The following is a 70,277-nucleotide window of genomic DNA, read 5'->3' as shown; positions in this document are numbered from 1 at the left end:
TTTTGTGAACTCTAATTTTACTCGCCTGTTAAAGTGAATGATCATTTTCCCTACTTATTGCCATGCTGAATCTTTTCCCCAAAACAAGTGTATCTCTGTACTTGGACTCTATTATTTACTCAATGTTTTACTAATTCTTTTTATGGTAATAACCAGTCGGCCTACAAACTGATTTTCTTTCCTTCTTTTAAACCTGTTAGTCCCGTTAAAAAAGTGATTCCTCAATTAAAGGGGAATCACTTGGTTGATTGATTCTGATTGCTGATTACTTCCATATGTGCATTAAACTTTATTTATTGCCTTATTTCTTACATGTTTTCAAAACTATAAATACTCATCGTCTCTTCTTTCAAACACACAAACACAAGGCATAAAACACTTGAGTTCAGACACACACTCCACTAAAATCTCTCTCTTTTCTCTGTTGCTACTTGTATTGCTGCCTTACCTAGCCGGCTAAAATCCAAGGCTAGGCTATGGGAAGCTTGCTTATTTTTCCCTGCACTTGCATCTTTACTGGTATGTTCTAATTAAGCTTCAACATGTTTCTTTACTATCTCTTTCATCCATGTTTGTCTCCTATTTGTATTTAACCAAGTTCCATTATTAAACATGATGTAATATTCCCCTTCCTGTTCTGAATTAATGTTTCTGTCCATTACTTATTATGATTTGTGAATCCTAAATCCCCATCCCAAAGTGTTTAGTATCTGTGGTTGGTTTGGGGCATAACAACTTTGGACATTGATGTGCATGATGTAAACCTGATTCCCCTAGGATCATAACCTCCATGTCTCCTCTAGATCTTGTGTGTTCTGATTGGTTTATAGGTATGCCAGCACCTTCTATTGCTAAGCATACCTAAAGCTGATCCATGCCTAAGTACATGGGCTCCTTGCAATGGATTTCCAACCCCTGACCCCCTTTGTATGAAGTTATTAACTCTGTGTGTTAGTAATTACTGTCTCCCTATCACCCTTTACCCCTCTCCTTTATCCCCTCAGTTTTAAAACTCTGTTTCTGCACTTTCACTATCTTCTTAGACTTAAGTTCTACCCCTCATGTGTGAGCCTTGCCTTGGGACCCATGAGCTCCTTCTGAACTTGGACACATAAAGGCTGGCACTTTCACACTGCACTCATCCCTATATGGTTCTATGAACCTGGGTGTAAGCACTGCCCGGTGTCCTTTGAGACACTTAGGGAACTCTGACACACCCAGGTCTGAGAAAGGCTTCGAAACATGGAATTTTGAGGCGGTTTATTCCCTAACTCAGAGAGGAAGTCAAGAATGAGGCTTCCTTTGGTTGTAACTTCTTTTGTTTTTTGATGTAATTCACTATTTCTGGTTTGTAATAATTTGTAATAAACACTCGGGGTTTGGCTAGTGGAAAAGGGATGGGTAATTATGCATGCTCAAGGGTAGAAAACATGCATATAGGATTTGTGTTCTGAATGATTCAATTCTGCATTTAGAAAGCATGCCTATAGGACTAGTTTTAAATCATGTATGTTCAATTCTGCGTTTAGACACCATGTCTGTAGGATTTATTTTTAATTCTGCATGTTCAACTTCACATCTAGATAACCTGCCTGTAGGACTTATTTAAAATTCTACATGCTGTTGCCACTTAGATATCATGCTTTAGGATCTAAACGGCTATAAGTAAGTATAATGTTTATAATGTTGAAATCAGTATAATGTATAGAAATCATGCCTATAGGAATTCCCAAGTAAAATCCTGTCCGTTTCCATTCCACATTCAATACTAGATATCATGCCTATAAGGGCTAAAATCGGCATTTAGATATCATGTCTATAATGGTTAAAATTAGCAATAGTAGATACCATCGCCTGCAAAATCTGAAACTAGTCTAATTTAAAATCAGTCTATTCTGAACCAGTTTTATGTAACCTTCTTTCTTCATCTAACGAGGTTTAGAAATCATGTCTATAGGATCTCAATCGTCCGTTTTAAAATTGTTACTATTTTGCCACATTCGGAATAGATACCATGTCTATAGGATTTCACCCAAACGCTTAGGTAAGTCTTAGGTGATAATAACAATAAAAATTGATTCCGCCTTTGTTAATTGCTACAACCAGCAGGCAGGCCTGATTCAGACTTCTTATTTGAGTGATGTAATAAATTAATCTTCTTCAATAATTAAACTCCCCTCATCTTTATTATTTTAATCAGACCTTAAAGGTATGTGCAAGGCATTCTATTTATGTGTTTTGTTTGATGAGGTATACTTGAGCCTTTATTTGTTTACATGCTTCCCCCTAACATGCAGTATTATATGTTTTGTATGTCGCCTTAGTCTTTTTTACCCTTTGAAACCAAAATCAGCCTAATATCCCTCCCCTTTAGGAATAGTAGTCCTAAACTCCTCCGGGACTGATAGGAATGGGACGGGTAATAGCATGCAATGGTAATCTAGACCAATCCACGCTTTAATACCTTAATGGGGTGAGAAGGGTAGATATGGATATGATGACCGGTGCGCTAATACCACGTGTATCCCCTCTTTTGAGGAGTGTCATACAAGGGTATCACATTGATGTGATCCATATTAAATATAAACCTAGGACCCCTTTTCCCTTTATTTGCAAACTTCTTCTCAAAACTCTTCTTTTAATTGTTCTTTCTCTTATGTGTTTAAATTTTAAATCCCCTAATATTTGAGCCCATACTTGTTTATTTGCTAAATTGCATAAATTCACAATCAACTGTCTGGCTGGGAACCACACTAGTGGATCCTGAGGGGTGCCTAACACCTTCTCCTTAGGATAATTTCAAGCCCTTATCCTATCTCTGGTTATTCAAATAACTTAGAATTGAATCCTATAGGTGTCCTAATGCACCTTAAATCATTAGGTGGCGACTCTCCAAATGCAAAACCCAGTTCCCAAAAGGAACGAGTTGTCCCATACCAAATGTCATAAACCCGATTTTGCGAGAAAAAGAGGGCGCGACAGCATGGCGACTCCGCTGGGTATTTTTAGGCTTTTACCACTTCAGATTGTTCTTGTGAATTTGTATCTCCTTATGTGCGATTACTTGTTTAATTCCTTTTGGCATTCAATTCCTTTTTCAACTACAAAACTGACTTATCTTCTTCGTTTCTTTCCTTCATTAATGCTTTAAATTATGAAACTGCTGTATTTACTGCTTTCTTAACGTGCAAATACGTGCCAACATGCTTTTAATTATTGCATAATCATGCTCAACATCATACTCCACTCGTGCCAAAAAAATACCATTAAACGCTTATAATGAGTGGTTACGCTCTTCCTATATTATTACCCCTAAATCTGAAAAAGCATATTTGCGGTAAAACTAGTCGATCAGCGGTGCAGTCGACGGGTCCGTGCCTTTTCTCCTTGAGTTGTCCACTCAAGGGTACCAATCTAAAACCCCATAGAAACCTTACTCTATTTAAATTGTGCATGTATCATGGTCAAACCTAGCCGGGTTAGTTATGTTGTCCACATAATGATCCTTTAAGATAGCCTTCTCCAAAGTCCACTGGTTTTCTCTAAACCCAAACGGACACTACCACGTTCTGTGCATTTATTTGGAGAACTAAATACTTCATGCTAATTGTTGGTATTAAATAGTCGAGTCCGGTGGGGGTAAGGGCCTAACCTTATTTGTTTTACAGAAAATGAGGCACGAAGTCCATAGATTCGGCATGGTCACCAACATCCACCCAGGACTGCTAAGCTGGTGGAAGGATCTCCACTCTAGTGATCAAACCCTCGTCAGAAAGTATATGGGAAACCTACCTTCTCTCCTGGAGATCTAACCCAACAACAAGATCATAGAAGCTGCTACTTTGTTCTGGGATTGTGAGAGGGCTGTATTCCGCTTCGGGGACATCGAAATGACACCCTTGCTAGAGGAGATATGAGGATTGGCCGGCATAGTATGGGAATCTCCGGGATTGATAATGCCTGAGAATCGCAAGGGTAGAGGCTTCCTCAAAATGATGGGTCTGAAGAAAAATCCAGAATTAACATGTCTGAAGGAATGCTACATCCCTTTTGACTATTTGTATGAAAGGTACGGTCACAACAAATTCTACCGTACCTACCCTGACGAGTTTGCCATCACATCATTAGGGCACATTCATTGAAAGGTCTTTGTATTCATGTTTTGTTTCCTGTGGTTGATAGTGTTTCCAACGAAGAAAGCAAGCATCCATACCAGGCTGGCTATGGTAACTAAGACCTTAATGGAGGGAATTGGTGGACAACCATTCAGCATTGTACCCATGATCGTTGCCGACATATATCGAGCCTTGGAGAAATGTCAACAAGGAGCTAAACACTTCGAAGGCTGCAATTTGCTACTTCAACTCTGGCTCATGGAACATCTCCAAAAGGGCGAGTATCGACAAGAGATTCAACGGAGGGACTGGGATGATCACATCGCTTTTCATCATCCAAAGCAAATGAATTACATCCCTGATATGTTCGCCCAGCCGGAGAATGCTGGAGAATGGGTCAAGCTTTTTGAAAATTTGACTGAAGACCAAATTTAATAGATGTTCAAATGGTTTCCGATCGAGGAATTCATCGCCCGATCCAGAGATGCACCTTTCCTGGTATTGATCAGACTGAGAAGAACCTACCCTTACGTCCCTCTCCGGGTTATGAGGCAAGCTGGTAAGAAGCAAGTTGTACCCAGGGTCGACAAGATGAGTCATTTTCGGGTTGACTTCCAGGATGATGATAGTCCTTACAAGTGCCAGGCTCAGCATATGTGGCACTGCAAGATTGTAATGGGAAGGGACACCATCGAGCCAGACAGATACCACGTTGGTTGTACTCCATACTATTCAAGATGGTTGGAGGATAATCATGAAGGTCTGGGCCAGCATGGGTTTGTTCGAGGTCACCGAATCATAGATGAAAAGGCCGAGACACAGGTCAAATACAACAAGTTGTGCAAAAGGATCCGCGAATGCAAGAGTGAACACCGTGAGATACAAGAGGCCAACCAGAAGCTGATTGGGGAGTGGAAAGGCATATCTGTCAGTGCCAATAAGCGACTAGGATATTTGGAGCAAGGCATAGTGGAGCTGGAAAGGAAATTTCTCAAAAGGATTGAGGATTGTCAAAAGGCTGAAGGGAACGAAGGCGGACATCCAGCCAAAGCATACCTGCTACTGGGACTTCGCGAGTTGGGGAAGCTGTTCGATGGAGCAAGAGATGCCGAATCTGGGGAAGGTCCTTCTGGGACCAAGTAGATAGGAGTTTGTCTTTTCGCTTTATAAAAATGTAATAAGGCCAATGGCCATTAGTGACATTTATTTTCTATTTGTTTAGTGTCGATTTGGGATTCGTCTTATTTTTCTATCAATGAAATGAGGCATTTAGCATTCTAAGTTCTCCAAGTTAATTTGTCGCTAGGCCTACCTCGGGCACAAAGAGGTTCCTAAATTAGGACACGTTTTACATTCTGCACTATGTGTTTAAATATCACAACGCTTTTTATAATCCTCACTAACTTGGTTACCTTTTTGTTTTTACTTTTTGTTTATTATTCCCCCTCCCTAAAGGTTAGTTCTTGCACTCTGGCAAAACCATCCTATTCCACGAGATCCAGGGGCCCTCCACCCACTCCTCCTCTTAGTCTTGTCAAAAACAAGAACAAAGGGAAGATGGAAGATTTGAACAACGTCAGAAAGGAGAACTCAACTGAACGGGTAGAGGCCGCTCATGGTCATGGTACTCAGATTCCTAAGGAAAATGCATCCCAACTCGAACAAAAGCTGCTGAAATTCCAAGAAGAATTTGATCAGGTTCGGAATCGGGCAAATCTGTCATTTTTCCCTCACCACTTCAGATGTCAATTTCCCAAGTGCTCAGAACCCTACACCTCCACAGAATATCCCAAAGCAATAGAACCATCCCACTCCTCACCATCACTGCAACACCTGCCATACCACAAACAACACCCCGTTACTCATCCCAAAATTCAAGGCGTTGAAGGAAGTAAGGGAATTGAAGGGCTAAACTATGAAGATCTTTGCATATAGCCCGATGTCGAACTGCCCGAGGGGTACAAACTTTCGAAGTTCGAAATGTTTGGTGGTACAGGCGATCCAAGGGTCCATTTGAGAACGTACTGTGACAAGTTGGTTAGAGTAGGGAAAGACGAGAGAATCCGCATGAAGCTTTTCATGAGGAGCTTGAAAGGAGATTCTTTGTCCTAGTACATTAGCCAAGATCCAAAGAAATGGTCGAGCTGAGTAGGCATGGCGTCTGACTTTATGGACAGGTTCAGGTTCAACACAGAGAATGCGCCAGATGTGTTTTATATTCAGAATCTAAAGAAGAAGCCTACGGAAACATTCCACGAGTATGCTACTCGCTGGAGGTCCGAAGCTGCTAAGGTCAGACCTGACTTAGAGGAGGAAAAAATAAAAAAATTCTTTGTCCGGGCTCATGACCCGCAGTATTATGAACGACTAATAATGGTCGAGAGCCATAATTTTTTTGACATTATCAAGCTGGGTAAAAGGATTGAAGAAGGTATCAAAAGCGGTATGGTTACAAACTTCGAGGCCTTGTAAGCTACAAATAAGGCCTTATAGTCAGGTGGTGTGTCCAAGAAAAGGGACGTATGAGCCGTAATGGTTGCACAGAGAACCAAATCCCCTATTAAATACCAAACCTACCCAATGTCTCCACTCACATATCAGCCTACTTCGAACTACCAAACACCCTCACCCTCCTACCAAACTCCACCACCCACTTATCAATCACCTCCACCTCCTACATATCAGCATACTTCACCCAGATATTCCCAACCCGCACATGTTTACCAAGACTACAATGCTCAACCGTCCCACTATCAATCACCTCTTACACGCCAAAACTTCCCTAGACCTCGACCAAATTTTGATCGCAGACCCCCAAAACAAGATACAACCATTGCTGAGCCTATTGACCAGTTGTACGAGAGACTCAAAGCTGCTGGTTATGTCACCCCCATCCTTAATGCAACTCTTGTGCATACCACTCCGGCATAAAAGGACACACAATCGACAAATGACGTTCTTTGAAGGACAAGATCCAGACTTTAATTGACAACAAGATTATTGTGGCAAAGGAACCTGCTCTAAATGTCCGTAATAACCCTCTACCAGACCATAAGAGTGGAGGCATTCACATGATTGAAATAGAGGATGATTGGGATCCTGAGGGATTAATCGGGTTGATCGTAGAAGGTGATGACCCAAAGAAGCCAATAGTTACTCTTAATCCGATCGTAGTCCAGATTTAGCCATCTAGGGATGCCAAGGTAAATATGTCTGTGCCGCTTGAGTTTGAAGCAACGTCATTTGCAAAGACACCAGCGCTAATTGAGGTTGAATTCGTGTCTCCAACAGATGCAACCACACCGTTTGAAGTTGCGGTTTTGCCACCCAAGGCACATGCTCCGTTCGGAGTAAGGACAGCCACACCAATCCCAGTGGCAATGTCGACCACGACACCATTCCATACAAAGTCTATACCATGGGACTATGCAGCAAAGGCAAGAAGGAAAGGCAAGGTTAGGTTCGAAGAAACTATTGCGGCACAGGGTATGACAAGGACTGGTAAGGTTTATACCCCGGAGCACTTAGCTGAGTCAAGTAAGCAAGCTTCCAACTGGCCACTCATCATTGAAACAGGCCAAAATGACCTTGGGAGGAAGATACCGGCCAAGGAGTACTCGGTCATCGACTAGTTGAACAAAACACTGGCACAAATCTCCATCCTTGCTTTGCTACAAAATTATGAGGCGCACAAGAATGCTCTGCTAAGGGTGCTGAGTGAAGCATACGTGCCAAGCAACATCAATGGCGGGGAAATGGCTAATATGGTAGGACAAGTATTGGAAATCCATAAGATCACTTTTCATGAGGATGAATTGCCACCTGAGGGGCTGGGCCACAACAAAGTACTGCACATCACCGTGCAATGTGAGGACCATTTTATCACCAGAATCCTAATCAATGGAGGTTCCAGTCTCAACATTTGTCCACTGGTAACACTTAAGAAGTTAGGTAAAGGATTGCACGAGATAAAGGACGGAGCAATCAACGTGAAAGCCTTCGACAGTTCTCAAAGGTCCACCATCGGGGATATTAGTCTATGCTTGCAAATGAGGTCAACATGGTTCGATGTTGATTTTCAGGTGATAGATGTGCCAGCATCTTACAACCTGCTGTTGGGACAGCCATGGATTCATGCTGCAGGGGCCGTAATATCAACACTGCACCAAGCAGTAAAATTCGAATGGAACCACCAAGAGATGATCATTCACGGCGATGGTGGCAACCCTATATACAGTCACCAGACCATTCTGGCAATCTAAAGGAGAAGGAAGTTGGGTGGAGAGACTTACCATCATATTGAACGGGTAAATACTGTTGACAAAGACAAATGGTGGGACAACAAGATCGAGAGTATATTGAATTGGAGTGGGTAAGAACCTAGTAAGGGACTCGGAAAGAATCTCCAAGGAATCGCTAAGCCCATAAAACTCAAAAAATATGGCACTACTTTCGGTCTGGGATATGAGTATACTTGGGAGGAATTCAACAACTGGTCGCCACCATGGCGCGGTCCTTAATATCTGCTGGAGCAGCCAATACCACATTTGGAGCAGAGTTTCCAACATGCTGACATTGTTTATGGGTCAGAAGAAGAAAAAGCACTTGCAGCAGTGAAGAACTTGTTCTTAGAAGATAATGACATGGACTATTGTGTTGTTCTCAAGAAGGAGGGGGAGGGGGAGGGGGAGGAAGACCCTTCCATACAGGCTGTAAGCAGAGGAGCACGCCTCAATAACTGGACCATCAGGACAACCAGAGCCCGATGAGCCTCGGGGTAGCAAGGCTAAAACAAGCATCATGCTCTGTTTTTATTTACTAAATGATTTTCTTTTTGCATTTTAATTCCCGCAATAAGATCTCCAATGTTCCAAAACATTTATGCAATTTATCAAAGCATTTTGACTTTTCCTATGAATCAACACTCATTATTACTTTTCTCTCATTACTTTACTTATACAACATTACTATTACTTATCTTGATGAACCAATGACTGTGACATGCAATGAGACAACGCAACAAACGGACATAGATTCAAAGGAAGGTGACATACCAGAAGAGATTGTTAAGGAAGATGAGAATTTTGAGAACAGACCTAAGTCTAACCTGGACGAAACTGAGATTGTTAACCTAGGAGATGCGGAGATTGTCAAAGAAACATGAATCATCGTTCCCTTGTCACCATCAGAAAAGAAGGAATGCATAGATTTTCTAAGGGAATATGAGGACATATTCGTCTGGTCATATGATGACATGACTGGTTTAAGTACGTCTATTGTGGCTCACAAACTGCCAACTGATCTAACGTGTTCACCAGTAAAGCAAAAGCTCAGAAAGTTCAAGCCTGATATGAGCCTAAAAATCAAAGAATAATTCACTAAGCAGGTCAAAGCTAAAGTTCTCAGGGTAGTAGGGTACCTAACACGGTTAGCCAACATTGTGCCAGTACCAAAGAAGGATGAGAAGGTCAGAGTCTATGTCGACTACTGGGATCTCAACCGGGCCAGTCCGAAAGATGACTTCCTTTTTCCAAATATACATATTCTGATTGACAATTGCGCTAAGCATGAATTACAGTCGTTCGTAGATTGCTTCGCTGGTTATCATCAGATCTGGATGGATGAAGAGGATGCTGAGAAAACGGCTTTCATTACGCCGTGGGGAATGTACTGTTACAAGATGATGTCGTTCGGCCTGAAGAACGTAGGAGCCACCTACATGAGGGCCATGACTACCATTTTCCAGGATATGATACACAAGAAGATAAAGGTGTACGTAGATGATGTTATCATCAAGTCCAAGAAGGCCACTGATCACATGGAATATTTGAGGAAGTTCTTTAATAGACTGTGAAGGTACAACCTGAAACTGAATCCCGCAAAGTATGCATTTGGGGTTCCTGCTGGAAAATTACTTGGGTTTATTGTGAGTCGCCGAGGAATAGAACTAGATCCATCAAAAGTCAAAGCTATTCAAGAATTGTCACCGCCAAATAACAAGAAGGATGTGATGAGTTTCTTGGGAAGGCTTAACTACATCAGCCGGTTCATAGCACAGTCTAGAGTTATCTGTGAGCCAATCTTTAAGATGTTAAAGAAGGACGCCGCTACCAAATGGACTGATGACTGCCAAGAAGCTTTCAAAAAAATCAAGGAATACCTGTCAACACCGCCAGTCTTGGTCCCGCCCGAGCCAGGTAGACCTCTATTACTCTACCTTGCAGTGTTGGATGGATCTTTCGGTTGCGTTCTGGGGCAGCATGATGAAACGGGGAGGAAGGAGCAGGCCATCTATTACCTTAATAAGAAGTTCACCCCGTACGAGGCCCGGTATTCTCTGTTAGAGCGCACCTACTGTGCTTTGACTTGGGTAGCTCAGAAACTGAGGCACTACTTCTGTGCCTATACTACATATCTCATATCAAAGATGGATCCTTGGAAACACATCTTCCAAAAGCCCATGCCCACTGGCAAGCTAGCCAAGTGGCAAATCCTGTTGAGTAAATTTGACATTGTCTACATGACTCAGAAGGCAATCAAGGGACATGCACTAGCAGATCACCTTGCTGAAAATCCCGTAGATGGAGAATATGAACCCCTGAAAATGTACTTTCCTAACGAAGAGGTATCATTCATAGGAGAAGACATTGCAGAATCCTATGATGGTTGGAGAATGTTTTTCGATGGAGCAGCAAATTTCAAAGGAGTTGGCATAAGAGAAGTCCTAGTATCAGAAACCGGTCAGCATTATCCGGTGTTTGCCAAGCTCGGGTTCCCGTGCACCAACAACATGGCCGAATATGAAGCTTACATCCTAGGGCTAATTGACATGAACATTCAAGAGCTGCTACTAATTGGAGATTCAGACCTGCTTATACATCAGGTACGAGAAGAATGGGCAACCAAGAACTCCAAGATACTCCCGTATTTGCATCATGTACAAGAATTGAGAAAGAGGTTCACGAAGACGGAATTCCAACATGTTCCTAGAATCCAGAATGAGTTCTCCAATGCATTGGCTACCCTATCATCTATGATACAACATCCGAATAAGAATTTCATTGATCCCATCCTAGTGAAGATTCATAATCAGCCAGCCTACTATGCCCATGCTGAAGAGGAAGCAGACAGAAAGCCTTGGTTTCATGATATCAAGGAATATTTGGCAAAAGGAGAATACCCAGAACTCACAAATTTTACTCAGAAGCGCACACTTCAGAGGTTGTCCAATAATTTCTTTCATAGCGGAGGAATCCTGTATAGGAGGACTCATGATTTGAGATTACTAAGATGTGTCGCTGCAAAGGAAGCATCCAGGCTACTAGAGGAAATTCATGCTGGGACATGTAGTCCACATATGAACGGTTTTGTCTTAGTAAAGAAGATACTCCGGGTTGGTTACTTTTGGATGACTATAGAAACAGACTGCATCCAGTATGTCCAGAAATGCCACCGCTATCAAATACATGCAGACATGATAAAGGTGCCTCCAAGCGAGTTCAACACAATAAGCTCGCCATGGTCGTTCGCTGCCTAGGGAATGGACTTCATTGGACCAATCGAGACTGCTGCTTCCAACGGACACAGGTTCATCCTAGTGGCAATCGACTACTTCACCAAGTGGGTCGAAGCAGTGTCTTACATAGCAGTGACTAAGAAAGTCATGGCGGACTTTATCCGCGACTGCATTATTTGCCGATTCGGTATTCCAGAATCAATCATTACAGATAATGGCTCCAATTTCAATAGCGACTTGATGAAATCTATGTGTGAAACTTTCAAGATCAGGCACAAGAATTCTACAGCCTACAGGCCTTAAATGAACAGAGCTGTGGAAGCCGCCAATAAGAATATCAAAAAAATATTAAGGAAAGTGATAGAGAGGCATAAGTAGTGGCACAAGAAGTTATCATTTACTCTATTAGGGTATCGCACCACAGTCCGCACATCAACTGGGGCAACCCCCTATATGCTGGTTTATGGTACAGAAGTTGTCATTCCCGCTGAAGTAGAAATTCCTTCCTTAAGGATCATACATGAAGCTGATCTCGACTATGCAGAATGGGTGAAGAGTCGTTACGAGCAGCTAGCTCTTATAGATGGGAAGATAATGAACGTGGTATGTCATGGTCAACTTTATCAGAACAGAATGTCCAGAGCCTTCAACAAGACAGTCAAGCCAAGACAATTCACACCGGGGCAGCTGGTGTTAAAGAAAAATTTTCTGCATCAAGATGAAGCCAAAGGGAAATTCTCTCCCAACTGGCAGGGTCCATACATGGTTCATCGTGTTCTGACAAGAGGAGTCCTCATACTTGCAGAAATGAACGGAGAAGTCTGGCCAAAGCCGATTAATTCAGATACAGTCAAACATTACTATGTGTAATCTTTATGCTTTCCTATATGATGTAAATTGAACTACGCCTCACCTGATTCTCGTTTAAAAGGGGATACGTAGGCGGCCCTATGGGTTCGGTCACAATTCAATAAAATTTTCATTTCCCCCCGCAATTAGAAACTAGGGCAGAATTTTAAGGAGGACCCTTAAAATTCTGAAGTGATTTCAGCTAATCATCGCAAGCAATAGTCAGAAACATCAACCCATTAAACTGGGGCAGAATTTTGAGGAGGACCCTCAAAATTCCATAGCAAGATAGGTTGCAATGTCTTGAACCACATCATAGTTGTCGGTTCATCTAAAAGTTGTTTCTTAGTTATATACTTATGTCATATTTTCATGAAATCATGCATGTTTATTACTGAAATTGCCTTGTTTAGAAACGCTACCCCAATGTTACATACAGTATCACCAGATCAAAGCCGAGCAGATCAAGTATAGCTAGCGGGAATACGAACTAACCTTCCCTCCTTACAAAACACACGATTTTTCTTTGGACGCAGGCACTTGGATTACGAAAGCATCAGACATACTATATACCTACGAGACAAACGTCGTTCAGGAATACAACTCTCATAACTGTCGCACTTACTCACATTTGCCATCCATACACACCGGTGATGTTCCGTATGTCACAATGTTCCAACAGTCACAATATCGTAATCTACTATCAGCTAAGAAAGCTCTGTTACCGCTTGCCATTTTATTTCTTGCATAAGGCTACCATTCTGCCTTTCGAGACTAAACATTATCTCCATCTGCATTTCTGCATTACATAAGGCTACCTCTCTACCCTTCGAGACTAAACTTTGTCTCCATCTGCATTTCTGCATTGCATAAGGCTACCATTCTGCCTTCCAAGACTAAACGCTGTCTCCATCTGTATTTTCTACATTGAATAAGGCTACCATTCTGCCTTCCGAGACTAAACACTATCTCCGTCTGCATTTCTGCATTGCATAAGGCTACTATTCTGCCTTCCGAGGTTAAATGCTACCTCCATCTGCATCTGTATAGCTGAAAAATCGGCACCTACTGCATTGCATGGCTGAAAGATCGTCACCTTATCTACATTTGCATGGCAGAAAGATCGCCACCTTATCTGCATTTGCATGGCTAAAAAATCGCCACCTACTACATTGCATGGCTGAAAGATCGCCACCTACGACATTGCATGGCTGAAAGATCGCCACCTACGGCATTGCATGGCTGAAAGATTGCCACCTCTACTACATTTTCATGGCTGAAAGATCGCCACCTCATCTACATTTGCATGGCTGAAAGATCGCCACCTACTACATTGCATGGGCTGAAAGATCGCCAAATACTACATCTCATGGGCTAAAATATCGCCAAATTATCCAAAAGCGTCATCGTTCGGAGGCACCATTTTCATAACCCGAGAATACAATGTCATGGCTTGAGGACCCCTTTTAATCTTCTGCATATCATTATGCAAAGGCATCATGGTTCGGAGGCATAATCCTCATAGCCCGAGAGCATCATTTCATGGCCTGCGAATCATTTATTATACGCTTCATGGCCTAGGACATCATGATCTAAGGACGTCATTCTAACCATCCAAAGACAACCTTCATGTTCCGACGGGAATTTACATCATGTTTAAATTTACAGACAATATATTCTTGTATTACTTATTTGCAGGTAAACCTGCGAGCAACGGTCATCTCGGCAGGAGCGATCCCGCTCCAGTTCTCGTAGCCCTATCAGACCCTCACCATTCACCCCGTCCTGGGATATTGCGTCCGTTCTCAAAATTCTCCGCAGCCTAAACCTCTTCGAACCATTCCACTCGGTCAAAATTGGCCATCATATCTTTACCCAACAACTCTTTGATCCTTCCCGGGTAAAGAGGGGCAGCTGTTGATACCCAATTTTTCCCTGTATATTTTAATATGCAAAATACTTTCAAAATAGCATATATATGCATATATAAGTATGTCCAATTTTTTTATTATTTTTTCTTAATTTTTTACAAAATTTTAAACCAATTTATTCTCCTATTTTATTCATAAAAACCCAATAATATTTTCAAAATTATCATATTGGTAATTAATTTATTGGATTCTCATATTTATGCCAAAATATAGCTAAAATAATTTTTTGTACATTTTTACAAATTTATTTAGTACTTTTAAAGTTAAATTGCATATAATTGCAATATTAGCCCCCTTTTAGATTTAACTGCATTTTATATTCAAAATATTAGGTCTGGTATTTTTGAATAATTAACTATGTACTATAAATCATTTTAGCACCTTTAATTTATTTACAAAAATTATTTTATTATTTTCTATAAATCAAATTGGAAAAATTGGCTATTTGAATGTTAGCCTCATTCTATTTCGATTATAGCCTAAATTGGACCCCAATTTGAATCCCAATTACCCCGGCCATATTCCTATTAAACCCCGACCTAATTCCGATTTAAACAGATCCAAACCCAGTCTCATTAAACCGCCCCTTTACCCGTTCAATCCAAGCCGTTGATCACTCAGATCAACGGCCAAAAGTCGTCCTTACCTAAATTAATCCTAAACGACCCCCCTAAACCCTATCATTTCCCACCATACGCCGCCTCTGAATCCCCTCCTCTCTTAAATCCTCTCTACAACAACATCAAACCCTAGCCACCGCCACCTTAATCTACCATAATACATGGCTCTTCAAGATCATCTAAGACTTGTATCAGCCTCCCATGGCTTCTACGTGTTCGTTTCTGTGGTCTCATGACCAGATTCTAAAGGGGCTTGGTCCAGTCTTTGCTCGATGACTATTCTCCGGTCGTCTCTGACCTTTCTCCGGCCAGCCATGGCCATTCGAGTCAGACCTTTGACTCTCCTGTTTTGATCGATGGCTTTCAAGGCCTTTCTCGTCACTTAAGGTTCTTTTGAAACCCTAATCTCTAAGAGCTTTTCGAATTCTTTCAGGTTCACTTTAGATCCTTGCTTGCTATGAGTTTTTAAATGCCTTCTCGAAGCTTCTTTAATTTTGCTTTCAAAAAAATAAAAACTCTCATCTTTTTCCGATTGGGGTTTTCCTTCAGGTTCTTCTTTTCAAAATCTTTTCTGAGTTTAGCATGATAAAAACCTAATTTCTTTGGGTTCATTCGAGTTTCTGAGACTATTTGCTAAATATTGTATGATTTATTTTTTCATCATCTTTAAACTCTATCGATGTTGAAAACCCTAATTTCTTTTGGGGTCTATTCGAGTTTCAGAAACTGCTTGTGCGATTTATTTGTTTATCATATTTTAAGCTTGAATGTTATTAAGGAAAAACCTATGTCTTTGGGTTTGAAATTGCTTGTTGGAATACCTAACTTGATTTGAAGTTCCTTGTTTTAGCATCTCTTTTCTTTATGTGATTCCTTTGATTCTAGGTTCTTACTATCTTTGAAACTCGACTATGCTTTTCAGAAGGGTTTTCTCACTTGACCCTTTGCATGCTTCTGATACTCTATCTTTTTTTTCTCTTTACTACTGATTCAATGAAACTTGACCTACGTGACTATCATGCTTCGAATGTTTGCTATCTACTAACTTTGTGCTACTATTGCATGCTGTTTCTTTTGCCAATATTTTCGCCTCACATGTCCATCGTTTGTGCACCTGAGACCCCTTCTTTGATTGATTCTCAATTTTGGGACTGATTTCAAAACTTCTCTTTTTGTGAACTCTAATTTTACTCGCCTGTTAAAGTAGTTGATCCATTTCCCTACTTATTGCATTGCTGAATCTTTTTCCCAAAACAAGTGTATCTCTGTACTTGGACTCTATTGTGTACTCAATGTTTTGCTACTTCTTTTTATTGTAATAACCAGTCAGCCTACAAACTGATTTTCTTTCCTTCTTTTAAACCTGTTAGCCTCGTTAAAAAAGTGATTCCTCAATTAAAGGGAAATCACTTGATTGATTGATTCTGATTGCTGATTACTTCCATATGTGCATTAAACTTTATTTATTGCCTTATTTATTACATGTTTTCAAAACTATAAATAACCACCGTCTCTTCTTTCAAACACAAGGCATAAAACACTTGAGTTCAGACACACACTCCACTAAAATCTCTCTCTTTTCTCTGTTGTTACTTGTATTGATGCCTTACCTAGCCGGCTGAAAGCCAAGGCTAGGCTATGGGAAGCTTGCTTATTTTTCCTTGCTCTTGCATCTTTACTGGTATGTTCTAATTAAGCTTTAACATGTTTCTTTACTGTCTCTTTCATCCATGTTTGTCTCCTGTTTGTATTTAACCAAGTTCCATTATTTAACATGCTGTAATCTTCCCCTTCCTGTTCTGAATTAATGTTTCTATCCATTACTTATTATGCCTTGTTAATCCTAAATCCCCATCCCCAATGTGTTTAGTATCTGTGGTTTGTTTGGGGAATGACAACATTGGACATTGTTGTGCATGACCCAACCCTGATTCCCCTGGGATCATAACCTCCATGTCTCCTCTAGATGTTGTGTGTCCTGATTGGTTTATAGGCATGTCAGCACCTTCTATTGCTTTGCGTGACCAAAGCTGATCCATGCCTAAGTACATGGGCTCTTTTCAATTGATTTCCAACCCCTGACCCCCTTTGTATGAAGTTATTAACTTTGTGTGTTACTAATTACTGTCTCCCTATCACCCTTTACCCCTCTCCTTTATCCCCTCAGTTTTAAAACTCTGTTTCTGCACTTTCACTATCTTCTTGTACTTAAGTTCTGCCCCTCATATGTGAGCCTTGCCTTGGGACCCATGAGCTCCCTCTGAACTTGGACAAATAAGAGCTGGCACTTCCACACTGCACTCATCCCTATCTAGTTCTATGAACCTGGGTGTAAGCACTACCCGAGGTCCTTTGAGACCCTTAGGGAACTCTGATACACCCAGGTCTGATAAAGGCTTCGAAACATGGCATTTTGAGGTGGTTTATTCCCTAACTCAGAGAGGAAGTCAAGAATTAGGCTTCCTCTAGTTGTAACTTCTTTTGTTTTTTGATGTAATTCATTATTTCTGATTTGTAATAATTTGTAATAAACACTCGGGGTTTGGCTAGTGGAAAAGGGATGGGTAATTATGCATGCTCAAGTGTAGAAAACATGCATATAGGATTTGTGTTCTGAATGATTCAATTCTGCATTTAGAAAGCATGCTTATAAGACTGGTTTTAAATCCTGCGTGTTCCATTCTGCATTTAGACTCCATGTCTGTATGATTTATTTTAAATTCTGCATGTTCAACTTCATATCTAGATAACCTGCCTATAGGACTTATTTAAAATTCTGCACGTTGTTGCCATTTAGATGTCATGCTTTAGGATCTAAACAACTATAAGTAAGTATCATGTTCATAATGTTGAAATCAGTATAATGTATAGAAATCATGCCTATAGAAATTCCCAAGTAAAATCCTGTCCGTTTCCATTCCACATTCAATACTAGATATCATGCCTATAAGGGCTAAAATCGGCATTTAGATATCATGTCTATAATGGTTAAAATTAGCAATAGTAGATACTCAAGACAGCTTTGACCACAACTCCAGTGTTAATTTTTCCATCAGCTTCAGGTTCATATACCATGTATTGTGATGCTTCGAGGGTCATGACAGTATGTTACTGTACATATTAGTTTCTGCAACTGCAACAGTATCCTATCTTTGCTTATCTCAGCATAGCAAAAAATTATCACAATCATCATCTCCCGTTTGAGCAAATTATCATTCCTATCAACAACTAATCATTCTCTTTGCTCAAACAAAATCCTTTTCCCTCTAACTGTCCCAAGAAAAATCTTCCTCCCCAAGCCCAAATGAATACAATAACAAGAATATTTTGCCCTCGAACCGGTCTTGATTTGATACGTGCCGAGATTTCTGCCACGATCCATGTCCGATTACGGATATCTTGACTTTCTGTTATTCGACTTAGCAGGCTCCCTTTGATCTCGTTCGATCTCTATCCCGCTTCGATCTCGATCACGGCTGGTCTCGATCTTGATCGGTCATTGATTCATGAGCTTAGTAATCCATCTCCGTGCCATGGTTCGATACAATGCGAGGCCGAGCCTTGGCCTGCCACCTTGGTTTCGATTATCCATACAAAATTAAGAAAGCCCGATTTTGACCGTATACACACTCTAAAAAAAATTATTTTATATGCATTCTGAAGTGGGTTTCATAATTAACCCAATGCCCCAAGTTTGTGCTACTTACGCGTAGCCACTAAATAAGGTGGTATTTATTTTTTATCTACCAATTCTAATGCTGAGCAAATATAGCCACTACTCTATTAAAATTATTTTGAAAAGACAATTTTACCCTTTCTTCTATTCTTATATTCCCAAACCCTTATTTTATACGTTCAGAGGCAAAATTTGAGAGCTAAAATTTCAAGTATCAGTATCGTTCCTTGCATGCAATCATTGTTCGATTTTGTTCCTGCCCAGCGATTCTCTGCGTGTAGTTTGTTGCACTTAATCTGTTCTCCTTTGTCATCTTCTTTGCATCGAACCAGCGAACTGGTAAGTTTTTTATTTTGATTTTATGCATTTTTCTTTTTGTATAACTGTAATCGCGATCAATATTGTGTTTGGCATCAAGTATATGTGAAATTTCAAAAATAATGATTATAACTTGATTCAGTGTGGAATAAGGAGCGGATTTTTGTTAGGAAGTTATTTAGAACTTTTTTGTATGGAAATGTGTTTGTGGTTCAATCAATATATTTGATTATGTAAGGATATTTCATAAAAGTAGTCGTACGAATTCATAAGCTAACCGTGTTTATGAATTTTTAGTTAACTGTGCTTCTATAAAAGTTAAGGACCAAGTATCCTTAACTTTTGACCTTGGAAGTCGAAGTTCAGGACCATGTGTCCTTAACTTTTGAACTTGGAACTCAAACTTCAGAATGTATTTGTGGTTCAATCAATATATTTGATTATGTAAGGATATTTCATAAAAATAGTCGTACGAATTTGTAAGCTACCCGTGTTTATGAATTTTTAGTTAACTGTGCTTATATAAAAGTTAAGGACCAAGTGTCCTTAACTTTTGACCTTGGAAGTCAAAGTTCAGGACCATTTGTCCTTAATTTTTGAACTTGGAACTCAAACTTCAGGATCAAGTGTCCTTAACTTTTGAACTTGCAAGTCAAAGTTTAGGACCAAGTGTCCTTAATTTTTGAATTTGGAACTCAAACTTCAGGACTAATGTTACACCCTGTACCTTAACATTAGGATGTACCGTAGTAATTCCACATGAAGTCGAAGGGATTATGTCTATTAGGAGTTTGCACATGAAAAAAAGATGTAGCAAATGCTTTTCCATGTTTCCTTAATTCCTCATGAAAGGCACTTTTGAAGGAAGAAATCATATCTTTTTGCAAATTACATGGGCTAGAGAAGCCTTAAAACATGTTGAGTTTGTATCCACTGGGTTAGGTTTTCTAAAACTTTAGAGTCGTCCAACTCTAGCATTGAAAGTTTATGCAATGTGATATGATTTGAGATATCTGCCTCCGTGCTTGTTGTGAATAAAGAAGAGAATTTGGAGATTTTTTAGGTTGGCCACTCTGATTTTGTTTAAAACAGATAAATGCTACCTTCAATAATATGAAACCTATGTGATGGCAACCTTTTTTTTTACTAGAGATTTAGTATTTTTTTTTCAAAAAAAGAAAAGATACTTAGTACGTGAAATTTGGAACATTGTTTTTGACTTTGTTGCCAAGAAGAAAAGGAATATGACTTCTGAAAATTTGGAAGTGATATTTGCTTCATCTATTGTTATGAGTTATGGATATTAATTGTAAAGATAGAAATTATTTTCGCATAAGGAAAGAAGACTATTTTTTTTCTTTTTTTTTACCATTTTAAGAATTAAGCGTACAAAAATTTATACTCTTTATATGAGATTAGAAAAATTATAAGTTGAATATATATATACATGGATATTTTAATAAAATAATAGTGTATGTATTTATTCTTGTGGTACCACATGGACATGATAGTAAGTTATATAATGTGTATTAAAAGTGAGTAGTATTTTAAATAACTTGAGATAATTTCTAATTATGTGGATATTTGGTTAATTGTGAATTTTTTGGTGGAAGATTAACCATGTAATTAAAAAAATTAGTGGATAAAATTTGGATAAATTTAAGTGTGGAAGTGTGACAGCGCATGAGATGATTAAAAGGCCACTAAGTGACACATGTATATTGTGAGTCTTCATTTACAACCTTTGAGAATCTGACCGTGGATGTGTAAAATGAATCCACTGTTTTCATTTCTCTCCATCTCGTATTCTCTTTGAAAGTATTGAAAAAGCTCTAGCTAACACGGTTATATGCCTTATGCAATTCAATTTGCTACGTGTACTTTCCTATCCACTCTTCGTCTTAGAATTTACTAGTTTATTTGTGGCAAACCCCAAGCGTTACCCATATACATTCAGACTGCATTTCTCTAGGCAGTGTGATAGGATGAGTTTTGTTAGATACATCTAAGTCAATACAGACTGCTTTCCAACGAGGGAATATAAGATTGTTGAGGAGTTTACCTGCAACACATTTAAGGTATGTTAAGGTTATCCCTTTTTTATTTTTGGCATGATCCACATGATACAAACGAAATGAGCAAATGCACAACTTTCATAAATAATTCTATTCATAGAAGTATTAGGGGTCTCAGAAAATACGTAAGTTGATAAAGTTTGTTTCATGATATTAATCAGAGGTATAATGGTCTTATGACGTACCGAGAGATTTTATTAACATATTCCATATGTTTTTCATGCACATCGACCTATGACCAGATGACGTTATATACGCACCACCACCTGATCAGCTGGTATATATTGATGATTTGCCCACAGCGGCGAGATGATATGATGGGACGCCCTCAGAGGTGTGATGATGTTATTATATACATATATATATGTATGTATATATATGTATATAGGATATGGGAAAGGTTATGACGTTATATACGTACCACCACCTAATCAGCTAGTATACGATGATGATTTTGCTTGCAGTGGCTGAGATGATATGATGGGATGCCCTCAGAGGCTTGATGATGCTATGAACACATGTACCTATGCATCACATGACATTCATATGCATATGCATGACAATATAAGTATTAAATGATATATAGAGTTATCCAGACTTACAGGTTGAGTCATGTACTCCATGTTTCTTTCATGTCCTTTATATATCGATTTACATGCCTTACATACTCGGTACATTGTTCGTACTGACATCCTTTTGTTGTGGATGCTGCATTCATGCCTGCAGGTATAAGTAATCAATTTGATGAAACCTCATTGTAGACGAGGTTAGCATTCAGTGAATGATCGGTAAGACTCCACCTCATTCGGAGTGCATTCGAATCTATGAGCCATCATGTCAGAGTTTGACTTCAGACTATTGGGTAGGCCAGTACCCTATCCCATTTAATGTCAAATAATCTTAGAGGCTTTGTAGACAAAGGTTCAGTTTGTACAGTATGTCAGAGGCCTTGACGGCCCATATGTATTCATGTCTTAAGAACGATAGTTTATTGATATATTCTTGCCCACATACAGTTATGCACTACGAGTTGTTGCCATGTTGGCCCATGATGGTCACAAAAAGAATGAGTTACATAATGGTTCGCTCGGGCCAGTACGACACCGGGTGCCAGCCATGCCTCCCTAGGTTCGGGGCGTGACAATCAAGTGTCCTTAACTTTTAAACTTGGAACTCACACTTCAGGACCAAGTGACCTTAACTTTTGAACTTGTAAGTCAAAGTTCAGGACAAAGTGTCCTTAACTTTTGAATTTGGAACTCAAACTTCGGGACCAAGTGTCCTTAACTTTTAAACTCGGAACTTTAAGTTCAGGACCAAGTGTCCTTAACTTTTGAACTCGGAACTCAAAGTTAAGGACCAAATGTCCTTAACTTTTGAACTTGGAACTCAAACTTCAGGACCATGTGTCCTTAACTTTTGAACTTGGAAATCAAAGTTAAGGACCAAGTGTCCTTAACCTTTTAACTTGGAATTCAAAGTTCAGGACAAAGTATCCTTAACTTTTGAACTTGGAATTCAAAATTAAGGACCAAGTGTCCTTAAGTTTTGAACTTATAATTCAAAGTTCAGGACCAAGTGTCCTTAACTTTTGAATAAGGCAGTAAAGATGCAAGCTCCAAGGACCTTAATGGAAGCCTATAAGGTTGCAAGTTACAAGAAGAGATGTTTGAAGCCCAAGCCAAACATGGGGATTGAAACCTGTATATAGACCCTCTCAGAATGGTTTGTTACCCACTCCAAACCACTATAAACCTTATAATCTACAGAAACCAAATATTTTACAACCTACATTCAAGAAACCAAATGATTCACATCAGGTTAGGCCTAATAAGATACCAGGAAGAAGGTTGACGACGGTAGAAATGGATGAAAAAAGAGCAAATGGTCTTTGTTTCTTTTGTGATGAAAAGTATGTTGTGGGGCATAAATGCAATTCCAATAGGAAGATTTATATGATGGAGGTTGTGGATATATAGGTGTAGATGAAATCATAGAGAATTCATTGCATGAAGCTATGGAAGAATTGGATGAACTCATGACAATTTCATTGTAGGCTTTCACGGGTGTAACAGGTTATCAGACCATCAGGGTAACTGGTTACCATGAGAAAAGGCCTCTACAAGTCCTTATTGATACATGAAGCACCCACAATTTTATTGACCAAGATATGGCTAAGAAGCTAGGATGCAAGGCCATCAGTATCATGGCTCAATTTGTTAGTGTAGCTGATGGAAGAAGAGTGCAGACACTTCAATTTGCAAGGTACTACATTCAGTTCTAACTTCTTATTGTTGTCTTTGGGTAATGTGGATATTTTCTTGGGTATTCAATGGTTGAATACTTTGGTAGGATATTGTTTGACTTTAGGAACAAAACTATTAAGTTCATGTATCAGGGTAAAAAACATATTCTAATAGGAGCAACTAATCAGTTGAAATCAACTAAGGCAAAAACTGTTAATATGATTGAGGAGGACAATACTCAATTTTTTATGTTAATTGTAGCCACTAATGAAGATGAAGGGATTTATGGCCATAATATTCAAGCTACACAAGGTGATTCCATTGCTCCTGAACTAGCTAGCTTAATTGACCAATATGCTAGCATATTTGTTGTGCCTAGTATCTTGCCACCTCACAGAGGTTATTTTGATCATAGAATTTTATTAGTTGAAGGAGAAAATCCAATCAACAAAAGGCCTTACAGATATCCTGGAATTAAAAAGGACATCACAAAAAAGTTGGTAAAAAATATGTTAGACCAGGGGTTATACAACATAGTACTAGCCCCTATGCCTCACCAGTTGTGTTGGTAGGTAAAAAAGATGGGAGCTGGAGACTGTGTATTGACTATAAAGAGTTGAATCAGCTAACCATTAAAAATAAATTCCCTATACCTATTATAGAGGACCTGCTGGATGAATTAGGTGGTGCAATGGTATTCTCTAAAATTGATCTCAAGGCGGGTTATCATCAGCTAAGGATGGTTGAGCGTGACATTCACAAGACAGCCTTTAAAACTCATGAAGGCCACTATGAGTTTTTGGTTATACCTGTTGGGCTAACCAATGCCCTATCTTCCTTCCAAACCCTTATGAATTAAGTCTTCGAACCCTTGCTAAGGAGACAGTGTTAATTTTTTTTGATGATATACTAATATACAGCAAATGTATCGCTGATCATGTAAAGCATGTGGAAGCTGTTTTTGAACTAATGCTGAAATACCAGCTATATGCCAAGATGTCTAAATATGCATTTGGTGTCTCTAAAGTGGAGTATTTAGGAAACTTTATTAGTCAAGAAGGAGTTGCTACAGATCCTAAAAAGGTTACAACAGTTGAACAATAGCCCATTCATGATAATATTAAGCAACTAAGAAGGTTCTTAGGCCTTGCTGGCTATTGTAGGAGGTTCATACAAGGTTATGGCACTATATGTAGACCATTACATGATTTACTTAAGAAGGATGGTTAAGTATAGACCTCTGAAGCTACTGCAGCATTCCAAAAGTGGAAGCAAGCCTTGATTTCTGCTCCTGTACTGGTAATGCCAGATTTTTCAAAACCTTTCTTGGTTGAGACTGATGCAAGTGGTAAGGTCATAGGTGCTGTGTTGATGCAACAAAGGCATCCAATAACTTATATTAGTAGATCTTTAGCACCCAAACATCAGGCCATGTCTGTCTATGACAGGGAGCTATTAACTATCATATTTGCTTTTATTAAATGGTCACACTACCTCTTGGGAAGGGCATTCATTTTCAGGACAGATCAAAAATTATTGAAGCACTTTCTGGAACAACAAATTCATACTGACTTTCAAATAGCTGTCATTTCCAAGCTTATGGCCTTTGATTTCTCTATTGAGTATAAAAAGGGAGCCGAGAATAAGGCTGTTAATACATTGTCTAGGAAACCTGACTCTGAACTATTAGTTTTTTCCTTACCGTCTCCAAATGACTCCATGTATGTTCAAATCAAAGCTACCTGGACTTCAGATACTTATTTGCAAGAGTTGATTGCCAAATTGCAAACTCAGCCTTTCAAGTCATTTACTTAGTGTAATGACAAGCTAAGATGGAAGGGTAGGCTGGTGGTTGGTGCCGATCAACAACTCATAATACTTATCATTAGCTTATGGCATTCAACAGCACAAGCTGGGCATTCTGGAATGGATTCTACCTTAAAAAGGTTGCAATCCCTATTCTATTGGAAGTCAATGGCTACAGATATCAGAGACTTCATCAACAAATGTAATGTGTGCCAAAGACATAAGTATTATGTTGCTGCCTCTCCTGGCCTATTGCAACCATTACCTGTTCCTGATGGGGTATGGACTGACATCTGTTTAGATTTCATTGAAGGATTGCCTAGATCCCATGGTAAGGACGTCATTTTGGTTGTTCTTGATAAACTTAGCAAGTATGGTCATTTTATGAGACTATGGCATCCCTATACTGCGCAGACAGTGGCTCAGTCATTCTTGGACAATGTTTTCAAATTACATGGGTGGCCTGCTATCATAACCAGTGATAGAGATACAATCTTTCTCAGTAACTTTTGGCAAGAATTATTTGCTATGCAAGGTGTTCAGCTATAGAGATCAACAACCTATTACCCTCAAACTGATGGCCAAACTGAATTTTTGAATAGAACTTTAGAGACCTATCTGAGATGTTTTTGTTCTGACAGCCCTCTGTACTGGCCTAAGTATCTACCATTAGCTGAATGGTGGTATAATACTACCTACCATACTGCTATCAAATGCAGTCCCTATGAGATTTTATATGGCCAGAAACCACCTCTTCATCTTCCCTATCTAGTTGGTGAAGCTGTTTCAGAAATGGTTGATAAATCTTTGGCTACTTGAGAGGCAATCATCCATCTTCTGAAGTTCTGTCTATTGAGAGCACATTAGAGAATGAGGGGTCTAGCTTACAAACACAGATCTGACAGAAAACTTTGAAGTGGGAGACTGGGTTTATCTTAAGCTACAACCCTATAGGCAGGTGTCTGTTGCTACTAAACCATTTAACAAGCTTGCTGCTAAGTACTATGGCCCTTATCCTATTGATGCTAAGATTGGAGCTGTTGCCTACAAACTGCTCCTTCCTGCTGATGTTCTGATTCATCCTACTTTCCATGTCTCTCAATTGAAGAAATGCCATGAAGTTCCTACCAACATCAATCACTCTCCTGTATTCCATCTCTCTAGTCCTTACTGTCCATTACCTGAGGAAGTGTTAGCTATAAGGATGGTGAAGAGAGGCAATAAAGTTGTAGTACAAGTGTTGGTCAAATGGACAGGCATTTATGCCTCTCAAGCTACTTGGGAATATGTCTCTGAGCTGCAACATCGATTTCCTTCCTTCCAGTCTTGAGGACAAGACTGTGCTTATGTACGGAGTATTATTGCAATGTTTAGTAGTAATGAATGTAATTAACTTCATTTTGTACATACTTGGCTAAGGTGAGTTGATGTAACAGTTAGTTGGAAGATTCCGGAAATTAGTTAGAAGCAGTTAGGAAGTTAGTTGCTATTAGATGTTAGTTACATGGGCGGGAAAGAGAAGGCATCGAATTAGCAACATATAAAGATCTCATTATACATATTTGGATCTCATTCATGAAATAACATTCTTCTTCTTCTCTAAACTGTTCTTCTCTTAGCTAACATCTCGGTTGATAACCTGATCTAGCCTAACTGTTCTTCGAAATTCTTCATTTCTTAGAGCTGTTTACACTCGATTGCACTGTGTGCATCATGGGTAGAGACGAAGATGAGATTTCGGTGATTAATTTCTACTATCTAATTTATTGTTTTGATTAGATCTTGTGAGATTGGTTTGGACAAGAGAAACTAAGCTGCTTTGCTGAACTCAACACCCCCCCCTCCCAAATAGAATCATTTTCTCCTATAATTCCATGTCTTAAAAAATGTGTCTTCATGACTAAGTAGTTTCTCAATTGCTATGTTCTCTTTCAAAAATTAGGTTTCACTCCAAAAAGAAATCATTTTATATGCGTTCTGAAGTGGGTTTCAGAATTAACCCAATGCCCCAAGTTGGCGCCACTTACGCACTGACATATTAGGTTTATATTACATATGGATATAGACGAAAAACAAAAATGATAACCAAACAACTGATAAGTAATGAGTAGATACTTTCCTTGCACCTCAAACCAAAATGATTATTTAGATCTTCAGATCAGGAAAATAAGCTAACGCTATAATTTTCTCGAGTCGGAAACTAGCAGAAGCCGAAGATGACAAGCTTGGAATTGGAAGGAAAAATTAAGCAGAAAATTTGTTTGCTGAAATGCTGTCAGCAATCAGTTTGCATTAAATTTTATATGATTGAACTTAAATATTTCGGCTCAAACTGGCCGATGCAATCTACAATTCCAGTCGTCACTGCTATTCTAACTATCCACACGTAAAAAATAATACCAACTGTAGTAAGAGCTCCTCTCATATATTACCTACCAATGGAGTAGTGAAAATAAATATACATTTGAGTATTACATCCATTAAGAACAAGTGGAGAAAAGAAAAAATCATGGGTATCTCTACACTCTTGTACAACCATGACATTAGTATTAGCTGGAACCATATTTCAGCTGCTCCCACCTAAACGGTTTGAACACATAAAGAACCTCTGGTGAGCTTTTGAACAGCAAAGCTACACACACAAATATGGCAGCAACGGCTACCATTGAGAGCATTGCCGGCCTGTATATTGCAACTCTTGTTTTTCCTATGTTTCCATATGGGGATTTCTGCTCGCACTGTCTGCAATGTCTTTGAATTGGTGAGCTTAAAGGCTTCTCGGTTTGAAAGCTCACAACTTTTACCAACTTTTGATCGTCTTCTAGTTTCTGTTTGAAGCTGCTATTCAACGAAGTACCAGGGATATTGACAACAACATGTCCACTACCTGAATTATCATTAATTTTCTTCTGGACGACTGAATATATGAGTAATGATCTCGCAGGGATGCATAATCATTGGGTGTCAATCCAGTACTATCACGGGCACTTCTTCATGCTTCAATTCCAATCTGAAGGAAACATTATTCAATACCTTGAAAAATAGGGAAAACAAAAAGATAAAAAGAACAGCAGTTATGTGCCACAAACATGGACTCCTTGTACATATATCAGTGCCTCCAATTTAGTCATCAAACAGACAAAACTATCATTTGACAATTGATGCTGGTTAGAGAAACCAATTTAACTTCAGAAAGTAAAAGTCTAAGAGAAGGCCATAATTCATTTCACTTTTCTCAACATAAACTTTTTCTCCTCTATAAGTTAATGGGACTGTCAATTATCAACATAACTACAGGAAAATGCACATAATACATGAAGATATACCTGTCCTGGATCGTCAATTAATGCCTCCAAAAGACTCTCGCATCCGTCCTGACTAGCAACTATATGAAGTGGAGTCAAACCCCCAGGACCCTCCGAAATCAGGTCTAAATAAGTAGCCACCATGACCTTGTTTCTTTTCTACCCCTGATTTATCAAGTACTCCGTGAGGACAGTATCTCAACAGCATTTCTACCATGGACCTTCTGTTTCCCCTTACAGCTCTGTGAAGGACCCCAAGCTCCCGCAAAGCAATGTCCAGTGATGAGTGTTGTCCTACATCTATAATGTCGGTGAAGAAAATAACAGTTTTTCCACAGCAGCACACCAGGCATGGTCAACAGAGAACTCAATAAGCCACTGGAACCGTTCAAAAGGGAAGAGAATCAAGTTGGAACCAGAACCAAGTCTAAATTGCAAGTGACTTCGATGAAGCAGCCAACCAATCTCATGTATAAAGTCCAAAGCTTGGTCCCTAGCTTGTAACTCTTCAGTTGCTCCCAGGAAACCATCAGCTGTTTCAGCAGCCTCAATAATGCTCTCCAGGGTACGAATTTCGGAACAAATGTCTTTCTCTGCAACTATAAAAGGGAAGAAGCTGCTGCAAAGACCATGGTCTTCAACCTAGCCAAAGCATGGAACCTACATTTCAGAACAGAATAAAGACTAGCAGACTTCCCTTTAAGGAGAAGTAGCAATTGGTGTAAAGGTTTTACTTCACTCAACTAGCTCATCTAAATGAGCATTCATCACATGAAAAGTAACACATGGTATATACTAGGGGGTCACAACAATTTCCTGTAAAGATGATATGATAATTTCCAAGTTATATGAGTTACAAATAAGAAGATTATTATTTAAAATTAAAAACGAAACATAAATGACTGTTCATCAATGCATGTCTACACTTCCTTTGCCACATAATAAGAACCAGAAGCAGATTCTTACCTTGAATTTCTTCAGTAAATTATGCAGAGCATAAAACTGAGGTTTTTGGGCAAAGCAGTAAATAAGGAGGCATCGAACTCCATCCAACGTAAACCATGGCTCAAAAAGGGAGACAAGAAGATACATTAACCGTTATAGGGACCAAGGGAAAGAAAAATAATTGCACCTCGATGAACCCCCTGCCAGTAATATTTGGCATAATACAAGGAAAGCCAAGGGACTAGATTTCTTCATGCTCCATATAAGAATCACCTTCTCCCATCATATCAGCACAACTACCTTGCACAAGATATTTCCCTTCCATGGCACATAGTATCCTATGGAGACATGGATATCACGCAGAATAAGTTCATTAGCTAAACATGGTCTAATTAGCTAGGATGACAATTTCAATGTCTGCTAAGTACCTTGTAGTTGGTCGAGATAGGTTAAAGCCTTTTACCAAAAACTGAACTTCCTCGGAGACAGAAGTTGCAAGTGGTTTGATGATTGATATCCTACAGTTTCTATGACTTTTAACTGGCAAAGGAGTATCCAGAACGACCTGCCCTATAGTACAAAACAAACACTCTCAGTTTTCCTGTCTGAGGCATAGCTATTAATTGAAGATAGCAACATAATAACAGAACAAAAACCAAGCAAGAACATGACAAAGGACTCATAATATACCATTAAATATAAATGCCAAGCAAGAACATGACAAAGGACTCATAATATACCATTAAATATAAATGCCACACGATGCTGCACTCTAGTATAAACCCATCCAGTTCTTCAAAATGAATCGGTGGATTCATTGACAAGTTTTGCTAAACCAGATCTAAGATCACAAGAAAGCTGCAAAAAGAGAACTATTAGGTGATATATTTATTAGTCCAAGACATTAACAGCATGAGCTAGCTAAAGAGCAGTTTGTGGGTGATACAATCAGTAGCAGATAAGAAGAAACAGTCCCAGATTGCAATCCAACATCACATTCTTATTTTTAAAGTTTCATTTGAGCTTAGCTATGCATGCTGTGAGTGTGACCAGAGGTGGATCCAGGAATCCAAGTCCGTGGCTGTTGACTTCCAGTGAACTTACTGTTCCCTTGTGCGAATAGGTGCAAATTTACTAGTATAAATTTATATTTGTAATTTATTATATTATATAGATAGAGTTTGAGTGGAAGGCAATCGGTGTGCCTGCATAGCCAAGAGCCCATGGCCATGGCAGTGCCTACCTTTTGATAAACATGAAAATAACTAACTCAGGCCAATATCTTTATTTGTTTGTAAGTAGCGGCATTTCTTCCCATAAAAATAATGGTACATATTCTGAAAAAGAAAATAAGTTACCTCCTCCCATGTGGATTTATCCATCCGAAGATATATTGTCAATATGATGCATCCAGGTCTAATGTAGCTTTCAATATCTGTAGGGCTGTGTGCTAACCAATCCAGAATCTGCAAATTGTTCAGAAAGATATATTATTTGGTTGCATGTTGAGATGAAAGAAAAATATAGAAAGTTGTAACTGCATACTATATTATAGCAAGAGTACTAAAGTACCTGTTTTCGCAAGGTTGTAGGAAAATCCCTAGGACCTTTCCCAAAGAGTTTAAAGACAATTCGATCTGTGCGACTCTGAATATTAACCAAGAGCTGTAGTTAAGAGGCAAATCATCTTTTTTCCATGTGACATATCAAGTATTATGAATCTAACACATGGAACATTTCTTTTCTGCATCTATAGCTACCACTAAAAAGGATAACAGCCAACTGTCCAATATATATACCCCTCATCTAGTATCAAGATACAGATGAACCAAATTGTCTTCAAGGGACCGATTTTTACTGCATAGAGAACCTTGAGTAACGTAGGATGAAAATGAATGTAGTGTAAAATGATGGAGCATTTGTAAGTCTCTCCAGGTGAATATGAGCATTTTCTGTTACAGACAATGGCTGCGACGGTAAAGATTGAAAAAGGGGACGTAGTCAACAAATGAGTGCATACACTCCTAGCTGTTGGTGCTACATGAAGTTGATTGCTAGTGTAGATAATCTATGATTCTATGTGCTGGTGGTAGACCATGGCATGTTTGCTGGATGGACAAAATGCTCTTTTTCTCATATTTTTTTCTCTTTTCAGCTGTTACTTATTCTCTTTAACTCTGAAAGAACCTTGCAGTGCACCTCTTCAAACAGAAACCGATGCAAGTGGATGTCGCTTCCTGCAATTTCTTGAAAAAGATGATTTTCGTGTCCAGAGGCGGAACAATTAAAAAAGAGGAAGAAAAAATGTATTAAGTGGAATTGATCATTATTCCTCTAGATAATAACACAAATTGGTGCAAACAGTTAATATTATATCAATTTTAAAAAATATGTACATAAAATATTTAATTTTGTCGAAAGACCATGGGTTCACGTGCCCCGTCATTTTACCTATACATCCGCCCCTGTTCGTGTCATCCAGCCAACATATAGTTCAAGAAGGAGGGGTTGTGGGGGCTAAAACTGAAAGCACAAACAATAATAAGCCCGTTTGGATTAGCTGGAAAAAAAAAATAGTTTTTAAGCATCAAGCGCTTAAAAGCACTTTTAAAGTGTTGGAGCTGGTTTTGTAAATAAACCTTTACGTATTTGGATAGAATTGTACTTTTTTCCGTTAAATGACTTAAATGCCCTTAAAATTGTTAACCCCAAAAGAATTGATCATTGCAAGATTTCACTTTTGAAGTGATTAAAATATAAAATTAATTTATGTATCAACTCAGTTTATGTTCCAAATTAATTAGCTAAGATTATTTTCAATAAGTACAACTTATTTATTTAAATAACATATACCACTAAAAATGGAAACTAGCAAAAGAATCTGGGGTCAACTGCTATGTAAAATTTCTTGCTGCATTTTCGTAATTTAACTGAAAAGCATCCTGAAAAAAGAAAAGAATCCCCCAAACATGAAGTTCGTTCAAATATTTTGGAGAATAAAAAGAAGCTCGTTCAAAAATTGTATCATGAATTTCCCCTTAACATTCTTTCATACCATAAGAATTCAACTCAAAGTGCTTGGGATCATAGGTATCCAAGATTAGAACGACCATGAATTTGACCTTCACCATGAAGGAAGAGTAGCAGCCTCACCCCCCCCCCCCCCCCCCCCCCCACACACACACACAAAAAAAACCCCAAATAATCGTTCTACTTTTCTTTAATGAATACAAGTTTCTGGATAAAATTTCTATGACGAAGGAAAACCTTGGGAGGCATGATCTAATCAATGATAGTATTGCAAGGTACAAAGAGAAAAAAGTTACAGGCCATGGCAGAGAGGTGCTTCTTATGAAGGAGAGGAAGTAGCAACAGGAAGAGAGCTGGAAGAAAGAAAGTAGAGCTAGGGCCAAAGGGTATTTGAAATTTTTTTAAAAACATGTAAGGGGTAATAAGTAAATTAATTGGTCAAACCGAAATAGCTTTTAAGCTGAAAAAATTACCCAGTTTATTGCTTTTGGCTTGTATTAGCTTAAAAGCACTTGGCTTAAAAGCTATTTTTACATTTGTAAATGCGACAACAAGCCAAAAATTGCTGATTTGATTAGCTTTTAAGCCAATCCAAACACCCTCTTACTCTTTTAATTAAAGGAGTAATGCTGCAATTACTCTTTGTTCATAAGCATATAGAACAACTGCTCCTAACTATTGAAAACAAAACATGGAAACGATCCAACAAAAAAAAATACAACATAGAAGTTGCAGCTGCAAATACATTCAAGGAGGAGGAATAAATCTGATGTACTTTTAGAAGAAATAAAGTTCTGACAGTATCCTACAAAAGCATGCAAGACAACTGAACAAAATGCATATCAGAATTATAGAGAACTGCAAAACAGTACAAGCTTCTACCTGAGCCTCTCCGCTGGAATTAGACGGTGAAAGGTTTGAGGTGGAACCCGAATTCCCACTTATCTTTGTGGGGCTTGACTTGTGAGGTTCTTGACATAACCATAGAGGACAGCCAGGAGATCCATTACCTAGGTTCACAATGACATCAGGATAATGCAGTTTTCCGATACCATCTTGAGGATCATCATCATAGCTGTTATTCAAATCAATGTTACTTAGTTTCACCCCTGCAAGTGAAGTTGCTGAAACATTTGCATTGGTAGGTAAGCTTTCTTTTCTATGGTCCATATACTCGGGCTGTGGGGCACAACAATTTTGTGGAATCTCACAATCAGCACCATTCGTGTCCATTCTCTTATCTCTCACTTGTGGTGCAGGTATACTCAAGCATTGCCCAGTTGACTGAGGAGAGTCCTGCAAATCAAGGCAGTTAGAAGATGAACAGATCATGTTCAATACAAAACGTTTAGATCAGTTCCAAACCTTTATACAAAACCACCCAGATGTCCCCGTGTTTTGTCGATCCGGAGATGCAGACAACGTAACAAGCCAGGCACATTCCTCTCATTAGCTGTACTAGCCAGACTAGCTAGGTTTCTCAGCAGATGGGACAGTAGATCCTGATCTTTAGATTGATCTGCGCTATTGGCTGCATTAACCCAAACAGGAGAAGCCAGGAAGTAACTCACCAAAACTTAAACACAAATCTCAAAAAAGTAAAGGCAGCAATTATGTGGCTGCACGTATTATCAATATTTCTATAGAGATCCAAATGCTTGCAGGGATTTACTAGAACTCACTTTCAAAATACACCCCCAATCTAATCAACACATCCCTGCGCCATGCAAAGCTCAATATCAGAGGGTTATCATAAGTTAAAGGTTCCACACATACATCGTCCCCATCAATACGCCAATTACCTCCCAACAGTATTAACTCAGGATATCGGGAAACCCTTTTAGATACTAGCTGTGGTTCTTATTGATTCCTCTGCTCCGGTTTAACTGGGAAACCCTTTTTCTCTTTATTTTTCTTCTTCTTTTTTTCTTTTATTGAGAAGGTAAAATGCTTTTCATTGCAGGTTAATTGGGCAATGTCTTAATTTAAAACCAAATTCGGAAGGTCAAAAGAACCTTTCTTCTAAAATGGAACTCCATTAAGAAATACTTCATCATTTTCTTTAAAGGTTTATGAGAAGAGTCTTGAGTTCTAAGGTATTTGAGAAAGGTAAGTAAAGTAGAAAACTATTGCAACAGTATCAGAAGTGGTCCTTATGTCTTTCTGTCTTTGTTTGTATTTTGTGGATCTAAAAAGAGAAGCTCACTTTCTCATCCAAAAGCTTCTCATTAGATACTATAGGTTTTCCCGACTGAATGGCAATTCGCAACATATAAAATTCCTCTCTTTTTCAGTTGTAATTCTAATTCAGGTTAATTCTGAACAAGTCTCAGATGGAAGTTATTCTTGGACATGATAAAGCATCCAAACGAGGAGACAATCATGACCACTAATACAATACCACCATGCAAGAATAAGAAATAATGTCTTTCATATATCCTAAACAAATAAGTGTTCAGAAGCTCCATTGAATGAATGCATCGCAAGTATTAACATCAACCTAAAATCTACTTGTGCCTGAGCCTCACAAAAATTCCAAGTCTCCAGATCGATATGTGTTGTTTGTGTCTTGAATTTTTTCCTTGTATTTTTAGGAAATCCATTATCCCTATAGGTTTGGGAAACCCATTGTTCTAATAGATTTGGGGTTGGGAAACCTATTGTCCTTGTATTTAGGGAAAACCATTTCCTTTTGGGTTTGGGAAATCATTCCTTGTTGGTTTAGAAACTACTTGGAATCTATATATAGGGGTTGTAACTAGTTGGTTTAGAAACTACTTGGAATCTATATATAGGGGTTGTAACTAGGGATCCATCGTACTGTGCAATTCTTCTTATTCATAGTGGAATGTAGTGACACGATGCGAGGCAGTAGCGCTTTTTTGCTCTGTTGCGTTGCAATTCAGAAATGGCACGCCTCGGCCTGTGTAGCGAGAGGCGCTGTGAAGCGACGCTATTTGAAAAAAAAAGGAAGAAAAGGCAGCGACAGAGATTAAAATACAAAATTAGGGCTTGGATTTCACTTCTTCTCCTTCCGCGACCGTTTCTCAGCAACAGAAAAATTAGGGCTTCATCTTCTTCTTCTTCCATCATCAGCCATTAGTATAGTAACTCAGGTATGTTACTTTCTTTTCTTTTCTTCTTCTTCTACTTTCTTCTTCTTCTTCTTCTTCTTCTTTCTTCTTCTTCTTCTTCTTCTTCTTCTTCTCCTTCTTCTTCTTCTATTTCTTTTTCTTTTTTTTTTCGACAGTTCGACTTTGACCATTGCTGTCTTCTTTTTTCTTTTTTTTCTTCTTTCTTCTTTCTTGAGTGATCAGCTCTTTCTTCTTTCTTTCTTTCTTTTTCTTCTTTCTTTTTCTTCTGCTTGTCTTTTTTTTTTTTTGCTCTGTTTGTAGAGGCACTACCTCTCTCTTGCTTTCTTCCCTTCCTCTTTTTTCTTCTCTTATTTTTTTGGCTTTGTTTTTCGACCAGCAGCAGCAGAGGCAGTAGCTCTTTCTTTTAAGGCTTTGTTTTGTTTGCTCTGTTTTTTCAATTATAAAATTATAGTCTTATAGAGTAGAATTAATTGTATATTGACTTGATAATTTTTTTTCTATAAAACAATACTAAAATAGCGTCATCCAATAGTAATAAACAAAATGATATAGCTTGGAATTATGCTATACAAGGCTCATAAATTAAATGTGTGTTTTGTGATAAAACATATCATGGTGGAATAACTCGTCACAAGCAACATTTGATAGGTGGATTTAAAAATGTAGTACAATGTCCTCTTTGTCCACCCGAGGATAGTGAGGAAGTAAAAACATTTGTTGAGAAGAAAAATGTGACAAGAACTCAAATGAATTATGAAGCATCGCTGAATCTAATTGATGGAGATGATGAGATGGGACCTCCCCCCCCCCCCCCGCCCCCAAAAAAACTCAAAAGATATCTTTAAATAGTTCTACTGGGTCATCTACGGCACGTATGGTGACAAAAGGTCCTCTCAATCTTTATTTCTCGGCAAAACAACAAGAAAAGGGAAAAGATGATTTTGGTTCAGGTTTAGAAGCTAAGAAGATTTTGAGGGATCACGCTGCAAGTGCCTTTGCAGCATGGATGTACGATGCAGGGTTTTCTTCCAACTGTGTTAACTACAAGATTTTTGATAAATTCATTGAGGTCGTAGGACAATATGGCCCAGGAATGAAGCCTCCTAGCTATCATGAAGTTAGAGTAACTCATCTTAAAAAAGAGGTGAAGAAGATAGACCAAATTATTGAGGAGCATAAAGTGGAATGGAACAAGTTTGGATGTTCCATTATGATGGATAAATGGACAGCACGGAATGGAAAATGATCATAAATGTGTTGGTGAACTCTCCAAGAGGGAGTGTTTTTCTTGAATCTCACGATGCTAGCAACTCTTCTACGAATGGAAGCAAAATGTACATCATGTTTAGAAAAACTATTGATAAAATTGGAAAGGAAAATGTTGTACAAGTTATTACCGATAATGCTAGTGAGAATGTTAGTGCGGATAAGATGATGGAAGCTATGTATCCACACATTTATTGGACTCCATGTACTGCTTGTTGTATCAACTTGATGTTTGGTGACATATTCAAGAAAAACCCATATACTTCAGATAACTTTAATATAGTTATCTTTAAAGATTTAACTTTATTTATACCTATGTCCTTTTACAGTTTTCACTAAGGCCATCAATATATATATTTTTACATCAGTCAGAGACCATTGTTGTTGAATTTGATGAGAAAATTCACAAATGAAAGAAATTTGGTGAAACCGGCCAAGACTAGATTTGCAACGATTTTCTTAACTTTGCATAGTTTTTACTTGCAAAAGAAAAACTTGAGAAATCTAGTTCTTTCAAATAAATGGAAAGATAATAGATATGCAAAGGAAGTTGCAGGGAAAGAAACTGCCAAAGTTCTTATTCATCATTCTGGAATGACGTCGTTCGGGCTCTTAAAGTTGGTGGTCCTTTGATTAGGGTGCTTCGTATGGTGGATGGGGAGAGAAAGCCACCAATGGACTATCTTTATGAAGCTATAGATAGAGCCAAAGAGACTATTAAAGCATCATTTGAGGGAGATGTTAGGAAATATGAGAAAGATTTTGAGATTATTGATAGCAGGTGGTCGAATCAACTCCATCGACCTTTATATGCAGCAGGCCATCTTCTGAACCCGGGATTATTTTACAAGAACACTAGAGATGACACTGTGGATTCAGGGGTGTGGGTTGGATACCATCAATGTCTTGAGAAGTTGGTCCCCCGATTCAGCGATGGTAGATCAAATAGGGGAGTAGTTTGGTAGGTACTCACAAGCAGATGGCCTTTTTGGTTTACAGGCGGCCATTAGAGCCAGAGACATAAGGTCGCCAGGTAACTAACTTTAATATAGATATCCTTATAGCTTTAATTTAATTTATTTGATTTATACTTATTAACTTTTAAAATATTTTTCTATAGTTGAATGGTGGATGCAATTTGGACATCAAACTCCAAACTTGCAAAAGTTTGCCATCAAAATACTAAGCCTAACTTGTAGTGCATCCGGATGCGAGAGAAATTGGAGCGTATTTGAGCATGTAAGAACTAAGAAGCAGATTTATTATATTAATATATTCTATATTGTATTATTATTAGTATCTATTAATTAATCTAAACAATTTATGCGTAGATTCACTCCAAGAAAAGGAATAGGCTTGAGCTATCGCGTCTCAATGATCTAGTGTAATAAATACAATAGAACATTGAGGCGACGTTATGAAGCTCGCGATACCATTTATCCAATTTTGTTGGATAACATTGATGAGGCAAATGAATGGTTAACTGGAGCCCCCCAAAATCATGAAGATGAACAAGTGTATGTAGGAGATGATCTTGATTGGGGTACAATTTCTATGGCGGCTGGAGTTGAGGAGAATATCTATGGTCTTAGAGGGATTTCTTCAAGTTCAAATTACAAGGGAAATGGAGTAGCAAGTTCAAGCCGGTCCCTAATTGATGAAGACTCTGAGGATGAAGAAAATGATAGCCAATATAATGCTAACATTCTTGAAGTTCTAGAATTTGAAAATCTTGAAGAAGAATAGATGTTGCTTGTTTTAGACTTTTAGACTTTAGTTTATGAATCTACTATGACTATCTATTGAAATTTCCTCCTTTTTCAGTTATAGAGTAGAATTAATTGCATATTGTGAATTGATATATTTATTAATCTATTATTGTAATTGAGTTTTTAGTTATATATATAATATTTTAGTTTTTTGTATAAATTATCGCTTCACATAAAAAAGGCGAGCGCTTCGCTGCGCGCCTCTCGCCTCAGTGAAGCGGGCCCTCGTCGCTATTTGTCGCCGCACGCTATCCAAAATACTGCTATTTGGTTTATGTGTGATTGTGTGCTAGTTAACCCACGATCTTCCGCTACAAGATGTCATAACACAATTATTCTAATTTCAAGAAAAAAAGTCACCCCTCTGTGGATAGTTCTAATCAAGAATACTTTCCAACAATAATGGCAGTCAGGGGTGGGCTTGACACTGGAATAGATGGATCACAGTTGTACTACGTTAGGTACTTTATTTATGGATAACTTGCACACATGTTTTATTTTCATGTCCCAATGCATTAAAATTGAGTAGTTAATCCCTTCCTGAATGCAACGTGCAACATTTAAACTAAGAAGTAAGAACTGTTCTGATTTTTTAACTAGATGTAGGACCAGTTCAGATGTTTAAACTACTCAAAAAAAAAATATAATTAGACAAAGACAAGTCTCCCGCCAATACATTAGCCACAGACAATTACAAGTACAGAGAGATGCAGAGGGTAAGAGATACAACTAGTGATCAGGGAATACTCAGTGTATCAATCAAGTTGTCACTATGAACAGGAAAAGAAATAATGTGCATCATCTCATCATAATGTTTGCACCAGAATGTGCATTATAGCACTCTGACCATCACACTTGATGGAATCTACAAGATGCCTTACAACATTGCTAATAACTAAAGTAATTCGGCTGCATGCATTCTCGGCGGTGAAATAAATGCACTGCAAAGATAAGTGTGGTTTGGCTAGACACTTACAGTGTATATTCGCCAATATCATCAGCAAACTAATATAAGTAGTTACTACCCCACTCATAATTCATGGAGGCTCTATTAGCTACATTTTCCGGATGTGTCTTCCTTCTCCGTTTATTGTGACCTGCTAAATGCCTACGACAACTCCGCTTCCCCTCATCAAACTCTTTCAGAACATGAAACCTACCCAAAAGTAATCAAAACAACCAAAACGCAATCAGTTTCAACAGACATAACACATATTTGGATAATTGAAGTTTAACTGATCAGGACACACTACATCAAACATATACAACAGTTATGTAACCAACTACCATCTATTTTTTGTTGTTAAAAAATTCAATGAGCCAAGGTAACCCCAAATCATAATTCTAGAAATACTAAATAGGCTCTTACAGCTAGACATAATCAAAGAAATTCCTGTTGAAACCTAACCTGCTGCACTGCTGACAAAACCTCTGCATAATATTTCCAACCAAAGCTCTAGCAGCTTTAGAATGCACATCACACACTTTATGTCGTCGATGATAATCCTTAGCGTTGCTCAAATCATCTTGACAATCGTCAATTTGGCATATTGCACGATTGGAAGAAGCCCCAACAACTTTAGTCTTCTTCCCACTCTTGCCTTGACATTTTTCCTCCTCCTCCTCCTCCTCCTCCCTTTCCATTATTGGATACAGCTGCCCGCCAAGCTTCAAATTAAGCAATGCAACTTCATCATCTTCACTTACCACAACGGAAACGGACCTCCTTCGTTTCTCTAATTCCTTCCTTCCCGTTCCCGATGCCATTTCATCAGAACCAGATGGTAAGGTATTAGAGACTACTCCAGCAGTAGTTAAATGTTGTTTCCTCTGGAAATCAAACGGCACAGAACTTAGTGGAGTAGCTGTAAATAAATCACCATCCCACTTCCAATCATATAAATCCCATTCCATACTCCTTTTCCCATACAAGTGCTGAATCTTTCCCCAAACATAGCCTCCATTTTGAATAAACACCTCAAATTATATTGAAAGAAGATTTTGTTTTTTGAAAAATAGAGAAAAGATGCAATCTTTTAGCTTAGATTAGCAGCAATTGAAATTTAAAAGGAAGAAGGCAAAGAAGAGCAGCTGTTAATTAAACTGACACATCCATTGTTTAACCAAAAATAGGGATTTCGGTCAAAGCTTATTTTTAGAAGAACTGAGGTTACTGATAATCAAGTAGAAATAGGAATAATTGATGTAAATGTTAACGGAATAGAAAGCAAAGTAAATCGGTATATTCTAATAATAATTCGTATCCTTACAAATGTTCATTCCTTACCTTTTATAGCTATTTCTAATTAATACGTTTTTCTCCTTTCATAATGGAGTCATTATGGACAATCAATGTCATTTAATGTAACGTTATAATTGATAATCATAACTGATTCAATACAGATTCTATAACGTTTTCTGTAATTAATGCCTATTAATTACCAATAATACGTATCTACCCCCCTTTTGCTCTTTAGGTTCATTCTTCCGATGCGTCTTCAGATTATCAAGAGGTCTGAGCACCTATCCCTTCTGGTTTTGTTTGATCTTTGCTCGTGCCTGCTGAAGCTCGTGCCTCTTCAACTTTTCTTTGCCAACTGTCATTCTTTTACCAGTCCATGTGTAATGACCTGCCACCTCATAATTAATTCGATACATTAACTTGATTTTTCCCAATACAGATAGTCCCCCCACTTGCCATTTATTCATCAATAGAATATTTGGAAAGTGGATCTCATTAAAGCGGGAACTTTTGCCGCCATTATACCTTCTCTGGAACTGATGCTTTATGTATTACTTCCATTTAATGCTTATGATGCGTGGCATCTTTTGATTGGTTCTGCAACTTTGCAGCGTCTTTTAGGGCTTTTTGCGGCTTTTCCAATTACGAATTGTTTGTTTCCATCATTACACCTTTTCTTTGACGGTTGCTTCTGAGTATAAATATAGCTTTCGTCTTTGTCATTCTCATAAAAAGTTTAGAATATTCACTCTTGTTTTCTTCTTCCTCGTACTGCTATGTCTTCTTCAAACCCTAACCCTCGAAGAGTCTCCATTATTGATAATCTTCCTCTTGCTCCTGTTAGAAGGGGAGGAAGACTTCGTAGTTTAGGATCTTCATCTATATGGGGTACTTCTTTACCTCCAGTGAGTTCTACTCTTCCTTCTAGAACTAGGGGTTCTCTTTCCCATAGACCTTCATCTAGAAGTAAATACTCTAATGAACCCATTCGTGAGCTTCTGGTAGAAGAAATTGTCCCTGCTGAACTATCTTTTTACACTGATAGAGAGTTGATTAGAAACCAAGTTTCTTCTATGTCTTCTTTAGATCATGCTGATATATATCCTTCTCAAATCACCGAAGGTCTTATCTTTGTTGTTTGTAGGGATTGCCGTTGGAGACCTGATTTCCCTATTATAATTCCTAATGCGAACCAAAGAATTATATCTTACTTGACAGGGTTTTCTTTTGTGTATACATACCTTTTTACGCTGAATTTTAAACCCCGCATTGATCCTGTTATCATTGAATTTTGTCATTTTTTTGACATTTGTTTAGGACAAATTAGCCCCATTGTGTGGAGGGTTGTTGCATGCTTAAGGCACTTAACAAATTTGGCTAATTTGCCTTTTACTTTCTTCCATTTGATTCATCTCTACTCCCCTAAACTTTTCTATCATAGGATTTTTACTTTAGTAGCGAGAAGTAAGAGAGTGTTAGTTAGCCCAGAGGATGATAAGGACCGTGGCTGGTATGCCAGATTTATTGCTTCCCCCACTGTTGGTTTAGTGGGAGAAGAAAATGTTCCATTTCCTGAGAAGTGGAATTTTGCACGTAAGTTTTCCTTTTACAACTTTTTCTATCTTTTCCCTTTATTTTTCCTGCTACTGTTTAACTTTTTCTCTTAGCAACCATGGGAACTATTGATGAGATTCCCAATTTTCGTGGTTGGGTAGGAAAGTTATTGAATGTTGCTCCAATGGAAGGTATAACTTGGAAAAACCTTTCACATAGGTTTGGTTGGAAGGTGAAAACTCATGGTAAATGCTTTTCTCATCTCTTCTTCATACATTCATTCACATTTCCTTTAGAATTTGTTTTGATCCTTCTTTTTATCAGGATATCACATTCGAGGTGTAAGTGTTGATACTGTCGTAGCTTCTAGAGTTTCTTTGGAAATAGCTTAAGAGATAATCTTGGGTTCTTCATCGAAAAGGAAGGTTGATACAACCCAAGATTCTGAAGAAGAGGAAGAACAGGATGGAGGTTCCTTGATTAAAAGGTCGCTGGCCAGAAGACGCGTCTTTTCAGATGATGAAGCAACTCTTCCCCGTTCTGTTCCCATAACCGAGCTTGTTGAAGCCACCTTGGTGAGCTCTAATGATAATACTCCTGCGACAGCTCATGATTCTAATGATCAGCTTTTTTCTCGTGGGTTTGATAATGACAATTTGGATTTAGTTTCTGATGAAGTAACCCTTTCCTCCTTTACCATGTCTTTCCCTGTGACACGTTCTTTGCCAGTTGTGACTACTACGGTTGCTGCTCCGCCCCAAGCTGATATGACTTCTTCCACAGTTCCCCCTACTACTGTCTCTCGTACTGAGGTTTGTTCCTCGAGTGGAAGTGGAACGATTAAACAGATTACCATTGAGGTCCCTATCGATGGTAACCTTTTGAAAAAGTCAAGTTGGGCTGATGTATGGTTGAAACCTCTGATCGGTCCAGTTGAGAAATCCAAGCTCAAGAGTCACATCTCTTTGACTTAAATGAATGATATAGTGCAGTCATCATTAAAGGTATTTGTTACTTTTCACGCTTTATTCCATCTTTCTTTTATTAAGGTTCTTACCCTTTTCTTCTTTTTAGATCAATCTTATTGGCACAAAGATGATGAAGAGGGTTTATCATACGGAGCCATTAATGCATGATTATCATATTGAAGCGGACAATTGGAAAGAACAATATGAAAGCTTTCAATTTGATATGGAAATGTTAGAAGAAAGCAAATGCACCTTGGAGCAGAAGTTGAAGGTTTTGACTTCAGAGTTAGTAGTTGAGAAGGCTTCCTCAAATCAAGATGACAGACAAAAATCTCCTCGAGACATCATTTTCTGAGAAACTATCAAAGGCCAGTGAAAAGATTAGAGGTTTGAAGGTTTTGCTAAGCGAGAAAGAGGTTTACGCCGGTGAACTTGTGCAAACACTTACCCAAACCCAAGAAGATCTTCGTGAGTCTTCTGATAAGGTCAGTTTTTTAGAAAGTTCACTTGCTCCTCTGCAATCTTATTATGATAATGCCTTGGCTGAGAATGAAAAGCTCAAAAATGAGATAGAACAATGGGAGAGAGATTATGAGATTCTTGAGGACAAGACTGCTATTGAAGTGAGTTGGGTTATTTTAAACACACGCCATGATACCCTTGTGGAGGCTAGCCAAGAGGGTTTCAACTTGGATTTTGAGTTAGCCAAGATAAAGGAGACCATTGAAAAAACTTAGCAAGGCCAAGGTTTTCATTCTCCTATGGTTGACACTCCTGAGCATGTTGAAGATGATATGAGTACGGTAAATGCCCCAACTCTTTCAAGTCAACTCGAACCTTCTGCTGCTAATGATACAGCTTTAAATCCTTCTTCTGCCCCTTAGTGAAAGTTTATGAAGTGTAATTCCCTTCTTTTTTTTCTTTGGTGGTTTTACCCCTGGTTCCATTTGGGGATTTGGTTTTTGGAAATGATAAGTCCCCAGACCTTTTCGGGGCATTTTGTATAAATGAAAATCAGTTTATGACTAAGTCCATACTTAGTCTAAACTTAATACTATGAAGTTTTTGTTTGACTTAATTATCTTTGAACTTCTGTTTTGCTCTTTTTTGCCTTTATATTTAAGGTTTTGTTTGTTAATTCATAGGTTTTTGTCTTACCCTTTTTGCATTAATCCTTTATTAACTTGATGGATATCTGAATCAAACATGAATTTATAAAAGAGGCCCTTTTATATTCGACACTTAATAAAGAAGATGTCTCATCTTCATAACGGTGTAAATATACTTAAAAAGAAATAGGAACACACATGTTTCCTGAAATAACTTTGATGAAGTTTTTATTTGAACTTTGTCAAGTTTAAATAACTTCTTACATGCATTCAAATATATTCTATAACTTTTTCGTAACTATTTTTTTACAACAGATTTGCAAAAAATAAAATCTAAGGGTTTTTTATAACCTATGGCTAAACATTGTCTTTAACCTAGACATCATAAGATTTTGAAATCTATATGAAGGTTGTTTTACTGGCTTGTGTTATTTGGCTCGTGACTTTACTCTGCGCTTGATACATTTGATGAGTAGACTTTTGAGCTTGATTTGAATTTAACTTGAATTCAATCTTCTTTGCCTTCTTTATACATATGTCCTATATATATTATATAGTCCCCCAAGTGTTTGAGTTTTGAAGTATGAAATCTCGAGCACTTGATTACTCCTTCCATGCTGTCCTTTTCCTAAAAAGGAAAAACATACGGGACTCGGAGGTACGATTTTAGATGAAGACTGCTTAACCCATTTAAATTTCTATCAGAATAGTTGTAACCCTAGACCGGGAATTATATTTTTTACACGTGTCTTGCAGGTCATAATTCATCATTTAGTGCGGGCTAGCTTTTTGCCTATCATCTAAAATCGTTAGTAAAATTTTAATAATTCAAAAATAAAATTTTAAAATGAGGGTACCTGGCCGTGGATATTTCCTTTCCTTAGAAATAGTATCTCTTCAGATGAACAACATTCCAATGTGAAGGTAGAATCTTGCCATCCATTGTTTCCAGCTCGTATGCTTCTTTTCTTGCGATAACGTGAACCTTATAAGGTCCTTCCCAAGTTGGACTTAACTTTCCTGCATTAGCTGTCCTCGTTGATTGGAAAACTTTCTTGAGTACGAAGTCCCCAATCTTGAAGTATTTGAGACGAGCTTTCCGATTATAGTATCGTTCCATAACTTGTTTTTGCCCTGCCATCCTTATTAATGAAGCTTCCCTCCTTTCTTCAAGTAAATCCAAGTTTATTCGCATTTCTTCTTCATTTGACTCCTCATTTGCTTGTGTATATCTCGTGCTTGGCTCTCCTATCTCGACTGGGATCAAGGCTTTTGCTCCGTATACAAGTGAGAACGGTGTTTCCCCCATACTTGTTTTTGCGATTGTGCGGTAAGCCCACAAGACTCCAGGTAACACCTCTAGCCAATTGCCTTTGGATTCCTCCAACCTTTTCTTCAAATTGTTGATAATGACTTTATTCGTTGATTCAGCTTGTCCATTACCCACCGGATGGTAAGGCGTTGAAGTAATCCTTTTAATCAGTGAGTACTAGCAAAATTCTTACCTTGCCTTTGGCTTGTGGTAATGGTCCCACAATATCCATCCCCCACTTCATAAAAGCCCACGGTGCAATGACCAGATGTAATAATTCTGCAGGTTTATGCATATTGTTACCGTATCTTTGGCACTTGTCACATTTAGCCATAAAATTTTCCGCGTCTTCTTCCATTTTGGGCCAATAATAACCAGCTCTAATCATGGTTTTCACTAATGATCTTCCTCCCGCGTGATTTCCACAATGCCCCTCGTGTATTCCTCTCATCACATACTCTGTTTGAGAAGGTCCGTGGCATCTTGCTAGGGGACCACCGAATATTTTACGATAGAGATTGCCTTGCTTTAAACAGTACCGAACAGCTTTTTTGCGAAGTGCTTGAGCCTTTTTCTTATCCTCAGGGACAATTCCATACTGCAAAAAAATGATAATCTCGTTCCTCCAATCCCAAGTTAAATTATTGAAATTTACCTTGTTTTTGTCTTGATAAAGTACTGAATGAAATAAATGAATTATAGAAGCATTTTCATCATATGCCACTTCTGCCGCAGATGCAAGATTAGCTAGGTCGTCTGCCTCGACATTTTCTTCTCTTGGTATCTGCACAACCTTCCAGGTTTGGAATTGCCTAACCAGATCACGTGCCTTTTCTAGGTATTGCTGCATTCTTGCCTCTCTGGCTGTATATCTCCCCAACATTTGGTTAACTACGAGCTGTGAATCGCTTTTGATTATGACCTGTTCTATGCCAAGCTTGCGTGCCAGTTCTAAACCTGCAATCACAGCTTCATACTCTGCCTCATTGTTAGTAATAGGGTAACATTTTATGGCTTGTCGTATGGTTTTACCCGTAGGTGGTACCAAAACAATTCCTAGACCTACTCCTTTCACATTCGATGAACCATCAGTAAATAAAGTCCAGGTTCTTGGATTAGACCCATTGAATACATATAGTTCTTTTTCTACTTCTAGTTGCATCCCTTGGCTAAAATCTGCCATGAAATTTGCTAGCACCTGTGATTTTATTGCAGTTCTAGGTTGATATGTAATGTCATATTCACTCAACTCTATGGCCCACTTGGCTAACCTACCTGATAACTCGTGTTTATGTAATATATTACGTAGGGGATATGCAGTTACTACTGAGATGGGATGACATTGAAAATAAGGTCTTAATTTCCTAGATGCCATAATTAATGCAAGTGCAAGTTTTCTAGATGAGGATACCGAGTCTCAGTATCTAATAATGACTTGCTAACATAATAAATTGGAGACTGTTTACCTTGTTCTTCACGAACTAAAACAGCACTCACCGCTAATTCTGAAACAGCAAGGTAGATGAGTAGTTTCTCCTCATCTTTTGGTTTCACAAGCAACAGTGAATTTGACAAGTACACTTTCAAATTTTTAAGGGCTTGTTGACATTCCTCAGACCATTCGAACTGATACTGCTTTTTTAGAGCTGAAAAGAACCTAAAGCATTTTTCTGATGATTTGGAAATAAATCTTCTCAAGGCTGCAATTTTTCTCATCAGTCTCTGTACCTCTTTTTTACTTGTAAGTGTATCAGGAATTTCCTCAATAACTTTAATCTGCGCGAGATTTACTTCAATGCCATGGTTAGAAACAAGAAATCCCAAAAACTTACCTGATGAAATGCCAAATGCACATTTCTCGGGGTTTAACTTCATGTTAAATTTACGGAGAATCTGAAATGTATAAGACAAGTGTTGGATATGATCCCCTGCTTGTTGTGACTTGACCAGCATATCATCTATATAGACTTCCATGGTTTTCCCTAAATGTTCTTGAAATATTTTGGTCGCCAACCTTTGATATGTTGTGTAAGCACGTGATTTTTGCTTCACGGACAATCGCTCCAAAAGAAAACAAAAATAGTGACCAATGACCTCGCTGTACAAATTTTCAATTTTTCATGACATGTGTTGTTAGTTATTTGTGGTTCGGCCCATTTTGCATTTAATCTTATCAATCAAAATACAAAGTATGTCTGTCATGGTAATCAAACCGTAATTCGGTCGTTGAAAGAAAATTCAAAATATATATATATATGCATCGTTCGTTCTAGGTTGTGATTTAACTTACTTAAACATTTTAATATGGTGTGATAATTGTGTTGAAGTGTTATATTGTTGTTTGTTTTAATTTCATTTTTTTTATTATTTATTTATTATTTCATTTTGTTTTAAAATTAGAGAACAAAAGAAAAGAGTGATGAAAATCGGTTTGGGCCCAAGAAATGAAACAAAAATAGGCCCAAAACCGGCACACAAGGACCCAGTCCAAGTCAGGCCTGCCCAAACACTGATTCAAACGACGCCGTATCAGCGTCCTTATCAGAACCGTTGATCTGACTCAAACAAACGGTCCTGATCAGGTTGCTCACTTCACCTCAACGACGCCGTTTCAGGCAAGTTGATCTGAGCCGTCTAACTCTTTTGATCCAACGGACCCAGGCCTTCCCCCTAAACCCGTCAAGTCTTGACCCGATCCAGCCTTACCCGGTCTCACCCACTACCACACCCAAACGACACCGTCTTCCCTAAGTGAATAGATCCTGGCCATAGATCTCATTTGATCCAACGGCCAGGATCTAAACCCCTAGATCGTATATAAGCCTTATGTCGTACCCCACGCCCCCTATCCGAATCCCCCTTCACTCGTCTTCTTCACCAAACCCTGAACCCCCTGAAACCCTAGCAGCCGCCCTGGCTTCCCTTTCACCAGAACCCGGCGGCATGGACGCCGGGAACTACCTCCTGAACACCCTAGGACCACCTCACCACCCCAAACCCGAATCTGTTACCCCCTAGCCTCGAATCACCTTCCTTCATCTCGAATCTTCATTTGAAGATTCGAGTCGAACTCTGACCTATACCAAACCTCACCATATTCGTACCAGACACTCCCCTGACCTCCCTCGTGACCAAACCAAGCTTGGTTTGGTCCGAATCTACCCACAACTCCTAGAACCTCAAATCTGAGAATCCAAACCTTAGAACACAAGAACCTGGGGAATCCGGCCAGTCTTAACAGGGGTTTGAGGTCTAATAAACCTTAATCAAGGTGTTCTCGTTTGAGAACACCCTGATTAAAGTTTGTTCGGCCTCAAATGGTCAAAGTTGAGTCAGACTTGAGTCGACTTTGTTTGGACATTTTTCGGTAAGTTTTTCTTTGCCTTTCTGTTTTATTCGAGTGCTAATTAAGTTGTTAGCATGTTTTGTTGTGTTTGTTTGTTATTTCTGGTATTTTTCTTAATTCCTTCCATCTTTGCAAGGCCTTTATTTGGTCGTTGGTTTTCTGTGTGTGTTCTGAATGTATTCTGTGATATACATGCTCGTCAATTAGATTAATCGTCAAATAAGTTAATTCATATAGGTTCCCAGTAATTGAACAAAAGATGTCTGAAGTCATTCGGGACCCTGTACGTGTTGTTTATATGAACGACTGATTATTACCTGTTATATTTAGTATAGTCGACTCGATAAACGTCGTCGATTAGTTTTCTATGACTAAATGATCAAATGAACTAATAATTTCACATGACTAATTGAACCATGTCACTGATTGAATGGCCGACATTGTTTGAAATGGGTTTGTTTGCATTGCAAAATGACTGAAAAGGTTCAGTCCAGGGCAGTTCTGAATTTGAACTTTCAGAAAGTTCAAAATGCCCTGATGCTGCGATGGGTTTAGGGCAGTAATAATCAAGGTTTAACAAGGGTAGTCTGGGGTTCGAAAAGAACAGAAAAAGCTTAGTTTAAGTGAGCTGACAAGTAGGGTATTGAATTAGGATTAAAGTAATGTCAATGGGGAACAAGACATAAGAGCATGTGAATTAAAATGAATACTTAAATGAACCCATAACTCTTGAACAAAAGGAATAAGCCAGGCGTGGGGAACAAAATGGCTGGCATCAAGAAGATGCTTAGGCATGGGGTTTAGTAGGTATGGGCAGTCTGCAATTGGCAGAATCCAGGCAGCTTGACTGCACTGGTTTGTTTGGCTTATAAATAAGTTGTTTTCAGAACTTAAAAAGGGTTGGACATTGGTGAGTCTTCAGAGAAAAAAAGAAGAAACACAAAAAGTCTCAGAATTTTGTAACCAAAACACTGTCTGAAAACTACATAAGAGGTCAAGTTGGTCAAGTTGTCTTGGCCAATTGCTGTTGGTTGCCTGTTGAGCTGTTTGTGATTGTTGAACTGCTGTTGTTGTTACATTGAGTACTCTGTTATTTCTGCTGGTTCATTACTCTGTTTCTGGGATTGTTTGACTGTTGCTCGATCAACTATTGGGTTTTCCTTGTGGTGGAAACTGCTACTGTTTGCCTGTGGACTATTACTGCATTGTCGCTGTATTGTTGCTGTGTTGTTGCTGTTTGTCTGCTGTTGCTGTTGTTTGTTGCATACTACTCGGCTGATTACTCTCCTTCTTCCTTTCCTTTCCTTACCAGGTACATGACTAATACACTGCCAATGTAATTTGAAAGTCGAGCATGAATACAACAGAGAAGAGTTGAAGATGTTTATTTCATATGTAGACTGTTATATGGAATATCATTGTAATGCATAATAGTTTACATTTCTGTTTGGATACTGGCTTTAGTCCTCATACTTAGCAAAAATGACAATTATAGGGTAACTTGATATTTTAGTATGTGTATAGGATGATAGATGAAAGGCTTGACAGTATACTAGGTTATAGTTCAGAAACTAGTTATGTCTATGATTAACATGACCATGAATGCTTGAAGGCTGCCAATCATTAGTTAATTTCCTTCCTCTTTGTTCAACTACTTTGTTATAACTAATAAATTCATCTTAGAACAAAGAACCAGTTCAGGGCCTCGACCTCACGAAGGTCGAACCCAAGCGAACAAACCCAGCAGACTTTCATCAGAAAGGCAGTGGCCCAGGCCCAGCCGATACTGTGTGGGTTGGGTTTGGGCCCATAATATCCGATTAGCAGCCCACGTGCATAGCCATGTTCTCTCATTTTGCAAAGGTACTCGGGATTCTGTTATAGATAACTTGCAAGCATGTAATCAATTAGGACTGTCTCCGTTTTCAGTTAGTAGAGACAAGCGAGACAAGAAAACGTAGTTGCTATAGGTTTATCCTTTAAAAATAAAAATGAGACGAGCCTCGCCAAATAAATCACAAACCGCCGGGGCTCTCAATAAAATACATAACCATTGACTAGACTTTAGATTTGGCCGTTTAATGAACCTTCACGACCTCTTCTTAAAACAACAATACGTTAGACTCTTTAGGACTCGCCTTAATAAATCTTACCTTCTTAAACTCGGGTGCACATTTATGTGACCCAAATCCAATTCTCAACGGAGTCGGAATGTGTTTCTAATCACGGGTACATTGATTGTGACGTGGTTCGAGATGCGTGTCCATGACGTTGCAAATTCCTTTCAAAAAAAATAAGAATGAGATGAGCCTCGCCAAATAAAAATACAAAATTGCGGGGCCCTCAGTAAAGATTTGCTTTCAAATTGCTTAGATTTCGGGATGGACCGTTTAGCAAAACTCCACGGTCCTACCCAAAATAAATACGCTAGTCGCTTTAGGCACGCCTTTAATAATTTAATTTCCTTAAACTCGGGTGCACATTGATGTGACCCAAATCCAAATCTCAACAGAGTCAAAGTGTGTCGACGACCACGGGTTCATTGATTGTAACGTGGTTCGAGATACATTTTCACAACGTTGCAATTCTTGACAAAAAATAACAGTAAATGATAAAATGGTTAAAAGATAAAATTTGCACATAAGTTCATATTTGTATAAAATCAGATAATTAAGCCAAATATAACAGTTGAGCGACCGTGCTAGAACCACGGAGCTCGGGAGTGCCTAACACCTTCTCCCGGGTTAATAGAATTCCTTATCCGGATTTCTGGTATGCAGACTGTAATATGGAGTCATTCTTTTCCTCGATTCGGGATTAAAATTGGTGACTTGGGACACCCTAAATCTCCCAAGTGGCGACTCTGAAATAAACAAATAAATCCCCTTTCGATTGTCCTTTAATTGGAAAAAAACTCCCTTGCACCCTTGCGGGTGCGGAAAAAGGAGGTGTGACAGCTCTGGCGACTCTGCTGGGGAAGGTTTGACCCGGAACCACTGGTTCAGGGTTAGAATTCGAGCTTAGATAAATTGTTATATTTGGTTTTATCTGATTTTTATATATTTGAGCCTAATGTGCTAAATGTTGTTTTTACCACTTTGATACTATTTGAACTGTATATATAAACTGTGCCGAAACCCTTCTCTTCTTACCTCCGGGGAGAAGCTTGCTGGTCGAGATTCCCTATTCTGTTAGCATCAATACCTAAAATAAGAAAGAGGCCGGATAAGTTACAAAGCCGGACGACCCCGCGGGTCCCCGGTACGTAGCCCCCTCCTCGACTCGAATTGTCCGCTCGGGTACACTGTCTAGAACACCGAACCAGGTTTTGAACGTAGAATAACGAGACTTCATGCCGGATCCCTAGTAGGAACGCTTGTCTGCATCATGTGCATTTTGACTTAGGGGACTCAACACAGGGGTTGGGTCCGTCTAGGAATAGCAACCTGAAACAGAAAAGACCATCCTGATGCATCTTACTTGCTGTATACACATATTTGTTTCAAACCTGCATGTTGACTGGTTTCTGAACCTTGGAAATGTTGAGAAAAAGAGGAAGAAAGAAAAAGAAAAAAAAGGAAATAATAGTTAAGGTATTAATTGATTATTTTAGAAAATGAAAAAAATAGAAAAAAAGAAAGTCGTTATTTTGGAAAATCGTTTGTCGAAAAGAAAATGAAAAAAAAGAGTCTTTATTTTAGTTTGGAAAAATAGGTCATTTTATCTTTTTTGGAAAATGAAGAGTTATTTTACCTTGTTTTCAGAAATGGTTTGTTCATTTAAATGGCCCGAACTACGTCGGTTTGATTCCCACCGGATGTGGGATACGTAGGCAACCCTTATCGGGTCCAACTCTCCGGTTTTGTTTTACCAAATATTATATATATATATATATATATATATATATATATATATATATATATATATATATATATATATATATATATATATATATATATATATGTATGTATGTATGTATGTATGTATGTATGTATGTATGTATGTATGCCCATATATGTGTATACACATATTATTTCTCTCACCTTAATAAATCACCTTAATAAATGTGCAGAATGAGCACAAGTAGGAGTTCATCTGAGGCCATTATAAACAAAGTTCCTTTGGGCTTACGCACATGGTGGAACGACTTGGGAGGTTCCCGACAAGACACGGTCAAAGTATACTTGGGAAACTTGGTTGGATTACTAGACATCGAGCCAAGAGGAGACGTTATCAGGGCTCTAATTTCATTTTGGGACCCGACACACAATGTGTTTCACCTCTCAGACTTCGAGCTCACCCCAACACTGGAGGAATTGGCAGGGTATATTGGGCGACCTAATGTCCCTATGAAAGAACAGTACCTCATTGCACCAAGGACCGTAACTATACATAAGTTCCTGGATATCGTAAAGATCCGAAGAACGGTACATAATCCGGAGTTATCAAAAGGGTTTTGTAGTTTGGCATTTCTGTACGACAGATACGGTCACCTGGGAGGGTTCAACAATCCTGAGAGTAAGATCTACAGTGGGGAGAGCCGGTTAGAATGGAAAAAACACAGATGTATTGCTTTTATGATAGTTTTTCTGGGGTTTCTAGTGTTCCCTAGGAAAGATGGAAAAATTAACATACAAATCGCTGGGGTAGTCAATACTTTGATCATGCAGGAAAAGAGCACCCTAGCACCAATGATAAATGCAGAAATTTTCCGTGCCCTCACCATCTGCAAGGCCGGAGGAAGTTTCTTTGAGGGATGCAATGTACTACTGCAAATGTGGGCGATAGATCATCTATGCCGTCGCCCTCAAATTCTGAAATATGGGTCGTCACAAAAAACTTGCATAGAAGAATTCACCACCAGGATCAACGGGTTCAGATTGCCGGAAGGGATCGCCGAATGGGTCACGCTATTGCACTCTGTTTCAGCAAACCAGATAGAGTGGGCATTCGAGTGGCTACCCCTAGAGGAGGTTATACACATGTCAGCCACCGAATCTTATTTGTTGTTGATGGGTCTCCAAAGTATCCAGCCCTATGCACTATACAGGGTGTTGAGGCAGTTGGGACGATACCAAGTAATCCCTAGGGAAGAAGATCTTAGTAGCCAGGTGATTGAAATCGGATCTGGTGGGTAGTTCCCTGAAGCATTCGTTCGGAGGGTCTGGAATGAATGTCAAACCTTGAAGGTAAATACCTGTGTACGAGATAGGGCTAAGGGCGAAGTGTCTCCGAAATACCTCCCGTGGTACAGAAGAGAGCTTGAACATCAGAGACCAGCTAAGAGAGCTCACATCCAAGACTTTGACGAATCCTCACAGGCAGAGTGGGGCTGGTTAAAAAGAGAAGAAGGCTACCGAGCTGAAATCGGGAAGCTAAAGCAACAAGTCGAGAGGCTTATATTTGAGAACAACGTGCAAGTCGCCTCGGAGCAGGGAGAAAAGAACAAGCTAGCCCAAGAAAACCAGACCTTGAAGGCCCGCCTTCGCCAAGCCAGTAAGAATAACATTGACCAACAGAAGCGTCGCTCCGACGAAAGATTGATAGCAAGTTTGAGAAATCAGGTCATCCAGAGCCAAGAAGAATTAGAACGATCAGAAGCTTGCATAGCAAGGATGAAGGTCAAATGGGCAAAAGGTACAATGGCCCGAAGGCAGCGTCTGCAACATGTCATAAGGGATTATGAAATGAGCATCGGGATATTAAGGGAAACGAACTCCACTCTACATGATAGGATCATCAAATAAGCACGAGATGCCCAGGCCGACAGAAGACACTGTTACGATGCAATGGCCTGCATGGAAAGACAAATGGAGTTGTTCCAGGATCGACTTGCCAACAATGCTCAGGCACTGGGATTGAAGAACCAACAATTCAGGCAATTGTTCATTGAAAGGGACAACATTCGAGGAAGGATTGACGAAATTGGGCATTACATCTACATGAAATGCCTAGCATGTGAGCGAACACCTCGGAAGACCCTCCTTATTTCCATCATGGGCTGCGTCCACCGAATCATGAATGAATTGAAAAGCCTGCAGAGGGACCTCACACCAAGGACCGCGGAAAGGCCGAATGATGCCTCGCGGGCCCCTAAGTTGGAAAATTAATCTTTAGTCGAGTCTTGTTTATTTGGCTTTGTTGCTTTTTCCATATGTTTGTTTTCTTTTCTTTTAGTCAAATCAAGTTAAAAACTATGGAGTCTGTACTGTTGCTATTTTGTTTGAAGTAATGTGTAATAGCAGATTTTGATAATGAAATTAAGTGACTCCAGAAGAATTTCTATGTATCTTTACTTTGTGGCAGAACTACGCCTGGTCTGATTCGCGCGGGGACGTGATACGTAGGCAATCCCCATAAGATTCGACCGCTTTAATAAAGGAAGAAAAGAAAATACGAAAATAAAATAACAGAAAAAGGGGACAAATGAGCAAACCGGAATGACGCATGTTGTTTGAAGCAAAGCATGTAGAAACGGTTAACTGCTTAGGAGCATTGCATTATCTATGTGTTGAGATCAAATCTGTTAAACTCTAACGCTATCAAAGTTTGTTGTTGTCTGTACCAGACAGTTAGTTGTTAAAGAATTCTGGCAACACACCCTTACCAAACCAGATCCAAAGGACCAGTAGCAATAAGCATGACTACTTCAGAGAATAGTAATGAAGAGGAAAGGCCGATGAGCCAGTTGTTAAAAGAAGCGATGGAAAAGATTGAAAGGATGGGACTAGAGATGAATGCAATGCAGCTAGCCCTAGCCAAAGCACAAAAGAGCCCTGAGCCACTGGGACACATACCGGAATACCCTCACTCCGGCCCTTCCACAAGCCTCCCAAATCCCCGTTATCATCAAGAAAGAAGCCCTCATGATTCCCAAGCTCCACTACCCCATCAACCTCTCCCAACACCCAATATTCCCACTTTTGTGTGACCCACATCAGCCCCTTGCAAAGAACGACCAGTGAGCCATTGTTTCAGGCTCACGATACGCAATACTATCCCCCTGAGCCTACGTTTTATGCCCCTGAGCCACAGGCCTACAATCCGCACTTGGAAGTACTGGCAGAGATTGAAAAGCCGGTTAAAGCCCCTGAACAGGATGAGGTATTGAGAAAGTTCAAAAGCCTGGAGCAGTCCTTCAGGAACCTGCACGGTTTGGGCAACCAGGTCAGTGTAGCATACAAAGATCTGTGCCCTTTCCCAGACGTCCAACTCCCGGCTGGGTTCAAGAATGCCTAAGTTTGATTTATATGAAGGGCACGGTGATCCCATGGCACATTTGCGGGGATTCTGTAGCAAAATGAGAGGGGAAGGCGGCAAGGATGAGCTGCTGATAGCTTATTTCGGCCAAAGTCTGAGCGGATCTGCACTAGAATGGTATACCAGGCAGGATTCCAGTAGGTGGTATACTTGGGATGATCTGGCGCAGGCTTTTGCAGGTCATTTCCAGTACAATCTCGAGATAGTCCCTGACCGTCTCACATTATTAAGAACTGGGAAGAAACCCGGGGAAAGTTTTCGCGAGTTCGGGTTCCGCTGGAGAGAGCAAGCAGCCAGAGTCGATCCTCTCATAAGAGAGGGAGAGATGGTGGACTATTTCTTACAAACATTGGATCCGACCTACTTTGGTCACTTGGTGACAACGGTTGGAAAATCTTTCAACGAGGTGGTCAAGATAGGGGTCATGATAGAAGAGGGTCTGAGGTCTGACAAAATCTTGAACTACTCGGCACTCAAGGCCACGACTCAGGCTATTCAGAGCGGCACGGGAGGTGCGCTGAGAAGAAAGAAAGAAGAAGTTTCCACAATAGAGGCAGGCAGTTGGTCCAGGGCTGGCAAGCCACACTACAACCAACCCAGACCTCACAGGCCGAACTACCCATACAACCCACCACAACATTTCTATCCGCCTCGAGAACCACATTGCTCCGTACACCAGGCCCAAGCATACACTCAGCCTCCGGTTCGCCCGCAATGGCGTGCGCCGGCTCCCTAGAACATATATACACCACCACAAAACACCTATCCTCCACCGAGGGCGTATAGAAACCCTCCAGGGGCAGGCTTTCGGGGAAATCCAGATGCTAGGAATGACAGGTTACGGAAACACAGAACTTTCACGGAGTTGGGAGAAACCTACACCGCTTTGTTCCACAAACTGAGGCAAGTAGGTTTGGTTAGTCCTGTCCAGACTCGAGAACCAAATCCCCCACCCCAGAATTTGGATTGATCAATAAGTTGTGAATACTGCTCAGGGATGCTCGGGCATGATACCGAAAAGTGTTGGAAATTGAGGTATGCCATACAGGATCTTATTAACACCAATAAGATCGAGGTCCAGACACCAGAGGCCCCTAACATCAACCAGAACCCACTGCCAGCGCACCACGAGACTCACATGATTGAGTTGGTGTATGAGGGAGGAGAGTTGAGAAAACCCTCACAAACAGTGATGATGATCCAGGCCGCCCCGAAAGAAGTCTCAACCAGTGGGGGAGCGAGGGTACAGTCACATGGAGAAGGAGTCAAGCCTGTGGTGATATTGGGAAAGAGCCCGTCCGCCATAGCAAGCAAACCCGAGCCAAACAAGTTGGTAATATCAGGGATTCCGCCCGCACCTGTAGTTGTGTTGAAGGGGGTATATAGAGAACTGGTCACCATAAAGCCTGTAGTCCAGCTGCCGATGATTGATAGCAAGGCTGTGCCTTGGAAATATGAAAAGGCGGTGGTGACGTACAAAGGAAAACAGGTGGAATAAGTTAGTTGTGAAGCGCAAGGGCTGACTCGATCAGGTCGATGTTTTGCTCTGGTGGAGTTAAGGAGAACCAACCCAGCTGCAACCAAGAAACCTGTGTCCGAAGAAGAGGCTGAAGAGTTCCTGAGGAAGATGAAAGTGCAGGACTACTCCGTGGTCGAACAGCTGAGAAAAACACCGGCCCAGATCTCGCTGCTGTCATTACTGATCCATTCTGAGGAGCATCGCCGGGCTTTGATGAAGATATTGAACGAAGCTCATGTACCCAACGAGATTTCTGTAAACCACCTATAAACCATCGCCAACAAGATTTTCGAGGTGAACAGGGTGACATTCTCAGATGATGATCTGCCGGTGGAAGGTACAGAGCATAATAAAGCTTTATACCTAGATGTCAAATGTGAAGACTCGGTGGTAACTCGAGTATTGGTGGATAACGGCTCAAGTGCCAATATTTGTCCACTATCTACCCTGAACCAGTTAAAGATCCACCACGGAAGAATCCACAAGAACAGCATCTGTGTCCGAGGGTTCGACGGAAACGGAATAGCCACTGTAGGGGATGTTGTGCTTGATTTGACCATCGGTCCGGTCCTGTTTACCATGGAGTTCCAGCTGTTAGATGCCACAGTATCATATAACCTTCTGTTGGGACGACCATGGATTCATGCAGCCAAAGCAGTGCCCTCCACCCTACATCAGATGGTGAAGTTCGAGTGGGAAAAACAAGAGGTCGTGTTACACGGCGAGGACACAGCGTGCACCATGGGCGGAGCCATTGTACCTTTCATAGAGACCGCTGATGACAAAGGTCCTTGGGTCTACCAGATTTTTGATACAATGTCGGCAAACAAAATTTCTGAAGGAGAAATCATCCCATACCCTAGGGTCGCTGCCGCGACAGTCATGATGGTCTCGGAAATGCTGGGTAATGGATTCGTGCCGGGAAAGGGCTTGGGAGTCGAGCTTCAGGGGATTGTCCAACCTGTCACCTTGCCTAAAAATCTGGAAACTTTCGGATTGGGGTTCAAACCAACCGCAGCAGATAGGAAGCAAGCGCGAAAAATGAAGAAGAGGGTTTGGTTTCTGCCCAAACCGGTGCCACGTCTCTCAAGGTCTTTTGTCAGAGCAAGTGCCAAGGGATCGCCAGTCCCGAAGATCCTAGGACCATTGATCGGTATGAATGGGGACTTGAATCAGAGTTTCGAGAGGCTATTCGCTGATGTCAGTATGGTAGAAGTTGGAGAAGGTTCCAGCAGAACAGAGATACAGTTTGTGGGGCCGGAGGCCAAAACCAACAATTGGACAGTTACTCCTCTTCCTGTCCGAGGGGAGTCTTGGTAGTAGGCTTTGATTTATGTTTTGTGTGTTTTGTTTTGTTCGGATTATTCCAGGGTGTAATCCAAATTTTACTTTTGTTTTGTAAAAGTGTGAACCCTTTTATCCCGCAAGTTTAATAAAGTTCTCTTCTTTTGTCCCATTTTAATTTTGTTTTGTTCTTTTTCTTTCTAAACAGTTCTCTTTTTACTGGTTCTAATGACATGGCATGCACAGCGGATCTTCGACCTAGTCTAATAAATCAATCTGAATCCGACTCAATGATGCAAGAGGTCGTTTGCGACGATGAATTTGAATATGACGAAGATAATGCCTTCGAAGAGATAAACCGAGAACTGTGCCAATTTGAAGAAAAACCCAAGCCTAACCTAAATGACACTGAGGCTGTAAATCTAGGAGACGCTAATAACGTCCAAGAAACCAAAATCAGCATCCACATCGAGCCGAATGTCAGGGAAGAATTGATCAAAACCCTCATGGAATTCAAAGATATTTTTGCATGGTCATATGACGATATGCCGGGATTAAGCACCAATTTAGTGGTTCACAAATTGTCCACTGACCCGGCATACCCTCCGGTCAAGCAAAAGCTAAGGAAGTTTAAAACAGAAATGAGTGTAAAGATCAAAGAAGAGGTGATTAAGCAGTTGCAGGCGAAGGTCATTCGGGTCACTCGATATCCCGAGTGGTTGGCCAATGTGGTACCAGTTCCAAAGAAGGATGGGAAAATCAGGGTGTGCGTCGACTATCGCAACCTCAACAAAGCGAGTCCCAAGGACAATTTTCCATTGCCCAACATCCATATCTTGATCGATAATTGCGCTGGGCGCGAGATCAGATCCTTTGTAGATTGCTATGTAGGTTATCATTAGATCCTAATGGACGAGGAGGATGCGGAAAAGACAACATTTATTACGCCATGAGGAACTTACTGCTATTGGGTAATGCCGTTCGGACTAAAGAACGCCGGGGCAACGTACATGCAAGCAATGACTGCTGCGTTTCATGACATGATACACAAAGAAATCGAGGTATACGTCGATGATGTGATCATAAAGTCTTGGCGTCAGGAGGACCATGTAGCAGACCTAAGGAGATTTTTCCAAAGACTCCGAAGGTATGTTATCAAGCTCAACCCTGCCAAATGCGCATTCGGGGTTCCATCAGGAAATCTGCTAGGGTTCATCGTCAGTCGACGAGGGATTGAGTTAGACCCATCCAAAATTGAATCCATCCGAGATTTGCCACCGCCAAGGAACAAAACAGAGGTAATGAGTTTGCTGGGTAGACTCAATTACATCAGCAGGTTCATCGCTCAACTCATAGCAACTTGTGAGCCCATATTTCGGCTGCTGAGAAAGGATGCTGCGGTAGGTTGGACGGCAGAGTGTCAAGAGGCCTTCGACCAAATCAAAGGGTACCTGTCTAACCCACCCGTATTGGTCCCGCCTAAGCCTGGGAAGCCCTTAATTCTTTACCTGACGGTCCTGGAAAATTCGTTTGGTTGTGTACTGGGGCAACATGATGACACAGGAAGGAAGGAGCAGGCCATCTACTATCTTAGCAAGAAATTCACAGTACATGAGGTCAAGTACACTCAACTCGAGAAAACATGTTGCGCCCTAACTTGGGTAGCTCAGAAGTTGAAGCACTACCTATCTTCGTATACTACTTATCTCATATCCCGTTTGGACCCATTGAAGTATATCTTTCAGAAACCTATGCCCACGGGAAGGTTGGCAAAATGGCAAATTCTGCTCACAGAGTTTGATATCGTCTATGTAACAAGGACAGTCATGAAAGCCTAGGTGCTGGCTGACCATTTGGCAGAGAATCCCGTTGATGAAAAATACGAGCCCTTAAGAACGTATTTTCTTGACGAAGAGGTAATTCATACAAATGAGTTGGAATTACCTGAGGAACCGGGTTGGAAGCTTTTCTTCGATGGAGCTGCAAACGCGAAAGGGGTTGGAATAGGAGCAGTACTCATTTCTGAAACAGGGCGCCATTATCCTGTTACGGCTCAACTATGCTTCTATTGCACCAATAATATGGCCGAGTATGAAGCTTGCATTCTGGGTCTGCGCTTGGCAGCGGACATGGATGACCAAGATGTCTTTGTCTTGGGAGACTCGGACCTCTTGGTACATCAAATTCAGGGTGAATGGGAAACGCAAGATCTAAAGCTCATACCATATCGACAATGCTTGCATGATCTGAGCAAGCGATTTCGATCGGTGAAGTTCAAACATATCCCGAGAGTTCACAATGAGGTTGCGGATGCCTTGGCTACCTTAGCATCAATGCTGCACCACCCTGACAAAATGTATGTTGATCCTATGCACATCCAGGTCCGTGATCAGCACGCTTACTGCAACGCCATAGAAGAAGAAGCAGATGGCGAACCCTGGTTTCATGATATCAAGGAATACCTCAGAATGGGGATATATCCAGAACATGCCTCTGGAGACCAAAAAAGAGCCCTTCGGCGTTTGTCGAATGGTTTCTTCCTCAGCGGAGAAGTATTGTACAAAAGAACCCCGGATTTGGGATTGTTGAGATGCATAGATGCCGGTCAAGCCACGACGGTTATGGCAGAGGTACATGCTGGAGTTTGTGGGCCACACATGAGCGGATATGTATTTGCAAGGAAGATCCTTCGAACAGGGTGTTATTGGCTCACCATGGAACACGACTGTATCACTTTCGTGAGGAAATGCCATCAGTGCCAGATACATGGAGATCTGATTCATTCTCTGCCAACAGAGTTGCATGCGATATCAGCACCCTGGCCATTTGTGGCATGGGGCATGGATGTCATTGGACCTATCGAGCTGGCGGCATCCAACGGTCATAGGTTCATTCTAGTGACCATTGATTACTTCACCAAATGGGTTGAGGCTAAAACCTTCAAATCGGTAACCAAAAAGGCAGTGGTGGATTTTGTGCACTCCCATATCATCTGCAGATTTGGGATCCCAAAAGTAATCATCACGGATAACGGTGCAAATCTTAATAGCAGCCTGATGAGAGAGGTATGCCAACAATTCAAGATTATACACCGCAATTCCACCCCATATCGTCCCAAGGCGAATGGAGCGATCGAAGCAGCCAATAAGAACATCAAGAAGATACTGCGAAAGATGGTGGAAGGATCCAGACAATGGCACGAGAGATTACCCTTTACTTTGTTGGGTTACCGCACTACCGTCCGAACTTCCATAGTTACAACTCCTTATTTGTTGGTGTACGGAACTGAGGCCGTAATACCAGCGGAAGTCGAAATTCCATCCCTCCGAATTGTCGCTGAAGCCAAGATTGATGATGATGAATGAGTCAAAGCTCGATTGGAACAGTTGAGCTTGATAGATGAGAAAAGATTGGTAGCAGTGTGCCATGGTCAGCTGTATCAGAAGAGAATGGCGAGAACATATAATAAGAAGGTACGCCCTAGGAAGTTCGAAGTAGGGCAGCAAGTATTAAAGAAGATCCTCCCACATCAGGTCGAGGCAAAAGGCAAATTCGCCCCAAATTGGCAAGGGCCTTATATTGTGACCAGAGTATTGTCCAACGGTGCTTTGTGTTTGACAGATATCGAGGGGAGATGTGTCGACATGGCTATCAATTCTGATGCAGTCAAGAGATATTATGCGTAATTTCTTTAATTATGGCAATTTTTGGTTCGTTTGTTTGTATCTGGTATTTGTTGGATAATGAGATGACGGAGGCAATTCTTTCTTCTATCCAAACACTTTAACCCTTGTTTCCCCCTTTTGAGCCTTAAGTTATTCTTTCATACCCCTCTTTTGGAATCACTAACGGAAAAGATATGAAAAGGGAAAGAAGAAAAGAAATTTTTAAGGAAAAATGAAAAAAAAAAGAAAAAAAAGAAGAAGATAAAAACCACAAACCGTTGGGAACTACGTTTGACCTGATTCCTCGAAGAGGATACGTAGGCGCCTCACGGCTCGGTCATAGTGTGCATCATAGTGTATATAGGATGCATAGTGTACATAAATACACATAATAAGGCACAGTGTAGAGTAAAAAGTAGAATCCCCCAAGCAAGAAAACTGGGGTAGAGGCTATGTTTTAAAATTCCAACAAAGGTTTGATTCCAAAAGTTGTAGCAAATCATCCGTCGAAATTATTTCATTTTGATAAGCCTTTCTTTTAGCCCCACACCAAAACCAACATCTACGTCCAAAAAACCTCCCGATCAATATCCAAGAGATACCAAGTCAGGCAAATAGAGCCAAGAATAATACGCCGATCCCCAGCAAAGAAGAGGATCATAAGACTGGGAATGAATTGATGGTCAAAGGAACCTCCAGAAGAGAGGGTCGTATCGACAACACCCGATTCCTTGATGAAGAAATAAAATGAGAGAGTCTTATCGATGAAAACCTTCACAGGCACCGAAAGGCGACGTAAGATGAGAAATATAAAATGAGAGAGTCTTATTGGTGAAAACCTTCACAGGCACCATAAGGCGCCGGGAGCTGAGAGAAAAGAGAGAGTCTCATTAATGAAAACCCCTCGAAGGGCACTATGAGGCAACAAGACAAATCAACAAAAGCGTCCACATTGGCAAAGAAATGGACACTCATTTATCCCCGGCAAGTCAGACCATCGGGCAAGTCGATTGATACAACTAGACTGGGTCGGGAATCTATGGTGCACGTCATGATCACGGGGACCAGTCATGTCATCCAGATAAGTTCTTCTGAATTTCTTTTCCCACCAAATATTGGTTCAGAAAGATTTTCTCCTTTTCTATATTTTATTTTTCTTTTTAAAAAATTGTCTTGAAAAGGATTTTTCAAAGCTTACTACCAGAGACCGAAGGGGGATTCATCCAATGCAGGATAACCCCAACAGTCCTAAAGGCTGGCCCCAGGCAATGCAATGTTGTGCCCTGCATTTTTGGAGGAAGTAAACTCCTAAAGGGAGTGGTTTCGGGAGTAAAAGCAGACTCCCACAGCATGCACTGTAAAGAGAAAGTAGAAAAGGGGATAAATTGAAAACCAATCCCCAGCAGGCCGGAAACCCCCAGCAAGCAATTTTGTCCACCAACCAGTTATGGGGGGCACAGAGCAAGAAAAGGGGAAGAGAGGAAAAATCATCCACCGGAAAGGCACCTCCTCCCACCACGATTAAAACTAACTAAATCCTTTTGTCTGCTGCAGGAAAACAAAGGATTGATGATGGCAGCAAGATGCAAGGCCAGGGAAATCACCAAAAACCGGGGCAGAAAATTTTCTGCCGATTGTCAAAAAATTTCTCGGAAGAACGAAGTAAAATGCGGGAATACATTTAAGTTCTAGGTCGCCCACCAGTAAAATGCGGGAATACTTTTAAGTTCTAGGTCGCCCACCAGTAAAATGTGGGAATACATTTAAGTTCTAGGTCGCCCACCAGTAAAATGCGGGAATACATTTAAGTTCTAGGTCGCCCACTAGTAAAATGCGGGAATACATTTAAGTTCTAGGTCGCCCACCAGTAAAATGCGGGAATACTTTTAAGTTCTAGGTCGCCCACCAGTAAAATGCGGGAATACATTTAAGTTCTAGGTCGCCCACCAGTAAAATGCGGGAATACATTTAAGTTCTAGGTCGCCCACCAGTAAAATGCGGGAATACATTTAAGTTCTAGGTCGCCCACCAGTAAAATGCGGGAATACATTTAAGTTCTAGGTCGCCCACAAGTAAAATGCGGGAATACTTTTAAGTTCTAGGTCGCCCACCAGTAAAATGCGGGAATACATTTGAGTTCTAGGTCGCCCACCAGTAAAATGCGGGAATACATTTGAGTTCTAGGTCGCCCACCAGTAAAATGCGGGAATACATTTAAGTTCTAGGTCGCCCACCAGTAAAATGCGGGAATACATTTAAGTTCTAGGTCGCCCACCAGTAAAATGCGGGAATATTTTTAAGTTCTAGGTCGCCCACCAGTAAAATGCGGGAATACATTTAATTTCTAGGTCGCCCACCAGTAAAATGCGGGAATACATTTAAGTGCTAGGTCGCCCACCAGTAAAATGCGGGAATACATTTAAGTTCTAGGTCGCCCACCAGTAAAATGCAGGAATACTTTTCAGCTCTAGGTCGCCCACCAGTAAAATGCGGGAATACTTTTAGTTCTAGGTCGCCCACCCATAAAATGCGGGCATGCATTTCATAATTTTGCATTTAAACAACTTTTTGATCGTACATTACAGATTTTGGAATCGGTAACCCCACCTGAAGGCGGAAGGTTACAATAGAGATCCCCAAGCAGGAAACAATAAAATCCCCAGCACCAAAAAGCAGAAGGCTGCAAAGGTAAGCACGCAATTCAAAAGGAAGAAGGAACGCGTCTCGAAAGAAGCAGCTTGGGAACGTTATAGCATGCCCAGCATAACAATTTTGCTGAAGAAAGCCATACCACTGATGAAACCATTGAAAGGCTTAAAGAAGAGGGCCATGTTCCCAGCAGATCAAGCGAAATGATAAAAACTGGCATTCAGAAAAGGCGAAGGACCAGTATCATCCCCCAAGTTCACAAAATAAAGGCATCGGAGGAAAGCGCTAGCCGACAAGAAAGCAAGGCAACAAGAAAAAGTTGAAGATAGATGAGATATCATGATCCATAGTCTAGCTTAGCTTCTTGTTTTTCCTTTCAGAACAATGTAACAAGGAGATCGGTGAGCGGTAGCATCCTACAGCAGCATGCAACAGCGCACAACAGCAGCGAGCACTACAGTCACACGGTAGTCCCAGCTACCAAAATTTCCCGAACTACATTGACCTGATTCCTGTTCAGCCCAGGATATGTAGGAAACCTCTGAAGCAAAGGTTCGGTCAAATCTTTTTCAAAAAATGCTTCACACGGAGTACTCAAGACGAGCAAAAATCGCCCGCTTTATCTTTGCGCGAAAACCCTTCGTGTCTTCGGGCAAAGAGGGGCAGCTGTAAGCACGTGATTTTTGCTTCACGGACAATCGCTCCAAAAGAAAACAAAAATAGTGACCAGTGACCTCGCTGTACAAATTTTCAATTTTTCATGACATGTGCTGTTAGTCATTTGTGGTTCGGCCCATTTTGCATTTAATATTATCAATCAAAATACAAAGTATGTCTGTCATGGTAATCAAACCGTAATTCGGTCGTTGAAAGAAAATTCAAAAAATATATATATATGCATCGTTCGTTCTAGGTTGTGATTTAACTTACTTAAACATTTTAATATGGTGTGATAATTGTGTTGAAGTGTTACATTGTTGTTTGTTTTAATTTCATTTTTTTTATTATTTATTTATTATTTCATTTTGTTTTAAAATTAGAGAACAAAAGAAAAGAGTGATGAAAATCGGTTTGGGCCCAAGAAATGAAACAGAAATAGGCCCAAAACCGGCACACAAGGACCCAGTCCAAGTCAGGCCTTCCCAAACACTGATTCAAATGACGCCGTATCAGCGTCCTTATCGGAACCGTTGATCTGACTCAAACAAACGGTCCTGATCAGGTTGCTCACTTCACCTCAACGACGCCGTTTCAGGCAAGTTGATCTGAGCCGTCTAACTCTTTTGATCCAACGGACCCAGGCCTTCCCCCTAAACCCGTCAAGTCCTGACCCGATCCAGCCTTACCCGGTCTTACCCACTACCACACCCAAACGACACCGTCTTCCCTAAGTGAATAGATCCTGGCCATAGATCTCATTTGATCCAACGGCCACGATCTAAACCCCTAGATCGTATATAAGCCTTATGTCGTACCCCACGCCCCCTATCTGAACCCCCCTTCACTCGTCTTCTTCACCAAACCCTGAACCCCCCGAAACCCTAGCAGCCGCCCTGGCTTCCCTTTCACCAGAACCCGGCGGCATGGACGCCGGGGACCACCTCCTAAACACCCTAGGACCACCTCACCACCCCAAACCCGAATCTGTTACCCCCTAGCCTCGAATCACCTTCCTTCATCCCGAATCTTCATTTGAAGATTCGAGTCGAACTCTGACCTATACCAAAATTCACCATATTCGTACCAGACACTCCCCTGACCTCCCTCGTGACCAAACCAAGCTTGGTTTGGTCCGAATCTACCCACAATTCTTAGAACCTCAAATCTGAGAATCCAAACCTTAGAACACAAGAACCTGGGGAATCCGGCCAGTCTTAACAGGGGTTTGAGGTCTAATAAACCTTAATCAAGGTGTTCTCGTTTGAGAACACCCTGATTAAAGTTTGTTCGGCCTCAAATGGTCAAAGTTGAGTCAGACTTGGGTCGACTTTGTTTGGACATTTTTCGGTAAGTTTTTCTTTGCCTTTCTGTTTTATTCGAGTACTAATTAAGTTGTTAGCATGTTTTGTTGTGTTTGTTTGTTATTTCTGGTATTTTTCTTAATTCCTTCCATCTTTGCAAGGCCTTTATTTGGTCGTTGGTTTTCTGTGTGTGTTCTGAATGTATTCTGTGATATACATGCTCGTCAATTAGATTAATCGTCAAATAAGTTAATTCATATAGGTTCCCAATAATTGAACAGAAGATGTCTGAAGTCATTCGTGACCCTGTACGTGTTGTTTATATGAACGACTGATTATTACCTGTTATATTTAGTATAGTCGACTCGATAAACGTCGTCGATTAGTTTTCTATGACTAAATGATCAAATGAACTAATAATTTCACATGACTAATTGAACCATGTCACTGATTGAATGGCCGACATTGTTTGAAATGGGTTTGTTTGCATTGCAAAATGACTGAAAAGATTCAGTCTAGGGCAGTTCTGAATTTGAACTTTCAGAAAGTTCAAAATGCCCTGATGCTGCGATGGGTTTAGGGCAGTAATAATCAAGGTTTAACAAGGGTAGTCTGGGGTTCGAAAAGAACAGAAAAAGCTTAGTTTAAGTGAGCTGACAAGTAGGGTATTGAATTAGGATTAAAGTAATGTCAATGGGGAACAAGACATAAGAGCATGTGAATTAAAATGAATACTTAAATGAACCCATAACTCTTGAACAAAAGGAATAAGCCAGGCGTGGGGAACAAAATGGCTGGCATCAAGAAGATGCTTAGGCATGGGGTTTAGTAAGTATGGGCAGTCTGCAATTGGCAGAATCCAGGCAGCTTGACTGCACTGGTTTGTTTGGCTTATAAATAAGTTGTTTTCAGAACTTAAAAAGGGTTGGACATTGGTGAGTCTTCATAGAAAAAAAGAAGAAACACAAAAAGTCTCAGAATTTTGTAACCAAAACACTGTCTGAAAACTACATAAGAGTTCAAGTTGGTCAAGTTGTCTTGGCCAATTGCTGTTGGTTGCCTGTTGAGCTGTTTGTGATTGTTGAACTGCTGTTGTTGTTACATTGAGTACTCTGTTGTTTCTGCTGGTTCATTACTCTGTTTCTGGGATTGTTTGACTGTTGCTCGATCAACTATTGGGTTTTCCTTGTGGTGGAAACTGCTGCTGTTTGCCTGTGGACTATTACTGCATTGTCGCTGTATTGTTGCTGTGTTGTTGCTGTTTGTCTGCTGTTGCTGTTGTTTGTTGCATACTACTCGGCTGATTACTCTCCTTCTTCCTTTCCTTTCCTTACCAGGTACATGACTAATACACTGCCAATGTAATTTGAAAGTCGAGCATGAATACAACAGAGAAGAGTTGAAGATGTTTATTTCATATGTAGACTGTTATATGGAATATCATTGTAATGCATAATAGTTTACATTTCTGTTTGGATACTGGCTTTAGTCCTCATACTTAGCAAAAATGACAATTATAGGGTAACTTGATATTTTAGTATGTGTATAGGATGATAGATGAAAGGCTTGACAGTATACTAGGTTATAGTTCAGAAACTAGTTATGTCTATGATTAACATGACCATGAATGCTTGAAGGCTGCCAATCATTAGTTAATTTCCTTCCTATTTGTTCAACTGCTTTGTTATAACTGATAAATTCATCTTAGAACAAAGAACCAGTTCAAGGCCTCGACCTCACGAAGGTCGAACCCAAGCGAACGAACCCAGCAGACTTTCATCAGAAAGGCAGTGGCCCAGGCCCAGCCGATACTGTGTGGGTTGGGTTTGGGCCCATAATATCCGATTAGCGGCCCACGTGCATGGCCATGTTCTCTCATTTTGCAAAGGTACTCGGGATTCTGTTATAGATAACTTGCAAGCATGTAATTAATTAGGACTGTCTCCGTTTTCAGTTAGTAGAGACAAGCGAGACAAGAAAACGTAGTTGCTATAGGTTTATCCTTTAAAAATAAAAATGAGACGAGCCTTGCCAAATAAATCACAAACCGCCGGGGCTCTCAATAAAATACATAACCATTGACTAGACTTTGGATTTGGCCGTTTAATGAACCTTCACGGCCTCTTCTTAAAACAACAATACGTTTGACTCTTTAGGACTCGCCTTAATAAATCTTACCTTCTTAAACTCGGGTGCACATTTATGTGACCCAAATTCAATTCTCAACGGAGTCAAAATGTGTTTCTAATCACGGGTACATTGATTGTGACGTGGTTCGAGATGCGTGTCCATGACGTTGCAAATTCCTTTCAAAAAAATAAGAATGAGATGAGCCTCGCCAAATAAAAATACAAAATTGCGGGGCCCTCAGTAAAGATTTGCTTTCAAATTGCTTAGATTTCGGGATGGACCGTTTAGCAAAACTCCACGGTCCTACCCAAAATAAATATGCTAGTCGCTTTAGGCGCGCCTTTAATAATTTAATTTCCTTAAACTCGGGTGCACATTGATGTGACCCAAATCCAAATCTCAACAGAGTCAAAGTGTGTCGACGACCACGGGTACATTGATTGTAACGTGGTTCGAGATACATTTTCACAACGTTGCAATTCTTGACAAAAAATAACAATAAATGATAAAAGTGGTTAAAAGATAAAATTTGCACATAAGTTCATATTTGTATAAAATCAGATAATTAAGCCAAATATAATAGTTGAGCGACCGTGCTAGAACCACGGAGCTCGGGAGTGCCTAACACCTTCTCCCGGGTTAATAGAATTCCTTATCCGGATTTCTGGTATGCAGACTGTATGGAGTCATTCTTTTCCTCGATTCGGGATTAAAAT

The 70,277-nt window shown here is 39.9% G+C and overlaps 1 protein-coding gene and 1 pseudogene across 1 annotated transcript; both read right to left on the bottom strand.

The window, feature by feature from the left end:
- Positions 1-27,408: 27,408 nt before the first annotated feature.
- Positions 27,409-41,365, bottom strand: LOC107810443 (squamosa promoter-binding-like protein 1; annotated as a pseudogene).
- Positions 41,366-44,494: 3,129 nt separating this feature from the next.
- Positions 44,495-47,463, bottom strand: LOC142182217 (uncharacterized). Its single transcript, XM_075256294.1, has 5 exons — positions 47,214-47,463; positions 46,403-46,704; positions 45,941-46,345; positions 45,421-45,828; positions 44,495-44,521 (listed from the first exon to the last, which is right to left on the bottom strand). Exons 1-5 carry the CDS (start codon positions 47,461-47,463, stop codon positions 44,495-44,497), a joined length of 1,392 nt encoding a protein of 463 aa, XP_075112395.1.
- Positions 47,464-70,277: the final 22,814 nt, after the last annotated feature.

This window comes from Nicotiana tabacum, chromosome 6 (assembly GCF_000715075.1).
Source record: "Nicotiana tabacum cultivar K326 chromosome 6, ASM71507v2, whole genome shotgun sequence".
In the NCBI taxonomy this organism is placed as follows: domain Eukaryota; kingdom Viridiplantae; phylum Streptophyta; class Magnoliopsida; order Solanales; family Solanaceae; genus Nicotiana; species Nicotiana tabacum.
The sequence above is the reverse complement of the archived record's forward strand: the minus strand, read 5'-3'. Positions and strand labels throughout refer to the sequence as shown.

Excerpts from the sequence above, each read along its gene's own strand:
- LOC142182217 (XM_075256294.1), bottom strand. The coding sequence starts at position 47,463 with ATGAGAAAAATTGCAGCCTTGAGAAGATTTATTTCCAAATCATCAGAA. Across the intron at positions 46,705-47,213 it reads TTTAGTTCGTGAAGAACAAG|GTTTAGAACTGGCACGCAAG; the intron begins GTAAACAGTCTC and ends CTGTGATTGCAG. Across the intron at positions 46,346-46,402 it reads TTTATCAAGACAAAAACAAG|TATGGAATTGTCCCTGAGGA; the intron begins GTAAATTTCAAT and ends ATTTTTTTGCAG.